This window comes from Ranitomeya imitator, chromosome 1 (genome assembly GCF_032444005.1).
Source record: "Ranitomeya imitator isolate aRanImi1 chromosome 1, aRanImi1.pri, whole genome shotgun sequence".
Lineage (NCBI taxonomy): Eukaryota > Metazoa > Chordata > Amphibia > Anura > Dendrobatidae > Ranitomeya > Ranitomeya imitator.
Genome location: NC_091282.1, coordinates 736,158,589 through 736,230,677, shown reverse-complemented (window position 1 = coordinate 736,230,677; position 72,089 = coordinate 736,158,589).

The window sequence follows — 72,089 nt, the reverse complement described above, 5'->3', positions numbered from 1 at the left end:
AATTCCAGGAACGATGGAAATGAAGGTACAGTACATACTCGGTCATGTAGAATCCTAATAATGATTGTATTTAAGGAAACAGTTTCCTGTCAAAGATTATATAAGATAAAAAGTCCCGAAATATAATTATTTCTCTCTTATTTAACAGTGTTTTATTCTTCTGTTCCACATATGTACCTGTAACCTGAGCAGCTGAGAAACATGTCACAAGGTGGTAAAATAAAGTATTGTATTAATGGAGCCTGGAATTTCTTTAGGGAGCACATCTGGAATTATACTCCAAAACATGTTTTACTTTTAAAAAATAAAAAACAAAGCATATGTTTGTTATCCCCGGCCGGAGTATCCGCTAATAACTTGCACCACATACGGGTCAATATGCAAATACAATAGCTGTATTGTTTTTTAGATTCTCACCATTGCTCTTACATCAGTCCCTAGCATGACTGCCTTTTTTAACACTTTGCCTAGTCTTTTTTTTCTCATTGCTGTGAAACTATCTAAAATATAAATATTTAATCTGCTTTACACCCGAATGTCAGAAAAATATGTTGAGGTAAGAACTGATGCCAACAAGCTAGTAGGTTGACTTGTAATCAAGTACATATTTTAGATTTCTATGGGGTACACCACTGTATGTTTTTGGAAAAAAAACGATAATCCAACATCCATGGAGCTCTTCATAAAAACATCCAACTGTATTCAAACTACTGTATATTAAAATATATTAGACTGCATCCGACATGTTAAAGAAGATCTGTCACTTGCTCAAAAATACTTTGCAAAAATCCCTGAACTCCTGATTCTAGTGCTTTTTTTCCATCTTGCGTTGCGTCTCTCCATTGCAGAGATATTTACATTTGTTGCTTTTGGAGCTCAGTATGTGAAATCTCTGCTTGCAGTCCAACTGAGCATTTATTCACTTTTCCTTGAAGGCAAATTCTTTCCTCCCTTCTGCCAATCATCGTTCGGCAGCATCTGAAACTGCACGATAAATAGATGGCAAGCTGTAATTGGTGGCATCTGGGAAGGAGTGGTGAAAGCGCACACCCCTAGAGAAAACAATGAAGAAATGCCCAGTGGCTTTACAGGCAGAAATTTCACATACTGCGCTCCAAATGCATCAAATGTGAATATCTTTGCAATGGAGCAATGCAGCGCAAAGCAGAACAAAAAAAAGCACCAGAATTAGGGGAGCTCAGATTTTTAATTTAGTAAGTGATAGGCCCTGATGCAGTCTGCGACATGCCAGCTAGACTATACACACGGGCTCCGTATGTACTTTAAGATGATTTGAGTATAGTAGAATGTTTTTACAAAGAGCTCACTGGACATTGGATTATCTGGGTTTTTTTCAGATTGCGGTCACCCTGTCTCACAGCTTCTGTCCCCTCTATGTGCACCCTGGTATAGGGTATCTGCATGCCAAATACCTCTTAATATACCCTTCATTTAAGGGGCATAAGCAGTTTGTTTGATATCTTTTTCCAAAAAATTGTGTTTGTGCTCATTATGAAAATTGCTGCAAAAAATCAAAAGAAAAAGAAACGACTCATGTAGATATACTTAGTTTGCATGTTCTGTGCTTGCGTGGGTTTCCTCGGGGTTCTCCAGTTTCCTCTCATACACCAAAGACATACTGATAGGGAATTTAGATTGTGAGCCCCAATGGGGACAGTGATGATGTCTGTAAAGCGCTAAGGATGGGACGCTGTTCTGCCGTGCTAGCAGTAAAAACCAAAAGAACCAAATCTGAGTAGCGGCATCTCGTTTCCACTGACCTGCAATTAGTTAAGTGGAGAGTTGGTCTCAGGACAACAATCAACTTTGACTACAGCACGCGGCCATCGCTCATAGGTTGGCCGCACAACAATCCTTGCTCTATGGTTGCCAGTTACGAACTTGAGCCAAGAGAACCAGAGTCTAGGAAGAATCTTGGCCAACCTGCATTACAAGTTGATAGACAGAAATAGAAAAACCAGCTCACCTGTTACGCATGTGTTGTGGGGAAGCACGGATATTGTGTAGTCATCACGTGGAACAAATGTAGCAAAAAAAGGAAAATCCAGCTTCCAAAAAAATTCCAAATTTATTGTGAATAAAACATGAAGTCCAGTAGAATGAATTCACATGATAATGAGTAACAGATTATGCGTTTCGAACAACAGCTTGTTCTTTCTCAAAGCTCAGAGCTACCATTTTCAGGCACGTGACATTTTTGATCGCTTTTTATTCCGATTGAACAAAAACCAGCAATTCAGGAATTGCTTTTTTTTTCTTTTGTTTTTAACCCCTTAGCGACCGCCGATACGCCTTTTTACGGCGGCCGCTAAGGGTACTTAACCCCTTAATCCCATATGACGTACTATCCCGTCTAGGTGCCATGGGACTTAATTCCCAGTGACGGGATAGTACGTCATATGCGATCGGCCGCGCTCACGGGGGGAGCGCGGCCGATCGCGGCCGGGTGTCAGCTGCCTATCGCAGCTGACATCCGGCACTATGTGCCAGGAGCGGACACGGACCGCTCCCAGCTCATTAACCCCCGGCATACCGCAATCAAAGATGATCGCGGTGTGCCGGCGGTGCAGGGAAGCATCGCGCAGGGAGGGGGCTCCCTGCGGGCTTCCCTGAGACGATCGGTACACGGTGATGTACTCACCGTGTACCGAGCGTCTTCTCCCTGCAGTCCCCGGATCCAAAATGGCCACGGGGCTGCATCCGGGTCCTGCAGGGAGCACTTCCGGGTCAGGAGCAGGCTGCAGATGCAGCTCTAATCCTGCCCGGCTGTTTGTCAGATCACCGATCTGACAGTGTGCTGTGCACACTGTCAGATCAGTGATCTGTGATGTCCCCCCCTGGGACAAAGTGAAAGAGTAAAAAAAAAATTTCCACACGTGTAAAAAAAAAAAAAAAAATTCCTAAATAAAGAAGAAAAAAAAAATATTATTCCCATAAATACATTTCTTTATCTAAAAAAAAAACAAAAAAACAATAAAAGTACACAAATTTAGTATCGCCGCGTCCGTAACGATCCAACCTATAAAACTGTCCCACTAGTTAACCCCTTCAGTGAACACCGTAAGAAAAAAAAAAAAAACGAGCCAAAAAACAACGCTTTATTATCATACTGCCGAACAAAAAGTGGAATAACACGCGATCAAAAAGACGGATATAAATAACCATGGTACCGCTGAAAACGTCATCTTGTCCCGCAAAAAACGAGCCACCATATAGCATCATAACCAAAAAAATAAAAAAGTTATAGTCCTCAGAATAAAGCAATGCCAAAATAATTATTTTTTCTATAAAATAGCTTTTATCGTATAAAAGCGCCAAAACATAAAAAAATGATATAAATGAGATATCGCTGTAATCGTCCTGACCCGAAGAATAAAACTTTTATCAATTTTACCAAACGTAGAACTGTATAAACGCCTCCCCCAAAAGAAATTCATGAATAGCTGGTTTTTGGTCATTCTGCCTCACAAAAAATCGGAATAAAAAGCGATCAAAAACTGTCACGTGTCCGAAAATGTTACCAATAAAAACGTCAACTCGTCCCGCAAAAAACAAGACCTGACATGACTCTGTGGACCAAAATAAGGAAAACTTATAGGTCTCAAAATGTGGAGACGCAAAAACTTTTTTGCTATAAAAAGCGTCTTTTAGTGTGTGACGGCTGCCAATCATAAAAATCCGATATAAAAAACGCTATAAAAGTAAATCAAACCCCCCTTCATCACCCCCGTAGTTAGGCTAGGTTCACATTGTGTTAATGGGTTAACGCTAACGGACAGCGTTGCACGGCGAAAATGTCGCAATTATCGCCGTGCAACGGGTCCGTTAGCGCACCCATTGACAGCAATGTGATTTTCGGGTGTAGTGCATCACTAGAGCGTGCCATTTTCGGCTCGCGCTAGCAAGGTGCCGTTCTTTTGTGGCGCGCCTCGGACGCTGCTTGCAGCATCCGCGGCGCACCCGAGGTCCGATCCCCGATCTTCCAGAGCGGGGACGTTAACGCGACCACTAAACGCGACACCTAAAAAGACATTGCGTTAGCGCAATCCGCTAGCGCTAGCGCTAAATGGATTGCCCTAACGCAATGTGAACCTAGCCTTAGGGAAAAATAATAACATTTTAAAAAATGTATTTATTTCCATTTTCCCATTAGGGTTAGGGCTAGGGTTAGGGCTTGGGTTAAGGCTAGGGTTAGGGTTTGGATTACATTTACGGTTGGGATTAGAATTAGGGGTGTGTCAGGGTTAGGTGTGTGGTTAGGGTTACCGTTGGGATTAGGGTCAGGGGTGCGTTTGGATTAAGGTACCGTCACACTTAGCGACGCTGCAGCGATACCGACAACGATCCGGATCGCTGCAGCGTCGCTGTTTGGTCGCTGGAGAGCTGTCACACAGACCGCTCTCCAGCGACCAACGATGCCGGTAACCAGGGTAAACATCGGGTAACTAAGCGCAGGGCCGCGCTTAGTAACCCGATGTTTACCCTGGTTACCATCCTAAAAGTAAAAAAAAACAAACACTACATACTTACCTACCGCTGTCTGTCCTCCAGCGCTGTGCTCTGCACTCCTCCTGTACTGGCTGTGAGTACAGCGGCCGGAAAGCACAGCGGTGACGTCACCGCTCTGCTTTCCGGCTGACCGACGCTCACAGCCAGTACAGGAGGAGTGCAGAGCACAGCGCTGGAGGACAGACAGCGGTAGGTAAGTATGTAGTGTTTGTTTTTTTTTACTATTAGGATGGTAACCAGGGTAAACATCGGGTTACTAAGCGCGGCCCTGCGCTTAGTTACCCGATGTTTACGCTGGTTACCAGTGAAGACATCGCTGAATCGGTGTCACACACGCCGATTCAGCGATGTCTGCGGGGAGTCCAGTGACCAAATAAAGTTCTGGACTTTCTTCCCCGACCAGCGACAGCACAGCAGGGGCCTGATCGCTGCTGCCTGTCACACTGGACGATATCGCTAGCGAGGACGCTGCAACGTCACGGATCGCTAGCGATTTTGTCTAGTGTGATGGTACCTTTAGGGTTTCAGGTAGAATTGGGGAGTTTCCACTGTTCAGGCACATCAGGGGCTCTCCAAACGCGACATAGCGTCCGATCTCAATTCCAGCCAATTCTGCATTGAAAAAGTAAAACAGTGCTCCTTCACTTCTGAGCTCTCCCGTGCACCCAAACAGGGGTTTACCCCAACATATGGGGTATCAGAGTACTCAGGACACATTGGACAACAACTTTTTGGGTCCAAGTTCTCTTGTTATCCTTGGGAAAATAAAAATTTGGGGGGCTAAAAATCATTTTTGTGGGGGAAAAAAAGGATATTTTATTTTCACGGCTCTGCGTTATAAACTGTAGTGAAACACTTGGGGGTTCAAAGTTTTCACAACACATCTAGATAAGTTCCTTGGGAGGTCTAGTTTCCAATATGAGGTCACTTGTACTGTTTGGGTACATCAGGGGCTCTGCAAATGCAACGTGACGCCTGCAGACCAATCCATCTAAGTCTGCATTCCAAATGGCGCTCCTTCCCTTCCGAGATCTGCCATGTGCCCAAACAGTGGTTCCCCCCCCACGTATGGGGTATCAGCGTACTCAGGACAAATTGGACAACAACTTTTGGGGTCCAATTTATCCTGTTACCCTTGTGAAAATACAAAACAGGGGGCTAAAAATCATTTTTGTGAAAAAAAGGATTTTTTATTTTCACGGCTCTGCGTTATAAACTGTAGTAAAACACTTGGGGGTTTAAAGTTCTCACAACACATCTAGATAAGTTCCTTGGGAGGTCTAGTTTCCAATATGTTGTCACTTGTGGAGGGTTTGTACTGTTTGGGTACATCAGGGGCTCTGCAAATGCAACGTGATGCCTGCAGACCAATCCATCTAAGTCTGCATTCCAAATGGCGCTCCTTCCCTTCCGAGCTCTGCCATGCGCCCAAACAGTGGTTCCCCCCCACATATAGGGTATCAGCGTACTCAGGACAAATTGGACAACAACTTTTGGGGTCCAAATTATTCTGTTACCCTTGTAAAAATACAAAGCTGGGGGCTAAAAAATCATTTTTGTGAAAAAAAAAAGAATTTTTATTTTCACGGCTCTGCGTTATAAACTGTAGTGAAACACTTAGGGGATCAAAGTTCTCACAACACATCTAGATAAGTTCCTTGGGAGGTCTAGTTTCTAATAAGGGGTCACTTGTGGGGGGTTTCTACTGTTTGGGTACATCAGGGGCTCTGCAAATGCAACGTGACGCCTGCAGGCCAATCCATTTAAGTCTGCATTCCAAATGGTGCTCCTTCCCTTCCGAGCTCTGCCATGCACCCAAACAGTGGTTCCCCCCCACATATTGGGTATCAGCGTACTCAGGACAAATTGGACAACAACTTTTGGGGTCCAATTTATTCTGTTACCCTTGTGAAAATACAAAACTGGGGGCTAAAAAACAATTTTTGCGAGAAAAAAAAAAATTATTTTCACGGCTCTGCATTATAAGCTGTAGTGAAACACTTGGGGGTTCAAAGCTCTCAAAACACATCTAGATAAGTTCCTTAGGGGGTCTAGTTTCCAAAATGGTGTCACTTGTGGGGGGTTTTAATGTTTAGGCACATCAGGGGCTCTCCAAACCAACATGGCGTCCCATCTTAATTCCAGTCAATTTTGCATTGAAAAGTCAAATGGCGCTCCTTCCCTTCCGAGCTCTGCTATGCCCCCAAAAAGTGGTTTACCCCCACATATGGGGTATCGTCGCACTCAGGACAAATTGCACAACAACTTTTGTGGTCTAATTTCTTCTCTTACCCTTGGGAAAATAAAAAATTGGGGGTGAAAAATCATTTTTGTGAAAAAATATGATTTTTTTATTTTTACGGCTCTGCATTATAAACGTCTGTGAAGCACTTGTTGGGTCAAAGTGCTCACCACACATCTAGATAAGTTCCTTAAGGGGTCTACTTTCTAAAATGGTGTCACTTGTGAGGGGTTCCAATGTTTAGGCACATCAGGGGCTCTCTAAACGCAACATGGCGTCCCATCTCAATTCCAGTCAATTTTGCATTGAAAAGTCAAATGGCGATCCTATCCTTCCGAGCTCTGCCATGCGCCCAAACAGTGGTTTATCCCCACATATGGGGTATCGACGCACTCAGGACAAATTGCTCAACAACTTTTGTGGTCTAATTTCTTCTCTTACCCTTGGAAAAATAAAAAATTGCGGGCGAAAAGATTATTTTTGTGAAAAAATATGATTTTTTATTTTTACGGCTCTGCATTATAAACTTCTGTGAAGCACTTGTTGGGTCAAAGTGCTCACCACACACCTAGATAAGTTCCTTAAGGGGTCTACTTTCCAAAATGGTGTCACTTGTGGGGGTTTCAATGTTTAGGCACATCAGGGGCTCTCCAAACGCAACATGGCATCCCATCTCAATTCCAGTCAATTTTGCATTGAAAAGTAATATGGCGCTCCTTCCCTTCCGAGCTCTGCCATACGCCCAAACAATGGTTTACACCCATATATGGGGTATCAGCGTACTCAGGACAAATTGGACAACAATTTTTGAGGTCCAATTTCTTCTCTTACTCTTGGGAAAATAAAAAATTGGGGGTGAAAAGATCATTTTTGTGAAAAAATATGATTTTTTATTTTTACGGCTCTGCATTATAAACTTCTGTGAAGCACTTGGTGGGTCAAAGTGGTCACCACACATCTAGATAAGTTCCTAAGGGTGTCTACTTTCCAAAATGGTGTCACTTGTGGGGGGTTTCAATGTTTAGGCACATGAGGGGCTTTCCAAACGCAACATGGCGTCCCATCTCAATTCCTGTCAATTTTGTATTGAAAAGTCAAATGGCGCTCCTTTCCTTCTGAGCTCTGCCATGCGCCCAAACAGTGGTTTACCCCCACATATGGGGTATCAGCGTACTCAGGACAGATTGTACAACAACTTTTGGCATCCATTTTATCCTGTTACCCTTGGTAAAATAAAACAAATTGGAGCTGAAATAAATTTTGTGTGAAAAAAAGTTAAATATTCAATTTTATTTAAACATTCCAAAAATTCCTGTGAAACCCCTGAAGGGTTAATAAACTTCTTGAATGTGGTTTTGAGCACCTTGAGGGGTGCAGTTTTTAGAATGGTGTCACACTTGGGCATTTTCTATCATATAGACCCCTCAAAATGACTTCAAATGAGATGTGGTCCCTAAAAAAAAAAAATGGTGTTGTAAAAATGAGAAATTGCTGGTCAACTTTTAACCCTTATAACTCCCTAACAAAAAAAAATTTGGTTCCAAAATTGTGCTGACGTAAAGTAGACATGTGGGAAATGTTACTTATTAAGTATTTTGCGTGACATATCTCTGTCATTTAAGGGCATAAAAATTTAAAGTTGGAAAATTGCGAAATTTTCAAAATTTTCGCCAAATTTCCATTTTTTTCACAAATAAACGCAAGTTATATCGAATAAATTTTACCACTACCATGAAGTACAATATGTCACAAGAAATCAATGTCAGAATTGCCAAGATCCGTTAAAGCGTTCCAGAGTTATAACCTCATAAAGGGACAATGGTCAGAATTGTAAAAATTGGCCCGGTCATTATCGTGCAAACCACCCTCGGGGCTTAAGGGGTTAAACCACAGCGCCGTTAACGGCGCTGTGAAAAAAGTAAATAGCACCCCCCAGAGTCGGATTTTCTCCGGGGTCTCGGCTGCTGGGGGTAGCCGAGACCCTAGAGAACATGATTCGGGGGTTTTTTTACCGACCCCGCTTTTGCCGTTTACCGGCGATCGCAAAAAAAAAAAAAACGCGATTTCTCTTTAATTTCTCTGTCCTCCGATGTGATTGCACATCAGAGGACAGAGAAAAGGGGTCCCCGATCGCCCCCCGATACTCACCTGTCTCCCCCGGTGCTCCTCGTGGCTCCCGATGGGCGCTGCCATATTCAAAATGGCGGGTGCATGCGCAGTGCGCCGGCCCCGGGAGAATCTTTGGGGTCTCGGCTACGGGGGTAGCCGAGACCCCAAAGAGCATGATCGGGGTCGGTTTTACCGACCCTTGTTTTGCGATCGCCGGTAAGTAACTGTTTACCGGCGACCGCAAAAAAACAAAACAGCAAAGTGTAATTCTCTGTCCTCTGATGTGATCGCACATCAAAGGACAGAGAAATAGGGGGATTCGGGGACCCTATTATACTTACCTTTGTCCCTGGGTCCTCCTGCTGCTCCTCCTGGCCGCCGGCGTCTTCTGGGGAAAAGAAAATGGCGGGCGCATGCGCAGTGCGCCTGCCATCTGTCTCCATCTGCCGGCCGGCAGGAGAAGAGCAGTTGGGGCTAAAATTAGGGTTAGGGTTAGTGCTAGGGTTAGGGTTGGCGCTAAATTTAGGGTTAGGCTTCTTTCACACTTACGCCGGTACGGGGCCGTCGCAATGCATCGGCCCGACATACCGACGCACGTTGTGAAAATTGTGCACAACGTGAGCAGCGGATGTAGTTTTTCAACGCATCCGCTTCCCAATCTATGTCCTGGGGAGGAGGGGGCGGAGTTACGGCCACTCATGCGCGGTCAGAAATGGCGGATGCGACGTACAAAAAAGTTACATTGAACTTTTTTGTGCTGACGGTCCGCCAAAACACTGATCCGGTGCACGATGGACGCGACGTGTGGCCATCCGTCACGATCCGTCGGCAATACAAGTCTATGGGCAAAAAACGCATCCTGCGGGCACATTTGCAGGATCCGTTTTTTGTCCAAAACGACGGATTGCGACGGATGCCAAACGACGCAAGTTGGGGCTAAAGTTAGGGTTAGAGTTGGGATTAGGGTTAGGGTTGGCATTAGGGTTACGCTTGGGATTAGGGTTAGGTTTGGGATTAGGGTTAAGGTTAGGGTTGTGATTAGGGGTGTATTGGGATTAGGGTTAGGTTTGAGGTTAGGGTTGAGATTAGGATTAGGGGTGTGTTGGATTTAGGGTTTTGATTAGGGTTATGGTTAGGGTTGACATTAGGGTTGTTTTGGGGTAAGGGTTGTGATTATCGTTAGAGTTAGTGATTAGGATTATGGATCGGGTTGGGATTAGGGTTAGGGGTGTGTTGGGGTTAGGGTTGGAGCTAGAATTGGGGGGTTTCCACTGTTTAGGTACATCAGGGGGTCTCCAAACACGACAGCCAATTTTGCGCTCAAAAAGTCAAATGGTGCTCCCTCCCTTCTGAGCTCTGCCGTGCGCCCAAACAGTGGGTTACCCCCACATATGGGGCATCAGCATACTCAGGATAAATTGAAGAACAACTTTCGAGGTCCAATTTCTCCTGTTACCCTTGTGAAAATAAAAACTTGGGGGCTACAATATCTTTTTTGTGGAAAAAAATATTTTTTATTTTCACGGCTCTACGTTATAAACATCTGTGAAGCACATGGGGGTTCAAAGTGCTCACCACACATCTAGATAAGTTCCTTAAGGGGTCTAGTTTCCAAAATGGTGTCACTTGTGGGGGGTTTCCACTGTTTAGGCACATCAGGGGCTCTCCAAACGCGACATGGCGTCCAATCTCAATTCCAGCCAATTTTACATTGAAAAAGTAAAACGGCACTCCTTCTCTTCCAAGCTCTGCGGTGCACCCAAACAGTGGTTTACCCCAACATATTGGGTATCGACGTACTCAGAAGAAATTGCACAACAACTTTTGTGGTCTAATTTCTCCTGTTACCCTTGTGAAAATAAAAATTTGGGGGCAAAAAGATCATTTTTGTAGAAAAAAATGCGATTTTTTTTTTTACGGCTCTACGTTATAAACGTCTGTGAAGCCCATGGGAGTTCAAAGTGCTCACCACACATCTAGATAAGTTCCTTAAGGGGTCTAGTTTCCAAAATGGTGTCACTTGTGGGGGGTTTCCACTGTTTAGGCACATCAGGGGCTCTCCAAACGCAACATGGCGTCCGATCTCAATTCCAGACAATTCTACATTGAAAAAGTAAAACGGCACTCCTTCTCTTCCAAGCTCTGCGGTGCACCCAAACAGTGGTTTACCCCCACATATTGGGTATCAACGTACTCAGGAGAAATTGCACAACAACTTTTGTGGTCTAATTTCTCCTGTTACCCTTGTGAAAATAAGAATTTATGGGCGAAAAGATCATTTTTGTGTAAACAAAAGCGATTTTTTATTTTCACGGCTCTACGTTATAAACTTTCGTGAAGCACTTGGGGGTTCAAAGTGCTCATCACACATCTAGATAAGTTCCTTAAGGGGTCCAGACATTACCTTCTTATATTCGTGACACCACAGATGTCCTAGCGCGGGTTGACGGCATCCTTGTGGACAAAGCAACCCTTCTCGTCACTGCTGACGTTGAAGGGTTGTATACTTGTATAGAACACTCTTGTGGGTTGGAGGCGGTTCGCTTCTTCCTCGGGACTTCCGATCTGGGCGGCCCTTTACGTGGATTGGTACTTGAGCTGCTGGACTTTGTTCTCACACATAATTTTTTCGTCTTTAAAGACGTTTTTTATTTACAGAAGCGCGGCACAGCCATGGGCGCGGCCTGTGCGCCTTCGTATGCTAATCTCTTCCTTGGTTATTGGGAGAGATTCCTTTTTGGCGACGAGGGCCCACCGGCCGCCTCCCATGTGCTGTGCTGGTATCGCTTCATTGATGATATTCTTTTTTTGTGGGATGGGACTGTCCAGCAGCTCCAGGACTTTATGGGTGCTGTGAATAACAACACTGTTAATATTAAACTTACGCATGTTTACAGTGAGGTCGCGGTCGACTTTCTGGACGTCCGTCTTGAGATCGACAACCATCGTCGTATCCAGGCGGATGTCTTCAGGAACTCGACCTCTGTTAACGCACTGTTGCATGCCTCATCGGCACATGATCCGTCCACGGTTAGGGCCATCCCGATCGGACAATTCCTGAGGATGCGGCGAATCTGTTCCTCTGAGTCAAAATTTGAGGCACAGGCCTCTGATCTCAGGGACCGATTTTTGGCTCGGGGGTATAGCCGGCGATCCATAAAACATGGTTATGATCGCGCCAGAAAGACCCCACGTGAGACTCTATTGCATCCACGTGACCGGCAGATTGGCAGGGATGGGGCTGGCACCATTCGCTTTATTTCTACGTACAATCATGAGTGGAATGGGATGCGCTCCATCCTTGCCAAGCACTGGTCAGTTCTTGGGGCTGAGCCCTCTCTGGCGGCCTCCCTTGGCCCATACCCTCAGATGACCTCTAGGAGATGCAAAAATTTGAATGACCTGCGTAGCCACTATGTCCCCAGTCCGAGTAACCCATTTGGTTCGAGGGGCCCCACTTTGGGGTGTTTCCCCTGCGGGCACTGTCTTGCCTGCACCAATGTCCTGCGATGCTCCAGTTTCACTTCTACTGATGGAACGAGAGAATTTGACATCAGGGAACGGATCTCATGCGGCACAACCAATATAATCTACTATGCGACATGCCCGTGTCCCATGATTTACATAGGTCTTACCACACGGGAGCTGAGAGTCCGTGTCCGTGAGCATGTCCGGGACATTGGTGCTGCCAAGACAGTGACCGACACGTCAGACCTGAAACCCATTCCACGACATTTTTTGCGGCACCATAAGTGCAATGCAAATCTATTAAAGGTGAGGGGTATTGATGCCTTGCACTTGGGTATTCGGGGTGGGGACAATAAAAAACTTCTAGCACAAAAGGAAACTAGGTGGATAGTTAGACTTGGTACTATGTCACCAGCGGGTCTGAATGAGGCTCTGAGCTTTGCTCCCTACTTATGAGTACTTAACGGCCACACTAAGCAGAATGTGCCTGCCTTCGTCAGAATGCTAGGCAGGGACCAGCATGGGAGACTGGCTGGGAATCCCTGGTACCGTTTGTACTCCTTATTATTTATTCCTTATTTGTGTGTGCCAAGGTGTCATCCTCTGCCTCCTTTTGTATTTAAATATATGACCCTTCCAGCCCTGGGCGTCCTTAACCCCTGTGTGGTTCGGGATCTTTTGGTTTTAGCAATTGTTTTTATGTTTGTGTTTGTGATTTTATCCTCTGGTTTATTTACATTATTAGTGATAATAATTGATCCGTGGCCTTAAGGTATGCCTTTTGAATATGTCCTTGGCTCCGTTCAAGTAACCAGCGTGGATACCATCCAAATCGGGGCAAAGTGGACTCATCAAGACATCTGCTTCAGAGAGAATGGGACAAATATTCTTACTATGAAGACTGTTAAACTGAAGCGATGCACTTTTTCCACTATAATGTGATGCCGATGTATAGAAAACGGTTTAGTTCCACTTTGTATATTTGTTCATTTACCGGTTTTTATTGTGAGCTGTATTTTTGATGGGTCCCCAATTGTCCTGTATTGGTAGTAGCTATGAGTAGTGGATGTGGAGGGAGCAGCTTTTATACTTATATTGTGCACTTTTAGTATTTTCCCTCACCAGTGGCCGTGCGCATTGCGCTGTGATTCGTCCTGTCCCTGTGTGGACCGGCGTCTTAGGGCTCGGTGTGTGCGCTCCGGACATTTTTTTTTTTTTGCCCTGGGCGTGCGCACCTGGTCTGACGCTGATTTCCACTGCTGGGACTTGCCGGACACAGTGCACATGTGCCGATGGCGCCACTGTGATTGGCTGCTGTGTACCATGTGACCGGGGCCAAGGGCTATTTTAAGGTCCTGTTAGGCAGTACATGGTTATCCCCCTGAGGAAGTGGCACTGGTGGCCACGAAACGTGCGTTGGGGGACCATCGCCCGACCGCCCCCCCTACCTCTGTGTACTGGTAAGTGCTAGCACCCTTTTTCCACCACCATACTTAATGGCATTACTATAGAATCCCACTGCTTTGGGGTGACCTTGGCTGGATAGTGTAGGTGCTTTTTCTAATGCATACCATTACAAGGGTATTTACATCTGGGGGAGTGGGGGGATGGGCGCTTTTCCAGCATTCCTGGGACATTCATCCTGTGCTCTAGTCATTAGATAATGTAATATTTTGATATATGTTTTTGTATTATTTATGGCAATTAAAGTTTGTTTTATAAATCATTGCTCTGAATTGCTCTCCTTTTGGCAAAGTTCCTTAAGGGGTCTAGTTTCCAAAATGGTGTCACTTGGGGGGGGGGGGGGTTTCACTGTTTAGGCACATCAGGGGCTCTCTAAACGTGACATGGCGTCCAATCTCAATTCCAGCCAATTCTGTATTGAAAAAGTCAAACGGCGCTCCTTCTCTTCCAAGCTCTGCGGTGCGCCCAAACAGTGGTTTACCCCCACATATGGGGTATTGGTGTATTCAGGAGGAATTGCATAACAAAATTTATGGTTACATTTCTGTTTTTACACCTGTCAAAATAAAAAAAATGGTTCTGAATTAAGATGTTTGCAAAAAAAAGTTAAATGTTCATTGTTTCCTTCCACATTGTTTCAGTTCCTGTGAAGCACGTAAAGGGTTAATAAACTTCTTGAATGTGGTTTTGAGAACCTTGAGGGGTGTAGTTTTTAGAATGGTGTCACACTTCGTTATTTTTTATCATATAGACCCCTCAAAATGACTTCAAATGTGATGTGGTCCCTAAAAAAAATGGTGTTGTAGAAATGAGAAATTGATGGTCAAATTTTAACCCTTATAACTCCCTAACAAAAAAAATTTTGTTTCAAAAATTGTGCTGATGTAAAGTAGACATGTGGGAAATGTTATTTATTAACTATTTTTCGTGACATATCTCTCTGATATAAGGGCATAAAAATACAAAGTTTGAAAATTGCAAAATGTTAAATTTTTTTTGCCATATTTCCGTTTTTTTCATAAATAATCGCAAGTAATATCGAAGAAATGTTACCACTAACAAGAAGTACAATATGTGATGAAAAAACAGTCTCAGAATCGGCGGGATCCGTTGAAGCGTTCCAGAGTTATAACCTCATAAAGTGACAGTGGTCAGAATTGTAAAAATTGGCTCGGTCATTAAGTACCAAATTGGCTCTGTCACTAAGGGGTTAAATACCGTTCCGCATCTGGTAAAATTGGTAAGACAGCTTTTTTCTTTGGGTCAGAAGGATTACAGCGATACCTCATTTATATTGTTTTTTATGTTTTGGCGCTTTTACACAATAAAAATTATTTTATAGAAAAAATAATTATTTTTGCTACTTTTTTTTTTTTTTTTCTGCTGATGGAGCTGTATGGCAGCTTGTTTTTTTGCGAGCCATGATGATGTTTTCAGCAGTAACGTTTTTATTTACATCCGTCTTTTAGATTGCGTTTTATTGCAAATTTTTTTGGCTGTATGATGATAAAGCAATGTTTTTTGCCTCGTTTTTTTATTTTTTTATAGTGTTCACTGAAGCCTGTTAACTAGTGGTATAGAGCAGGTCGTTACAGACTCGGCAATACTAAATATGTGTACTCTTATTTTTTTTTTTATTATTTACATAAATGTGTTTATTGGAAAAATATATATATATATATATATATATATATATATATATTTAATTTACTTGGGGATTTAAAATATATATATATATATATATATATATATATATATTTACACATTATAATATTTTGTTTAAGTTTACTACATTGTCCCAGTATGGGACATCACTATATAATGTCAGATCGCTGATCTGACACTTTGCACTGCACAGTGTCAGATCAGCAATCTGACGTGCAGGGAAGGAGGCAGATCGGGCACCTGCTCTCAGCAGGCGCTGGCAAGCCACCTCCCTGCAGGATCAGGAAGGACCCCGAGGCCATCTTGGTGCCAGGGGTCTCCATGGAGACCATCAGAATAACGCGATCACATCGCTTTTTTTCTGATGGAAGTGCGCAGAGAGCCCCTTTCTGCGCGATGCTTTTCTATGCCGATGTCACTAATCCATGTCTGGAGGCGAAATAGTTTTCAACCTGGATGGTGCCAAGATGCGACCATCCAGGCTGAGAACCACTGGTGAATGAGCTGCTGCAAGCGCAGTATCATTGACCAGCGGTGACATCATCACTGGCATTTTACCACGGTCCTGAGGTCACTGCAGTTCAGCCCGGCCTCAATGATGCTGCGCTCGCAGCAACTCATTCACCAATGGCTCTCAGCCTGGACGGTCGCCTCTTGGCACTGTCCTAGTTGAAAACTATTTAGATCCCAGACGTGGATTACGGCAGGGGTGTCAAACTGTATTCCTCGATGGCTGCAAACAGGTCATGTTTTCAGGATTTCCTTGTACTGTACAGGTGATAATTTAATCACCTACAGCTCCACTATACACAGTATAATGCCCCCTAACTGTATAATACCACCCACACAGTATACTGACCCCTTATTAGCCTCCAAACTGTATAGTATATATAAGGCAGAACCCTCCCATAGGCAGATCCTGTATATAAGGCAGCACCCCCCATAGGCAGATCCTATATAAGGCAGCACCCCCCAATAGGCAGATCCTGTATATAAGGCAGCACCCCCATTACCAGATCCTGTATATAAGGCAGCACCCCCTCCAATAGGCAGATCCTGTATATAAGGAAGCACCCCCCAATAGGCAAATCCTGTATATAAGGTAGCAACCCCCAATAGGGAGATCCTGTAAATAAGGCAGCACCCCCCCCCCCTATAGGCAGATCCTGTATTTAAGGCAGCAGCCCCCCATAGACAGATCCTGTAAATAAGGCAGCACACCCCCCAATAGGTAGATCCTGTATATAAGGCAGCACCCCCCCCCCCCCAAATAGGCAGATCATGTATATAAGGCAGCACCCCCCCATAGGCAGATCCTATAAATAAACAATAAATACTCACCTCTCTTCCTCCTTGTTCCAGGAACTGTATACTGTATATACAGTACAGACCAAAAGTTTGGACACACCTTCTCATTTAAAGATTTTTCTGTATTTTCATGACTAAGAAAATTGTACATTCACACTGAAGGCATCAAAACTATGAATTAACACGTGGAATTATATACGTAACAAAAAAGTGTGAAACATCTGAAATTATGTTTTATATTCTAGGCTCTTCAAAGTAGCCACCTTTTGCTTTGATGACTGCTTTGCACACTCTTGGCATTCTCTTGATGGGCTTCAAGAGGTAGTCACCGGGAATGGTCTTCCATCAATCTTGAAGGAGTTCCCAGAGATGCTTAGCACTTGTTGGCCCTTTTGCCTTCACTCTGCGGTCCAGCTCACCCCAAACCATCTCCATTGGGTTCAGGCCTGGTGATTGTGGAGGTCATGTCGTCTGGCATAGCACCCCATCACTCTCATTCTTGGTCAACAGCCTGGAGGTGTGTTTGGGGTCATTGTCCTGTTGAAAAATAAATGATGGTCCAACTAAATGCAAACCGGATGGAATAGCATGCCACTGCAAGATGCTGTGGCAGCCATGATGGTTCAGTATGCCTTCAATTTTGAATGCAAACCCAACAGTGTCACCAGCAAAGCACCCCCACACCATCACGCCTCTTCCTCAATGCTTCACGGTGGAAACCAGGCATGTAGAGTCCATCCGCTCACCTTTTCTGCGTCGCACAAAGACACGGAGGTTGGAACCAAAGATCTCAGATTTGGACCCATCAGACCAAAGCACAGATTTCCACTGGTCTAATGTCCATTCCTTGTGTTCTTTAGCCCAAACAAGTCTCTTCTGCTTGTTGCCTGTCCTTAGCAGTGGTTTCCTAGCAGCTATTTTACCATTAAGGCCTGCTGCAAAAAGTCTTCTCTTAACAGTTGTTGTAGAGATGTGTCTGCTGCTAGTACTCTGTGTGGCATTGACCTGGTCTCTCTGCGATTTCTGAGGCTGGTGACTCGGATAAACTTATCCTCAGAAGCAGAGGTGACTCTTAGTCTTTTTCTCTGTAGCGCTTGATGGTTTTTGCCACTGCTCTTGGGGACACTTTCAAAGTTTTCCCAATTTTTTTGGACTGACTGACCTTCATTTCTTAAAGTAATGATGGCCACTCGTTTTTCTTTACTTAGCTGCTTTTTCTTGCCATAATACAAATTCTAACAGTCTATTCAGTAGGACTATCAGCTGTGTATCCACCAGACTTCTGCACAACACAACTGATGGTCCCAACCCCATTTAAAAGGCAAGAAATCCCACTTATTAAACCTGATAGGGCACACCTGTGAAGTGAAAACCATTACCGGTGACTACCTCTTGAAGCTTATCAAGAGAATGCCAAGAGTGTGCAAAGCAGTCATCAAAGCAAAAGGTGGCTACTTTGAAGAACCTACTGTAGAATATAAGACATAATTTCAGTTGTTTCACACTTTTTTGTTAAGTATATAATTCCACATGTGTTAATTCATAGTTTTGGTGCCTTCAGTGTGAATGTACAATTTTCATAGTCATGAAAACACAGAAAAATCTTTGAATGAGAAGATGTGTCCAAAATTTGGTGGCTCCAGCTGTTAAAATAAAGGGTTAAATCACGGGGAAAAACTGGCGTGGGCTCTCACGCAATTTTCTCCGCCAGAGTGGGAAAGCCAGTGACTGAGGGCAGATATTAAAGGGAACCTGTCACCCCGTTTTTTCAGTACGAGATAAAAATACTGTTAACCCCTTTCTGCCATTGGACGTAATATTCCGTCCATGTGGGGTGGGCCTTAATTCCCAAGGACGGAATATTACGTCCAGCGCGATCGGCCGCGCTCACGGGGGGAGCGCCGCCGATCGCGGCCAGGTGTCAGCTGCTTATCGCAGCTGACATCCGGCGCTATGTGCCAGGAGCGGTCACGGACCGCCCCCGGCGCATTAACCCCCGGCACACCGCGATCAATGATGATCGCGATGTGCCGGCGGTGCAGGGAAGCATCGCGCAGGGAGGGGGCTCCCTGCGTGCTTCCCTGAGACCCCCGCAGCAACGCGATGTGATCGCGTTGCTCCGGGGGTCTCCTACCTCCCTCCCTGCAGTAAGTCCCGGATCCAAAATGGCCGCGGATCCGGTCCTGCAGGGAGGGAGGTGGCTTACCAAGTGCCTGCTCAGAGCAGGCACTTGGTAACGCTGCACTGCTCTCAGACAGATCGGTGATCTGTCAGAGTGCTGTGCAAACTGGCAGATCACTGATCTGTGATGTCCCCCCTGGGACAAAGTAAAAAAGTTAAAAAAAAAAATTTACAAGTGTGTAAAAAAAAAAAAAACCTAAATAATGAAAAAAAAAAAAAAAAATATTACTCCCATAAATACATTTCTTTATCTAAATAATAAAAAAAAAACAAAAGTACACATATTTAGTATCGCCGCATCCGTATTGACCCGACCTATAAAACTGGCCCACTAGTTAACCCCTTCAGTAAACACCGTAAGAAAAAAAAAAAAAAACGAGGCAAAAAACATCGCTTTATTATCATACCGCCAAACAAAAAGTGGAATAACACGCGATCAAAAAGACGGATATAAATAACCATGATACCGCTGAAAGCGTCATCTTGTCCCGCAAAAAATGAGCTGCCATACAGCAACATCAGCAAAAAAATAAAAAAGTTATAGTCCTCAGAATAAAGCGATGCAAAAATAATTATTTTTTTCTATAAAATAGTTTTTATCGTATAAAAGCGCCAAAACATAAAAAAATGATATAAATGAGGTGTCGCTGTAATCGTACTGAACCAAAGATTAAAACTGCTTTATCAGTTTTACCAAACGCGGAACGGTATAAACGCCTACCCCAAAAGAAATTCATGAATAGCTGGTTTTTGGTCATTCTGCCTCACAAAAATCGGAATAAAAAGCGATCAAAAAATGTCACATGCCCTAAAATGTTACCAATAAAAACGTCAACTCGTCCCGCAAAAAACAAGACCTCACATGACTCTGTGGACTCAAATATGGAAAAATTATAGCTCTCAAAATGTGGTAACGCAAAAAATATTTTTTGCAATAAAAAGCGTCTTTCAGTGTGTGACGGCTGCCAATCATAAAAATCCGCTAAAAAAAAAACGCTATAAAAGTAAATGAAAAAAATGTATTTATTTCCATTTTCCCATTAGGGTTAGGGCTAGGGCTAGGGTTGGGACTAGGGTCAGGGTTGGGGCTAGGGTTAGGGCTAGGGTTAGGGTTAAGGCTACAGTTAGGGTTGGGGCTAAAGTTAGGGTTAGGGTTTGGATTACATTTGCGATTGGGATTAGGATTAGGGGTGTGTCAGGGTTAGAGGTGTGGTTAGGGTTACCGTTGGGATTAGGGTTAGGGGTGTGTTTGGATTAGGGTTTCAGTTATAATTGGGGGTTTCCACTGTTTAGGTACATCAGGGGGATCTCCAAACGCGACATGGCGACCGATCTCAATTCCATCCAATTCTGCATTGAAAAATTAAAACTGTGCTCCTTCCCTTCCGAGCTCTCCCGTGTGCCCAAACAGGAGTTTACCCCAACATATGGGGTATCAGCGTACTCAGGACAAATTGGACAACAACTTTTGGGGTCCAATTTCTCCTGTTACCCTTAGGAAAATACAAAACTGGGGGCTAAAAAATAATTTTTGTGGGAAAAAAAGAGATTTTTTATTTTCACGGCTCTGCGTTATAAACTGTAGTGAAACACTTGGGGGCTCAAAGTTCTCACAACACATCTAGATAAGTTCGTGGGGGGGTCTAGTTTCCAATATGGGGTCACTTGTGGGGGTTTCTACTGTTTAGGTATATTAGGGGCTCTGAAAACGCAATTTGACGTCTGCAGACCATTCCATTTAAGTCTGCATTCCAAATGGCGCTCCTTCTCTTCCGAGCCCTCCCATGCGCCCAAACGCTGGTTCCCCCCCACATATGGGGTATCAACGCACTCAGGACAAATTGGACAACAACTTTTGGGGTCCAATTTCTCCTTTTACCCTCGGGAAAATACAAAACTGGGGGCTAAAAAATTATTTTTGTGGGAAAAAAATTTTGTTTTATTTTTACGGCGTAAAGATGTTTGTGAAAAAAAATGATTTTTTATTTTTACGGTTCTGCATTATAAACTTCTGTGAAGCACTTGGTGGGTCAAAGTGCTCACCACACCTCTAGATAAGTTCCTTAGGGGGTCTACTTTCCAAAAATGGTGTCACTTGTGGGGGGTTTCAATGTTTAGGCACATCAGTGGCTCTCCAAACGCAACATGGCGTCCCATCTCAATTCCAGTCAATTTTGCATTGAAAAGTCAAATGGCGCTCCTTCCCTTCCGAGCTCTGCCATGCGCCCAAACTGTGGTTAACCCCCACATATGGGGTATCAGCGTACTCAGGACAAATTGTACAACAACTTTTGGGGTCCATTTTCTCCTGTTACCCTTGGTAAAATAAAACAAATTGGAGCTGAAGTAAATTTTTTGTGAAAAAAAAGTTAAATGTTAATTTTTATTTATACATTCCAAAAATTCCTGTGAAGCACCTGAAGGGTTAATAAACTTCTTGAATGTGGTTTTGAGAACCTTGAGGGGTGCAGTTTTTAAAATGGTGTCACACTTGGGTATTTTCTATCATATAGACCCCTCAAAATGACTTCAAATGAGATGTGGTCCCTAAAATAAAATGGTGTTGTAAAAATGAGAAATTGCTGGTCAACTTTTAACCCTTAACTCCCTAACAAAAAAAAATTTTGGTTCCAAAATTGTGCTGATGTAAAGTAAACATGTGGGAAATGTTACTTATGTATTTTGTGTGACATATCTCTGTGATTTAATTGCATAAAAATTCAAAGTTGGAAAATTGCGAAATTTTCAAAATTTTCGCCAAATTTCCGTTTTTTTCACAAATAAACGCAGGTAATATCAAAGAAATTTTACCACTATCATGAAGTACAATATGTCACGAGAAAACAATGTCAGAATCACCGGGATCCGTTAAAGCGTTCCAGAGTTATAACCTCATAAAGGGACAGTGGTCAGAATTGTAAAAATTGGCCCGGTCCATAACGTGCAAACCACCCTAGGGGGTAAAGGGGTTAAATAGGGCCTGAGCCATGCGTTACAATAGTGTATTTTGTGTACCCTGATTCCCCACCTATGCTGCCGAAATAACTTAACAAAGTCGCCGTTTTCGCCTGTCAATCAGGCTGGTCAGGTCATATGGGCGTGGCGACATCTGTTTCTTCCCCCAGATCTTGCATATATTTGGCTAAAAACAAAAAATAAATTTGGCTAAAAACATCTGCCACCAGCCACCCCAGAAAAGGCACATCTGTAAGATGCGCCTATTCTGGCACTTAGCCTCTCTCTTCCCACTCCCAAGTAGCGGTGGGATATGGGGTAATAAGGGGTTAATGTCACTTTGCTAATGTAAGGTGACATTAAGCCTGGTTAATAATGGAAAGATGTCAATAAGACACCTATTCATTATTAATCCAGAAGTAGTAAAGGGTTAATAATACACACACACATTATGATTAATGTATTTTAATGAAATAAATAAACATGGTGGTTTAAAATGTTTATTGTATGCTTAATCCACCTGAAGACCCTCGCTCTGTAAAAAAATAAAAATAAAAAAGCAACAATATCCCATACCTCTCCGGCATTCAGTCATGTCCCACGATGTAAATCCATCTGAAGGGGTTAAATAAATTTACATCCAGAAGCCTGCTAATGCAGTGGTTGCTCCTGCTTGTAAAAACTGAGGAATGAATGGAATGCAGGGGAACATAGCTACCTAGACTTGCGGTGCTGCGCCCCCTGCTGGCATAAACTCATATGAACTCTAGTGTGGGAATTTTTCTGAATATTTTCTCACGCTAGAGTTTATGCCAGCAGGGGGCGCAGCACCGCAAGTCTACAATGCTACGTTCCCCTGCATTCCATTAATTTCCCAGTTTTTACAGCCAGGGGCAGCTGCATTAGCAGGCTCCTGGTTGTAAAATTATTTAACCCCTTCAGATGGATTTACAGCATGGGACATGACTGCACGCTGGAGAGTTATGGGATATTGATGTTTTTTATTTTATTTTTTTTCACAGACCGAGGGTCTTCAAGTGAATTAAGCGTACAATTAAGATTTTAAAACACCGTGTGTATTTATTTCATTAAAATACTTTATTCATAATGTGTATGTGTATTATTAACCCTTTACTACTATTGGATTAATAATGGATAGGTGTCTTATTGACATCTCTCCATTATTAACCAGGCTTAGTGTCACCTTACATTAGCAAGGTGACATTAACCCTTTATTACCCCATAACCCACTGCTACTCGGGAGTGTGAAGAGAGAGGCTAAGTGCCAGAATAGGCACATCTTACAGATGGGGGCAGATGTTTTTATCAGGGGACCAATAACCATGGACCCTCTCTAGGCTATTAGTATCTCAGTCACTGGCTTTCCCACTCTGGCAGAAAAAATTGCGTGGTAGCCCACGCAGTTTTTCCCATGATTTAACCCTTTATTTTAACACCAAGAGCCACGAAATTTTGCACACAGACAATTCTAACATTAGTAGTGAGGAATATGTAAAAAAAATAAGGGATATCAAATGGTTTACTGTATGTAAACCATGTCTCATATCCTGTCGGGTTTGATAAGGAGATGGCAATAGCCAGCAATTGAATTACCGGCTTTTAAGCTATCTAGCTCTGTATGAAATATAAATATATATATGTGTCTCACTGATGTTAGGGGTCGAGTTCCTGCTCAGGGGGAATCTCGAACCACCACCGCTGCGGTCTCCCATTCTTATCCAGCCGCAGTGGAGTCTGCTCAGCAAAGACGTCGGTCCCAGCGTCTTGCTCATTCTCATTCTCATTCTCACTCTGTTCTGAGAGTTACTGCTGCTTCTCCAGTCTCTGCCATTAAAGTCAGTACTGGTCAGCAGCGAGCGGACTTCTCTGGGACTAAGTCCTTGTCTGCACGTACTGAGCATGCCCAGGGTAAGATCTCCCGTTGGAGATCGAGGGTCATGTGCTCAGGCTCTGCAGCACATTCCATTGGTCCTCTTGGCAGGTCTTGGAAGGGCAAAAGTGCTGTAGCCACTTCCTGTGCTGCAACGATATAAACTGCGCATGACCGCACGGCCATGCGCTAGTATTGTCTTACAATTGCTAATGTGTGTATGTTGTGAGTGCAAGTCGTCCTTGGATACCCCTACCCTATTGAATGTCTGTTCGCGGAAGGTGTATGGTTGCTATCTAGCGCCCGACTTATCCTACAGCACGAATCACACATTACAGCGTCCAGTTGCTGTGACCGCCAGTACGGCGCCGTGCACTTCCTCTGTGCTTTCCTTACCCAAGCCTGGGTGGTTAGTGGCGTTCGTCAGTGCGGCACCGCATGCACTCTTGTGCCTTAATATTGTTATTCAGTTTCCTTACACACCCAGTTGCGGTGTTGTGCCAGTAAGGGTCTAATCGGACTTCAATCCTAGTAGGGGTTGAGTTCGCTGACTACTTGCTCGCGCTTTAGGTGCGGTACCGCGGTCCTGTGACTTAACAGGATTGCTTCTTTCACGCTGGGTGAGGTTTAACCCACGCGTGTATTCTTTAGTGTACCGCCATATAGTCTGCAAATTGCTAGCAGCAGGTTTTCACCTGCACGGTGGACCCCGGACTGCGAACGCATCTATATCATCTGTCTTGGTGCGTTCCGCCAGTCCTAACAACTGATATATATATATATATATATATATATATATATATATATATATATATATATTATAGAAGTTTTCACGAACATTTGAGACCATGTATCCATTCTATGTCCATTTTGCATGCTGACGACATAATCTCGCCGTACGGATGCCATACGGATGACACACGGATAATTTTTAGAGAAAAAATCGCATTCTCGCGTTGAATACGGATCACTGTTCAGGAACTTTTCTGTGTATCTCGGCCGTAAAAAAATGGACCGTATTTCCCTACGCTAAGTGTGACGCCGGCCTTAGAAGTACTATTATGAAACAGGAGTGTGAAGAGTAATTTCCCTGGTTATTAGACTAGACAGTATTAAAGCGTGACAGATTTATCAAATAGCTTAAGCCACCATGAAAAATATGGCACATTTTTAGATTGACTAGTCTAGAAAAAAGTATGTATGTTTCTATATAATCGTAAACTAAACAGTTTGTATAATGAATGATTAGATGTTCCTTTTCTCTATAAAACTTTAATCAAGTGTATTAACAATGATCATTAGCAAACCTTTACAGGAGCCCACCAGGAGATTCACTTGCTCGCCTGTGGGCTAGTCTGAGCCCATATGTACAAGTGCTTCTCACAAAATTGGGATATCATCAAAAAGTTAATTTATTTCAGTTCTTCAACACAAAAAGTTTCCTTGTGGAGTGTGTCAATGACTGACTGCCTTCTGGACATCCGTCAAGTCAGCAGTCTTCCCCATGATTGTGGAGCCTACTGAAACAGACTAAGGGACCTTTTTAAACGCTTAGGAAGCCTTTGCAGGTGTTTTTTTGTTATTCTAATTTACTGAGATAATGACTTTTGGGTTTTCATTGGCTGTAAGCCATAATCATCAACATTAACAGAAATAAACACTTGAAATAGATCACTCTGTTTGTAATGACAGATATAAATATAAATATAATATAATAAATAAATATCATATGAGTTTCACTTTTTGTATTGAAGAACTAAAATTCACTTTTTAATGATATTCTAATTTAGTGAAAAGCACTTGTATCTATAGCAGTTTGCAAACAATTTTAGGCAAGTGTGGGGAAAAAAAATCTGCAAACAACGCTTTAAAAATAGCGTTAATAATTGATTTTTATCAATTAAAGTAAAAAAAATCTTGAATAAAGGAGAAATTTAAATCAAAAATCAAACTAGTGTTAGGTGTGACCATGCTTTGCCTCTGGGTGTACTTGTACAAAGTTTTTGAATTTTCTATCTTTCATTTCTATCTTTATCCAGCGGATTTGGTGATTTTTTTTTTTTTATATTTTTTTAAAGCTGTTAAAGCCCTCCCATGATCTTTTTTCCTTTTAAAACCCGTGAATATATGGATGTACTGTAGTGTGAATATGTTACTATACTTGCCTACCGCCATCTTCTCTGGTATCCATCACTGTTCCGCTCCTCTTCTCAGTGACGTCACCACACTTCAGACTTTCCGGGTCACTCTTTATGTGAGGCGAACGTCTCTTTTACAAGGTTTACAGAAAAAAGTTAATAGTAGGCTTCTGTAATAACTTGAAGAGATAATGTAACAATGTCTTTACTAGTTCTAGTGAAACCATGACAATTGTACTGTTTCCTTCCAACTCCTTGTAGAAAAAATTGAACATCACTATCCCAGGTTGGGATTTATGCACTTGCGACTTTTTAACCCCTCGCAATACACATGCATTATCTCCATATTTGACATAATATTTCGTCGACATACCAGCTGGATTTTGCCTGATCTATAAGCCATTTCATTATAATCCTGAACTTCTACGAAGAATCCTTTACACATGTAGAGTTCTTTTTATTTATCGGTGGATGGCTCATTTCTTGCTACAACTCTGACCTGACTGCTCAGATCTGCCATGCATTTTTCATGTTATTGCTATGAGCTGGCGATTACTCATGCTTTCTTTTTATATTTTGTTTTATGGCCTCTCTGTGGGGACAGCCTGTCATGAGGACTTCTGCTGGCCAGAGCATCTGATATCTTCATGTGTTGATGTATTCCAGCAGCTGCTACTGGAATTTATCAACATGGCAGATTCTCAGACATTTAAGCAAATAGTATCTACAGCAGACCCCAAGCAGCACAAAGCAAAAACGCTCTGCAATTCCAGATGGGATACTACTTCTACTGTCCTACAGACAAAAGCTTATAGGTAGTGACACAGTAAATGGAGACGGCAGACTGGTGACTTAATTAGTTTGTCTCCAGGTCAATCCGTCACAGAATGTTATTTCCAGCACTTATGACATGTAGACTACAGTCTTGAAAATTGGAAAATCCATGGAAAATGTATTGTGGAATGTAGAGCGCGAGCCTGACCAGTACATTTTTTTTTTTTTTTATGGACTTTTGGATGCCACATCAACTGAAACAAATAATGGCCCATCTCCCCTCAGTCAGCTCAAATTTGCTGCCCATCTCTAAGTGAATCATTGGAATACTTTGATATTTATATATTTATTCACCTAGATCTTTCAACCTACCCCAACAAAAAAAACATGGATTTATGCAGTAATTTGACAACCAGTGACCAGAATTGGCTCTAGATTGATTCTCTTTTCACTCCCTCTCTTACCCAAGTGTACCAAGAAGCAATTTGGCAGTACAGGTCACATGGGCTTGCCATGATTTGCACCTACTTATAATTAGTAAATGGAGGATTAAAAACTAGTTTCTAAAATATTCCTTTTTCTATTTAGTTGGCAAATTCTCGTTAAAACACTACAATTTACCTTCATTAGTTTAGCAACTCTTATATTCCTCTTTTGGGAAAGGTGATTAGTCAAAAAAACAGTAAATGAGTAAAGGTACCGTCACACTCAGCGACGCTGCAGCGATATAGACAACGAGCCGATCGCTGCAGCATCGCTGTTTAGGTCGCTGTAGAGACGTCAAACACAGCAACTCCAGAACGATGCAGGAGCGATCCAGTGATGTACTTATCGTTCTCGCTGGTTGTTAGCTCCATGTAAAACGTTGCTGGCATCGTTGCCTTTGATGTCAAACATGACGATACACGCCGACCTGACGACGAAATAAAGTTCTGGACTTCTAGCTCCGACCAGCGATGGCACAGCGGGATCCAGATCGCTGCTGCGTGTCAAACACAACGAGATCGCTATCCAGGACGCTGCAACGTCACAGATTGTTGTCGTTCTCTTTGCAAAGTTGCTGAGTGTGACGGTACCTTAAGAATGTGTTCACAGTTCACAGTTTGATATATATCCTCAAATAATGGGATTTTGACGTGCCCCCAGTAGAGCCATGAACTTCAAACAGAGCCCAAAACATTCACCTTTAGATTCCCTTTGAGCTTTTTTTTGTCCATGTCCATCTTAAAAGTCTACAAATTACTGTACTATAGTTTCTGGCTCTTCAATGAATACAAAAGAAGTTCAAACTGTGTTGGATAATGGAAGTCTATGGCTTCATTAAGGTCTTGTCTGAATCATATTTTGTTTTACTTTTAGAGGGAACCCCTGACAAAGTCATGAGTGTTTCACCTTTATTTGGCCATCTGTTGCTTTCCCTCTGACATAGTAGTGAAAGCTGGATAGAAAATTGTTCCAAAATGGTTTCAATGATTAGTGTTGTGCGTAGACGTCCAGTGCAACAGTTTAAAGGGTTTGTCCACGACGAGGATGACCCCTGCTGACTCTGAATATTTGCCCCCTTTAAAATATAGTATAAAAGCTGTGGGGAAGGAAAAGAACACAAGACCATTGGGTGACGCCCTTTTAGATACAAAGGAAAGTAAAATGAAGGTGTTCACCTGAGGCACAACTCCTATGAGCACCTGATGAAATCAGCTGCTGATGCCTGGTGGCTGAGGATGATCTCCTCCAGTAAAGTTGACCATTTTGACCGATATCACAATACCAGGCTGCGCTGCTGTAATAAAGAATCCTTGGGACCAAGTTTTTTTTTATTTCCACAACGCGTTTCAATGCTGGACTAGTGTCTTTTATAAGTGAAACAAAAAATTGCATAGGGAGTATTCCAGGGGGGTTTAAAAAGGCTGGATGTATGTCCGAGACTAAAGAAAACACCCACAGGAAAAAAAAAAAATAAATTGAAGGAGTGCTGGGCGGGGATCAAACCCATGTGGTGTTGGGAAATAAAGGGATAAGGGTGAGTGAATTGATTGAGCTATTGGAAGGAAGAGGAAGATAATGCAACAGAAACAAGGATAAAAGGAAGAGGGAACGAGTGATAATTGCTGCAGAGAAAGATAGTGTGGAGTGCAAGTAGTTCTAGAGAGGAGGAACGTGGTGGAATCGGTAATGGGGGACATCTGGAGCTATTAAGATTGATAGGGGCTAACCACAGTAGATATTTTGACAACGCAATGTAGTGGAGAGAAATGAGATTAATGAAAATAATATTGAAGATTGAAACCTAAAATTAAATCAAATTTTAATAAAATGTCAAATTTAAAATAATAAATGCTGAAAATAAAATTCATGAGATGTTGTGGTAAAGTGGATTTATATTTCAGGGAGAGATTTTGTGCGCGAAATAGCTCAATAAATAGTGGTGTAGGATGAAACATTGAAGATTACATTTGTGAAAAAAAGTGGTATAGTACCAAATAGAGGGTTTTTTTTTTTTTCTCACAAACTGATGTGTAACAAAGGGTTTGTGAAATGTCGGAGTGGTGGTGAATCAACGGAATAAACACTGGGCAGTGAAGCTAGTGCAAAAAGTGAGTTAGAGTATAAACACCTATACTCACCTACTGAGCTGGCGCCATACCAGCAGTGACAGCACTCGCATTCCCGGGGCTAACATGAGGTTATGTCACACGATCCCTGCCTCCAATCACCATTGGTGTCACTGTCCCTCACGGGAGCTTAAGGTACACGAGTGCCAACACCTCTGGAATGGCGCTGGCACAGTAGGTTACAATAGGTGTCTTTTATTTTAACAGGGGCAAACATTGAGATTCAGAAGGAGTTGTCCTAGTCATGGACAAACCCTTTAACCCCTTCACCCCAAAGCCTGTTTTCACCGAAGTGACAGGGCCAATTTTTACAATTCTGACCACTGTCACTTTATGAGGTCATAACTCTGATACGCTTCAACGGATCCTGGTGATTCTGACATTGTTTTCTCGTGACATATTGTACTTCATGAAAGTGGTAAAACTTCTTCGATATGACTTGCATTTATTTGTGAAAAAAACAAAAATTTGTCGGAAACTATGAAATATTAGCAATTTTCAAACTTTTAGTTTTTATGCCCTTAAATTAGAGAGTTATATCACACAATATAGTTAATAAACAACATTTCCCACATGTCTGCTGTACATCAGCACAATTTTGGAAACATAATTTTTTTTTTTGTTAGGGAGTTATAAGGGTTAAAAGTTTACCAGCGATTTCTTATTTTTGCAACAAAATTTGCAAAACCATTTTTTTTACGGACCACCTCACACTTGAAGTGACTTTGAGGGGTCTATATGACAGAAAATGCCCAAAAGTGACACCATTCTAAAAACTGCACCCCTCAAGGTACTCAAAACCACATTCAAAAAGTTTATTAACCCTTCAGGTGCTTCACAGGAATTTTTTGAATGTTTAAAAAAAATGTAACAACTTTTTTTTCACAAAATTTTTACTTCAGGTCCAATTAGTTTCATTTTACCAAGGGTAACAGGAGAAATTGGACCACAAAAGTCGTTGTACAATTTGTCCTGAGTACGCCGATACCCCATATGTGGGGGTAAACCACTGTTTGGGCACATGGCAGAGCTCGGAAGGGAAGGAGCGCCATTTGACTTTCCAATGCAAAATTTGCTGGAATTGAGATCGGAGCCCATGTCACGATTGGAGAGCCCCTGACGTGCCTAAACAGTGGAAACCCCCACAAGTGACACCATTTTGGAAAGTAGACCCTCTAAGGAACTAATCTAGATGTGTGGTGAGCACTTTGATCCTCCTCGTGCTTCACAGAAGTTTATAATGTAGAGCCGTAAAAAAAAATAGTTATTAATTTTCACAAAAAACTATCTTTTTGCCCCCAATTTTTTTTTCCCAAGGGTAACAGGATAAATTGGACGCCAAAAGTTGTTGTCCAACTTGTCCTGAGAATGCTGATACCCCATATGTTGGGGGGAACCACTGTTTGGGCGCACAAGAGAACTTGGAAGGGAAGGAGCAGTGTTTTAGTTTTTCAAAGCAGAATTGGCTGGAATTGAGATCGGACGCCATGTCGCGTTTGGAGAGCCCCTGATGTGCCGAAACAGTGGAAACCCCCCAATTCTAACTGAAACCCTAATCCAAACACACCCCTAACCCTAATCCCAATGGTAACCCTAACCCTAGCCCTAACCCTAATGGGAAAATGGAAATAAATACATTTTTTTACATTTTATTATTTTTCCCTAACTAAGGGGGTGATGAAGGGGGGGTTTGATCTACTTTTATAGCGTTTTTTTGGCGGATTTTTAGGGTTGGCAGCTGTCACACACTAAAAGACGCTTTTTATTGTAAAAAAAATAGTTTTTGCATCACCACATTTTGAGAGCTATAATTTATCCATATTTTGGCCCACAGAGTCATGTGAGATCTTGTTTTTTGCGGGACGAGTTGACGTTTTTATTGGTACCATTTTCGGGCAGATGACATTTTTTTTGATCGCTTTTTATTCCGATTTTTATGAGGCGGAATTAACAAAAACCAGCAATTCCTGAAATTCTTTTAGGGGGGGCGTTTATACCGTTCCACGTGTGGTAAAATTGATAAAGCAGCTTTATTCTTCAGGTCAGTACGATTACAGCGATAATTTTTTTATGTTTTAGCGCTTTTACACAATAAAAACTATTTTATATAAAAAAATAATTGTTTTTGCATCGCTTTATTCTGAGAGCTATAACTTTTTTATTTTTCTGCTGATGCTGTATGGCAGCTTTTTTTTTTGCGGGACAAGGTGACGTTTTCAGTGGTACCATGGTTATTTATATCCGTCGTTTTGATCGCGTGTTATTCCACTTTTTGTTCGCCTGTATGATAATAAAGCAATGTTTTTTGCCTTGTTTTTTATTTTATTTTTTTGCGGTGTTCACTGAAGGGGTTAACTAGTGGAATAGTTTAATAGAGCGGGTCGTTACGGACGTGGCAATACCAAATATGTGTACTTTTATTGTTTTTTTAATTTACATAAATGGATTTACTGGGAAAATTTTTTTTTTTTTCTTTATTTGGGGATTTTTTTACCTTACATTCTACTTTTTTTTTTTTTTTTTTTTTTTTACTTTCTACCATTGTCCCAGGGTGGGACATCACTGTATTAGATCAGATCGTTGATCTGGCAGTGTGCATAGCTCTGTCAGATCAACGATCTGACAGGCAAGTTCAGGAGGCTTTCCGGCGCCTGCTCTCAGCAACTCTCAGCAGGCGCCGGCTAGCCAGGTCATTTCATGACCCGGAAGGAGTCCTGCGGCCATCTTGGATCCAGGGACTCCTTCCGGGTCACCGGAGCAACACGATCTCATTGCGTTTCTCTGGTGGGAGAGCGCAGGGAGCCCCCGTCCCTGCGCGATCCCCCTCTATGCCGCTGTCACTACTGACAGCGGCATCAGAGGGGTTAAATGCCCGCGATCGGCGCTACCGCCGATCGTGGGCATTGCTGCGGGGTGTCAGCTGTCATATACAGCTGACACCCGCACCCGATCACCGCGGCGCTCAGCGTGAGACCGCGGTGATCGGTGCGCCGTACTAGTACTGCTGCTGGCAAAAATGCAGTGCCGGCAGCGCAGTACTAGTACGGCGCATGTCACAAAGGGGTTAAAACCCCTTAATGACAGCCAATACGTCTTTTAACTGACCTGAGATATAAGAGAATATCCTCCCCATACAGGTGACAATCCAGCAGCTGTAGGCTGAACACTATAGCTGACAACTTGCTGCATCAGCCACGATCAGTGTTTGCACCGTCCAAATCTGTTTAACCCCTTAGATGCTGCTGTCAATAATGACTACATCATATAAATGGTTAACAGAGTGTGGGGGCTTCCTCTGTATCCCAGTTGTTGACCTCAGATCATGATTGTGTGGTCCTGGTGCTAGTAAAGGCAATTCATGACCTAATAGCAGCCTTAGAGTCTGACGGCTGTTGTAACCTGTTCAGAAATTAGCGACATTTAGGTGATAAAAATACAGTTTCATTTCTGTCATGCCACTTTGCATTAATTCCTGAAAAGCACCCGAAGGGCGAATAAACTACCTGACAGCAGTTTTCAATATAATGGGTGCTGTTTTAAAATGGTATAACTTTTGGGGGTTTCCCAAAATATGGAACTCATAAAGTCACTTCAAACATGGATAGGTCCCTAAAAAAATATGTTTTGTACATTTCCTTGAAAAAAAATTAAACTACTGCTACATTTTTAAACTTCCTAAAACACTAACAAAATAAAATAACATTTTACAAATGTGCTGATGTAAAGCCGACGTGGGAAATGTTATTTATTAATGTTTTTCTATGGTATGACTATCTGGATTAAAGGGATAATCATTAAAAGTTTAAAAAATGCTATTTCTTTAACATTTTCTCAAATTTCTGATATTTTTTATAAATAAACACAAAACATATTGACCTAAGCTTACCATTATCACAAAGCATAATGTGTCTCGGAAAAACAATCTCAAAATCACTGGAATTTATTGAAGTGTTCCGGAGTTATTAGCATGGGAAGTGACACTGGTCAAGTTTCACAAATTTGGCTCCGTCACTAATTAAGCCTTGGACTGGTACTAAGGCCTGTCCCACACGTCCAGATAATTCCGGTACCGGAAAAATCGGTACCGGAATTATCCGTGTCCGTGTGCTTACGTAGCACATCAGTGTGGCACACGTGCGGCAGCCGTGTGCCGACTGAGGACCACACAGACCGTGCAGGAGACAGCGCTACAGTTAAGCGCTGTCCCCTGCGTGCGGTGCTGAAGCCGGTATTCATCCCTTCTTCCCAGCAGCGTTCGCTGGAGAGAAGGAATGAAAAATTCCTTTTCCCTTAAAAATAAAGTTTGTGCGTCCCCTCCCGCCTGCCATCCCCTGTGCGCCCCCCCACCCGCTTGCCAGGAAATACTCACCGACACCCAGCTCCAGCGATGTCTCCTCTCAGCGCCGGCAGCAGGCCCTGTGTGAGCGGTCACGTGGTCCCGCTCATTACAGTGAGGAATATGCGCATATTCCTCACTGTAATGAACGGGACCACGTGACCGCTCACACAGCACAGGTTGCCGGTGCTGAGAGGAGACATCGCTGGAGCTGGGTGTCGGTGAGTATTTCCTGGCAAGCGGGGGGGGGGGGGGGCGCACAGGGGATGGGAGGTGGGAGGGGACGCACAAACTTTATTTTTAAGGGAAAAGGAAAAAGAGTTTTCATTCCTTCTCTCCAGCGAACGTTGCTGGGAAGAAGGGATGAATTCCGGCTTCAGCACCACACGCGGGGGACAGCGCTTACAGTAGCGCTATCTCCTGCACAGCACACGGACAGCATCCGTGTGCGGTACGTGTTTTACATGGACCCTTTGACTTTAATGGGTCTGTGTGATCCGTGCGTTCCCACAAACACTGACATGTCTCCGTGTTTTTCAAACGGACACACGGTCCGTGAAAACACGCTGACATGTGCAGAGACACATTGATTTTAATGTGTCTATGTGAGTCAGTGTCTCCGGTACGTGAGGAAACTGTCACCTCACGTACCGGAGCCACTGACGTGTGAAACCGGCCTAAAGCAGAATCAAAAAACGTTACATGCAGCTGTTTTTGATCTGATTATGGGTACAAAACTGAAGCGCAAAGTGCTCAACTACCCATATAGTGTCTGGCTCAAGCATAACAAAGCGGGCTGGACCCAACTATAGTAGGGAAACCAAGACTAAAGTGGGAACTCCGGCATACCTAATTTGCAAGGCTGGTGGAAACAGCTTTGAAGGGAAGAATTGACCAATACAAGACTTAAACAAAAATACAATTGTCCAATTTATGGATAAATATGCAGAAATAAACCTTGAAACCCGTGGTCCCCGATGCTAAAATTACCATCTATAATTCTAGTATCCATATATGTAATAGAGGGGCCTTAGAATCCTCTCAAGTGGCACCCTGGTCCCTGTGAGATCCCTATGTAAGAAGTCATGCAATGCTAACATATCATTGCTGAAAGACAGCAAAGGTTAAAGCTAAGCAGCTAATGCCATAATAATACTGGCCGATAGCTGGTTACTGTTGCAAGCTGGCATATTTTCCTCTATAATACTCTGTAGAAGAGAGAATAGGGTGTCAGTACTATGTATGGGGGTACAAGCAGTATAAATGTTCATCAGGTTTTTTCTTCCCGGGCTTATTCAGTGCATAATCTAGGCATTTTTTTTTATTATAGATAATCGAATAAGCATAAATTCTTTTCTCATCACTTTAATTCCTTTTTTGCCAAATTGAAAAAAAAAAAAAAGGAAACAGAAAAGTAAATATATCAGACATATGGTTTTCACATCAGGCTATGAACCCTGCCACTATTGTGCTCTCATAATATGGGTTCTGGATCTCTAATAGTATACTGGACTTGACAGCTCTGAGAAGCTTAGAGATGCTTGGTTAGAGGAAAAGGCAATATTTAACTTCTAAAGACACATTTAAGACCTTTCCAGCAATAATACATTATTAAGTGAGTGACTTTCAAGCATATTTAATTTTCACTGTTTATTGCTCTTTGTAGAAATTTGGTTTGTTGATTTTAATTTAGCGCAGATTTCACTTTTGCAGACTGGATACATGAAATAACATATGACTTTTTACATCTGTAAATATCCTGGAGAAATATAACAGAAACTTATATTTCTGTGCCAAACCGTAGATCGTCCACGCCGGGTGTTTCCATTATTTTATGTGATTTAACCAAAATTCAATTACTTCTTGAACTTATGAAATACCCTTAATTTCTGAAAAAATGTTCTGCTGGGAAATATTTTATAATGAAGTGACAAAGGACACTTCTTAGGGTGCCAACATTTTGACCTATGAACTTGGGGTGCCAATTAAAATCAAGAATAATTTAAGGTGATACCAGCTGTTAATATGTCAACCTTATTTTGTTTTATATGCACATGCTTATCTGTGGTTATCCTGTAATTTATGTAAAATCATATAAATTAATTCTTTCATATACTACTAGGGTGAAAAAGTTATTTTTTTTGCCAGAAATTTAGTACCAGGCTGGGTCAGACTACATATTTTCTGCCTTTCAAGACTTCTCTGGGACTTTCACCTGAAACCCTGAATAAATGGACTTGGATATGCCCCTGACAGAGCCATTATTTCAATTAGGGCTCATGCTCATGATCGTATTTTCAGTCCTTGTGCTGTCTGACAAAACATTGGCTCATACTCAAACCATTGTTATTCTATGGGGTTGCAAATATCCGATATTGTCATGGAACCGAGCCGGTTCGCGTAAAAAAAAAATGCAGCATGCCCGAGTTGGATCCGAATACCATATTGCACTTGGCCATCCAAGTCAATGAGTGTGTGCGAAACATTGGACTGCAGTCAGATGTCAACTGAGTGTGGTCTGATTTTCACGGACTGACAGAATGGAGAAGATGTAGAGAGAATTGGATCCCACTCACTGATTAACATAATAGTCCCAATTCTCTTGAATGAGAGAATATACTGGGTGGGCCATTTATATGGATACACCTAAAGAAAATGGGAATGGTTGGTGATATCAACTTCCTGTATGTGGCACATTAGTATATGGGAGGGCAAAAACTTGTGCGGTGTTGCTATCAGTGTGTCAAGAGTGGGTGAAGAGGGTTGCATTGACCATCCAACACAATGGGCAGCACTTTGAATACATTTAAGTGGTCATAAACATGTAACTAACTCATGAAAGAATAAAGATACATTAAAACCAAGCACACGATTGTTTTTCTTGTGAAATTCTCAATAAGTTTGATGTGTCACATGGCCCTCTTCCCATTGGAAAAAATAAAGTTGGATCCAAAATGGCTGACTTCAAAATGGCCACCATAGAACCACCCATCTTGAAAAGTTTTCCCCCTCCCATATACTAATGTGCCACAAACAGGAAGCTGATATCACCAACCATTCCCATTTTTTTTTCAGGTGTATCCATATAAATGGCCCACCCTGTACACTGGTGTGACCCTAACTTTAGGCAAATAGAGTCCAAAACATGAAACTTTAGACTCATTTGACCTTTCTCACCGTGTCTATATTTTTAACTGGACACAAAAGCATAGAAGACCATGAATATGTTTTTGGGCAATTCAGATATGATTGTGGAGTGGTCCTAATCTGACCTTAGGGGATCTTAGTTTTTGGCCGGAAATAAAAAAAAAATTGGGGGGAAAATTAATCGAAGCCGGCAAATTTGAATTTCAAAAGATCTGTTCATCTCTAGTCTTCTCCTTGGGAAAGTGTACGGTTAAGCTGGCGTTCTAAAAGATGGAGATATACTAAAAATCTTATAAACCTCTAATGGTACCCTATCACAGATCCATACTGTGACTGTTACATCCATGTGAATGAGCTGAATTCATAGTCAGACCTTAAATCTTTTTTATATGGAATCTTTTTTTTTTAAAGTTTGCTGGTGGTCAAATTAAGTTTTTGACCAACATTATTAATTTGTTTTTTAAGATGTTTTTGGCTCTGTCTCCAGATATTAGTTGAATAGTCATCCTGAGACTTCTAGTGCTGCATCACGTAGGTTTGTTTTGTACATGCAAATAAGTTACTATTTACCAAAAACACCTCAAACCTTCATTATGCTTTTTTGTACATCTGGCTAGTTTTTATCACCCATCATAGATTAAAGTGGGAAAAATGAGTCTAATATTAAGCAGGAAATGTTTATAGACACCTGGGCTTTGTCAGCCAATTGGTAAGAGTACAATAATGAGACAGCCAGAAGGAAGTCCTGGGTGGTTCACCTAATCTGTAATTATGGGAATAGTTTGATAAACTGCAGGCAGATGAGCGCACAATATAACAATAAATGTGTGGACTGGCGGATAATAGTGGTTTCTACGATTTACAGAGCATCATGCTGATCTACCTGACTTCTCATTGTTGTAGGGTTTAGCTGCGGTAGAACAGACGTTAAATTTATAGCGCTCTCATTTAGATGTTATTAGCATCAAGAGGTCTGGGTCACTGTGACCTTCTTAGGAAAACAACTGAAAGAAGTCAAACATCTAAAGTAATGAAAACCACCAAAATGTTATTTATATAACCCAATATATGAAATGACATAAAATACACAAGTGGGCTTAGAAAAATGTCATGTATGCAAAGTACATGCAAGCGTTATGATTTCTTCCATTCCAGATAAGCCTTTCATTTTACAGTTTATTGTGTTGTTTTTAAAAAAAACTCATCTTGCATCCAAGCAAAGATTGTACTTTCTAAGCCGGTAATACTCTTCGGATAAAGGTTAAAGGGTTTTCAATCTTCGGTAGAATATGCTATTGCTTAACAATTATTGGGAATTTATGCTTTGGACCCCCAATATCCTAAAAAAAAAAAAGAAGCGAATGCATCTGTGACGTAACGATGCTTTTCTGTTTTCTTTTCCTGCATAGCAGCATTCCTTGACATCTTGCTTGACACCGCTTCATCCAAGCGAATAGTGCCATATGCTGTATCCTGCACTGAAGGTTGTCCTGGAGAGCTGCTGTTCATGAAAAACTAGAAGGGCGTGCAGCGTTTCTTTTTCCGGATTATTGTGGGTTCCAGAGAACAATTCCCCATGATTATAAAGTGATCTATGGAATATGTCATCACGTTTTGAAGCAGGAAACCCCATTTAACCAATGTCTGGGGGTGGCTTATCCTCAAGGAGGACAAAAAGATGGATTATAAAAAAGTGAAAAATCCCGATCTTGCTCTGGCCCCAACATCGGAGAAGGGTTAGGGAGCTCCATGCACATTAGATGCCCCTTCCCAGGGGGCATAAAGATAAGGGTCTTGCAAGATACCAATGTGATAACTATAATTCCAGAAGTGATAATAAACGTAACTATTTAGTAATACATAAGATTGTAAACATGATCCGTCTCATTGTGTCTTCATTGTATTGTATTACTTTTTTTTTTATATGACTATTACCTTTACCACTCCTTTTTTTTTTCTCTCGACCTTTTTCAGATCATTAATTTGCTAAACATAGTAGACTTTAGATTGCACTCTTATTAGATCTACACTATTGCAGGTTTTTGTTGATCGAAAGCCCAAAGTTGAGGGGAAACTTTATAAGGAATATTACAGTGTTAAATTTTTTTCACCTAACCACTGAATTGGGGATAACGTATAGATCAGTGTGGGTCCCAACACTTGATGTGAGTCCTACATTTTCCTCTGGTTCTTCTCTATGCTTTGCCAGTCCATTCAGTGCCTGTGGGAACATCAATGATAGATCAGCTAGCTTGGTGTCATAGACTTTTGTAGACTGGAATTACGACAACCCTCTTTTTTTGTACCAACATCAGTTCAGTAGAAAGTATCTTCTGAGTAATTTCTGCTAATAGGAATATAGGCCTGTCTCTGTAATATGCTATCCTTACAGAGCACAGTATACAGTATTCTGATTCGCTTTCAATAATATTTCCAGATCTGCGCATAAAAAGTAAAGGCTGAATTTTCCATTAGGCAAAATATGGCAGTCCATTTAGCTTAGATGAAAGGGCCTTGAGGTATGAGATCATATCATAATAACGTATTTATCATCTTTAGTAAAAGTTTGGGTATTTGAGGAACCCTACTGTAATGCTTTTCTGTGTGTTAAAAATAAAATAAGAATATAAATATATATCCTGTGTTGTGTCCCCTTTATGTCATGTAGAATTAGCATGGAGAGGGATTTGAGAGGGTCAGCGTGAGTAGAAACAGTGGAAAGACAACAGCATTAAATGTGGAAGGTGTGGTGGCCATAGTTTATAAGGCTTGTGCAGTATAGGCCAAATTTCATAAGGACAGATGATGTGGTATTTCATTTCACAAGGGAGGACAGTATAAAGGAGAATGGTTTGCTGGTTTTACTTTATAAGTTCATAAGGGCGGACAGTGTGCTGGTTGTAGTTGATAAGAGGAACAGTGTAGCAGTTATTGTTCGTAAAGGGAACTGTGTGAAAGCATTATTTTATAGGAGGAGACGGTGTTGAGGTTTTTTTCTTGCAGGTAAGTACAGTGTGGAGATATGTACCATAAGATGGACAGTGTTGAGATTATATTTTGTGCCGGGAGCACAATAAGGAGCAATTATTTATTCAAGGGAAAAACATGGGCAAATATTTTTATTTATATACCCTTGTTTTTAATGGCATCATGTCAAAATGTTCTGTAGAATGATGGAGAAGAGGGGAGTCTGCAGTGACAAGTTGTGGATCTCAAATCATCGTGGCATCTGGACCAAATGGAGAAGAAAGGCATGAAAACTTTTCCAATGAGGGAAGTTATTACATATAAGGCACCTGGGTGTAAATGTTTATTTGTTGATACTGACTAATGTCTAATCTGTACTTATGTCCTGCAGTGTGATAGCTGATAAGAACAACTTCCAGCAGTTCCTTACCATTGTTTTGGTCATACTGTGAGTTCTATTTTCATGCAATACAAATGTATATGGTGCAAATACTTGCTGTGCTAAGCTTAATACTGTCATCATGTACTGATAATTAGGGTTGAGCGAAACGGGTCGGCCATTTTCAGAAGTCGCCGACTTATAGCAAAGTCGGGTTTCATGAAACCTGACCCGACCCCTGTGTGGGGTCGGCCATGAAGTCGGCGATCTTCTGAATCTGGTATCGGAATTCCGATCCCGAGTTCCGATATGTTTGCAATATCGGAAATCGGTATCGGAATCCATATTTAAGTGTAAAATAAAGAATTAAAATAAAAAATATCGCTATACTCACCCTCTGACGCGCCCTGGTACTAACCGGCAGCCTTTCTTCCTTCGAATCAGTGCTTGCAGGACCTTGCGGTGACGTCGCGGCTTGTGAATGGTCGCGCGACCGCCCATGTGACCGCTTGCGCGACAAATCACAAGCCGTGACGTCACCGCAAGATCCTGCAAGCGCTGATTCTTAGAAAGGAAGGCTGCCGGAAAGAAGCAGGGCGCGTCCGAGGGTGAGTATATACCTAGTAGGAATATACTCACCCTCAGACGTGCCCTGCTTCTTTCCGGCAGCCTTCCTTCCTAAGAATCAGCGCTTGCAGGACCTTGCGGTGACGTCGTGGCTTGTGATTGGTCGCGCGAGCGGTCACATGGGCGGTCGCGCGACCAATAACAAGCCGCGACGTCACCGCAAGGTCCTGCAAGCGCTGATTCGAAGGAAGGAAGGTTCCCGGTTAGTACCAGGGCGCGTCCGAGGGTGAGTATAGCGATATTTTTTATTTTAATTCTTTATTTTACACTTAAATATGGATCGCAGGGCCTGAAGGAGAGTTTCCTCTCCTTCAGACCCTGGGAACCATTGGAAACCCAATGCACTGCATTGGGTTTCGAGTTTCGGCCGACCCCGACCCCGACTTTTTTATAGGATCGGCCGATTTCACTCGACCCGACTTTTGAAAAAGTCGGGTTTCGTGAAACCCGACCCGATCCTAAAAAAGTAAAAGTCGCTCAACCCTACTGATGATAGTTCTACTTCTGTATTAATGTTCTGATAGTGGTTTTGGTGCGTATTACTGTTCTAATGGTGGGTCTTGTTCTTTATGCCTGTACTGATGGTGGTTCCAGTGCTGTATTCCTGTTTTGATGGTGGTTCTTGGTGTTGTACTGATGATGATTTTGGTGCTGTTCTGATGTAGCAACCCAGAACTTGTCAGACGATGTTATATGTGGCTATGTTAATAAAATGTTGCACCGTCTGACAAGTATTACTAAATCTGGATATTTGGAACAATAAACCATTGCATTTTGTAGTGGGACATAGATGGAAGTCCCACCTTGGGTGCTGTGTAATCTGAGTAGATTTTCAAATTTCGGGAAATACAGTTGTTGTACTACACCTACTACATTAGCGGTACTCAAAGAGGTATCACTGTATGTTAACTGTGATGTTACAGAGGACTGAAGGAAAATTTGCACTTTAATTTTGGTTGCATTACTTTTATTTTGTGTATGAGGGATGGTGTGCATCTGGGTGTGGTCTGCAGAAAAAAGGCATAATCTTAAAAGGAATTTGGTTTCCTTCATACAAACAAGGAACCTGTTGTTAAAAAATAGAATCCAGCCTAGCAGGGCAACCAATAAACAAGCTTTTCCTGTGTGGGCACTTCTGGCCCCATCAAATCCATGTCAAATATTGGCATGGTTGTGATTGGCCTGCGAACCATGTAAAAAAAATTACAAGGGGTTCCCTCTATTTTTGGGGACAACCATCAGCTGTCTGCTTTGTTTTGGCTGGTTATCAAAAATAGAAGGGCCCCCACTACGTTTTTGTTAATTATTTAAATAAATAATTTAAAAATGGCATGGTGTCTCCCCCAATTTTGATAACCAGCCAAGCAGCAGATATCAGCGGGAAGCCCCATGGTTATTGAGCCCTTCCCAGCCTAAAAATAGAAGCTTGCAGCCTCCGCAGAAAAGGCTCTTCCACTAGATGCGCCAGTTATAGTGCTTTAGCTGGCTCTTCCCACTTATCAAGCTGGGTAATATTTTGGGCTTGATGTCAGCTGTGTAATGTCCCAGAGGTTAGTAATGGGGCAGCGTTTATCACCCCCATTATTAACCCTCTAAGTAAAAAGAGTAAAAAACACACAGGAAAAAAATCTTTATTTGAAAAAAAAAAACTCTCAACAATTTCCCTCTTTCCCACATTTATTTACAAAAACAAATTGCACACCAGTTCACTGTAATCCAAATGAAGGTTCCACGATAGGGTTGAGCGAAACGGGTCGTTCATTTTCAAAAGTCGCCGACTTTTGGCAAAGTCGGGTTTCATGAAACCCGACCTGACCCCTGTGCGGGGTCGGCCATGCGGTACGCGACTTTCGCGCCAAAGTCGCGTTTCAATGATGCGAAAAGCGCCATTTCTCAGCCAATGAAGGTGAACGCAGAGTGTGGGCAGCGTGATGACATAGGTCCTGGTCCCCACCATCTTAGAGAAGGGCATTGCAGTGATTGGCTTGCTGTCTGCGGCGTCACAGGGGCTATAAAGGGGCGTTCCCGCCGACCGCCATGTTGCTGCTGCTCTGAGCTTAAGGAGAGGTTGCTGCCGCTTCGTCAGAAGCAGGGATAGCGTTAGGCAGGGTCCATTAACCCCCAAACCGCTTGTGCTGTAGCGACTTCCACTGTCCAACACCACCTTCGGTGTGCAGGGATAGTGGAAGCTACATTTTTTTTTTTTCTCAGCGCTGTAGCTTATTGGGCTGCCCTAGAAGGCTCCCTGATAGTTGCATTGCTGTGTGTACGCCGCTGTGCAAACCAACTGCTTTTTTCAAAGCACAAATCCTCTTGTTCCTTCCTTTCTGCACAGCTATCTTTTTTGTTTGTCCACACTTTTTATTTCATTTGTGCATCAGTCCACTCCTTATTGCTGCCTGCCATACCTGGCTGAGATTACTGCAGGGAGATAGTAATTGTAGGACAGTCCCTGTTTTTTTTTGTGGGAGATTAAGATTGGCATTTCTGCTAGAGTGCCATCCCTGTGTGTGCCATCTCTCACTCAGTGGGCCATAGAAAGCCTATTTATTTTTTTGGTTGATTTGGGTTCTAAATTCTACCTGAAAAAAATCACTAAATCAATCAGTGGGAGATAAATATTGGCCTCTGGGCTTGTGTGCCACTCCTGACTCCTGTGTGTGCCATCTCTCACTCAGTGGGCCATTGCAAGCCTTTTTTTTTTATTATTTGGTTTCTAAATTCTTCCTGAAAAAAAAAAAAAAATCAGTGGGAGATTAACCCCTTCCCGACCTTTGACGCATACGCTGCGTCATGAAAGTCGGTGCCATTCCGACCCATGACGCAGCATATGCGTCATGGAAAGATCGCGTCCCTGCAGATCGGGTGAAAGGGTTAACTCCCATTTCACCCGATCTGCAGGGACAGGGGGAGTGGTAGTTTAGCCCAGGAGGGGTGGCTTCACCCCCCCGTGGCTACGATCGCTCTGATTGGCTGTTGAAAGTGAAACTGCCAATCAGAGCGATTTGTAATATTTCACCTATTTTATAACTGGTGAAATATTACAATCCAGCCATGGCCGATGCTGCAATATCATCGGCCATGGCTGGAAACACTAATATGCCCCCACCCCACCCCACCGATCGCCCCCCCAGCCCTCCGATCTGGCCGGTACACTGCTCCGGCTCCCCTCCGTCCTGTGCTCCGGCTCCCCCCGTGCTTTTGTCCGCTCCCCCCCATGCTCCAATCACCCTCCCCGTGCTCCAATCACCCCCCCTGCACTCCAATCCACCCCCCCATGCTCCGTTCCACCCCCCGTGCTCCGTTCCACCCCCCCCGTGCTCCGTTCCACCCCTCCCGCGCTCCGATCCCCCCCGTGCTCCCCCCACCCCATCATACTTACCGATCCTGCCGGGGTCCGTCCGTCTTCTCCCCGGGCGCCGCCATCTTCCAAAATGGCGGGCACATGCGCAGTGCGCCCGCCGAATCTGCCGGCCGGCAGATTCGTTCCAAAGTGCATTTTGATCACTGAGATAGATTATCTCAGTGATCAAAATAAAAAAAATAATAAATGATTCCCCCCCCGCCTTTGTCACCCCCATAGGTAGGGACAATAAAAAATAAAGATTTTTTTTTTTTTCCACTAATGTTAGAGTAGGGTTAGGGCTAGGGTAAGGGCTAGGGTTAGGGGTAGGGTTAGGGTTAGGGGTAGGGTTAGGGCTAGGGTTTCGGTATGTGCACACGTATTCTGGTCCTCTGCAGATTTTTCCGCTGCGGATTTCATAAATCCGCAGTGCTAAACCGCTGCATATCTATGGCGGATTTACCGCGTTTTTTCTGCGCATTTCACTGCGGTTTTACAACTGCGATTTTCTATTTGAGCAGTTGTAAAACCGCTGCGGAATCCGCACAAAGAAGTGACATGCTGCGGAATGTAAACCGCTGCGTTTCCGTGCAGTTTTTCCGCAGCATGTGTACAGCGATTTTTGTTTCCCATAGGTTTACATTGAACTGTAAACTCATGGGAAACTGCTGCGGATCCGCAGCGTTTTCCGCAGCGTGTGCACATACCTTTAGAATTAGGCTATGTGCACACGGTGCAGATTTGGCTGCGGATCCGCAGCAGTGTTCCATCAGGTTTACAGTACCATGTAAACATATGGAAAACCAAATCCGCTGTGCCCATGGTGCGGAAAATACCACGCGGAAACGCTGCGTTGTATTTTCCGCAGCATGTCAATTCTTTGAGCGGATTCCGCAGCGTTTTACACCTGTTCCTCAATAGGAATCCGCAGGTGAAATCCGCACAAAAAATACTGGAAATGATGCTGAAAAATCTCACACGAATCCGCAACGTGGGCTAGGGTTAGGGTTAGAATTAGGGTTGTGGTTAGGGGTGTGATTAGGGTTATGGCTACAGTTGGGATTAGAGTTAGGGGTGTGTTGGGGTTAGTGTTGGAGGTAGAATTGAGGGGTTTCCACTGTTTAGGCACATCAGGGGTCTCCAAACGCAACATGGCGCCACCATTGATTCCAGCCAATCTCGTATTCAAAAAGTCAAATGGTGCTCCCTCACTTCCGAGCCCCGACGTGTGCCCAAACAGTGGTTTACCCCCACATATGGGGTACCAGCATACTCAGGATAAACTGCGCAACAATTACTGGGGTCCAATTTCTCCTGTTACCCTTGTGAAAATAAAAAAATGCTTGCTAAAACATCATTTTTGAGGAAAGAAAACGTATTTATTATTTTCACGGCTCTGCATTATAAACTTCTGTGAAGCACTTGGGGGTTCAAAGTGCTCACCACACATCTAGATAAGTTCCTTTCGGGGTCTAGTTTCCAAAATGGGGTCACTTGTGGGGGGTTTCTACTGTTAAGCCACATCAGGGGCTCTGCAAACGCAACGTGACGCCCACAGAGCATTCCATCAAAGTCTGCATTTCAAAACGTCACTACTTCACTTCCGAGCCCCGACATGTGCCCAAACAGTGGTTTACCCCCACATATGGGGTATCAGCGTACTCAGGAGAAATTGGACAACAACTTTTGGGGTCAAATTTCTCCTGTTACCCTTGGGAAAATAAAAAATTGCAGGCTAAAAGATCATTTTTTAGAAAATAATTTTTTTTTTTTTTTTTTCATGGCTCTACGTTATAAACTTCTGTGAAGCACTTGGGGGTTCAAAGTCCTCACCACACATCTAGATTAGTTCTTTTGGTGGACTAGTTTCCAAAATGGGGTCATTTCTGGGGGATCTCCAATGTTTAGGCACACAGGGGCTCTCCAAACGTGACATGGTGTCCGCTAATGATTGGAGCTAATTTTCCATTTTAAAAGCCAAATGGCGTGCCTTCCCTTCCGAGCCCTGCCGTGTGCCCAAACAGTGGTTTACCCCCACATATGGGGTTTCAGCGTACTCAGGACAAACTGGACAACAACATTTATGGTCCAATTTCTCCTATTACCCTTGGCAAAATAGGAAATTCCAGGCTAAAAAATCATTTTTGAGGAAAGAAAAATTATTTTTTATTTTCATGGCTCTGCGTTATAAACTTCTGTGAAGCACCTGGGGGTTTAAAGTGCTCAATATGCATCTAGATAAGTTCCTTGGGGGGTCTAGTTTCCAAAATGGGGTCACTTGTGGGGGAGCTCCAATGTTTAGGCACACAGGGGCTCTCCAAACGCAACATGGTGTCCGCTAACAATTGGAGCTAATTTTCCATTCAAAAAGTCAAATGGCGCTCCTTCCCTTCCGAGCCTTACCATGTCCCCAATAGTGGTTTACCCCCATATATGAGGTATCAGTGTACTCAGGAGAAATTGCCCAACAAATTTTAGGATCCATTTTATCCTGTTGCCCATGTGAAAATGAAAAAATTGAGGCTAAAAGAATTTTTTTTGTGAAAAAAAAGTACTTTTTCATTTTTACGGATCAATTTGTGAAGCACCTGGGGGTTCAAAGTGCTCACTATGCATCTAGATAAGTTTCTTGGGGCATCTAGTTTCCAAAATGGGGTCACTTGTGGGGGAGCTCCAATTTTTAGGCACACGGGGGCTCTCCAAACGTGACATGGTGTCCGCTAAAGAGTGGAGCCAATTTTTGATTCAAAAAGTCAAATGGCGCTCCTTCCCTTCCAAGCCCTGCCGTGCGCCCAAACAGTGGTTTACTCCCACATATGAGGTATCAGCGTACTCAGGACAAATTGGACAACAACTTTCGTGGTTCAGTTTCTCCTTTTACCATTGGGAAAATAAAAAAATTGTTGCTAAAAGATCATTTTTGTGACTAAAAAGTTGAATGTTCATTTTTTCCTTCCATGTTGCTTCTGCTGCTGTGAAGCACCTGAAGGGTAAATAAACTTCTTGAATGTGGTTTTGAGTACCTTGAGGGGTGCAGTTTTTAGAATGGTGTCACTTTTGGGTATTTTCAGCCATATAGACCCCTCAAACTGACTTCAAATGTGAGGTGGTCCCTAAAAAAAATGGTTTTGTAAATTTCGTTGTAAAAATGAGAAATCGCTGGTCAAATTTTATCCCTTATAACTTCCTAGCAAAAAAAAAATGTTGTTTCCAAAATTGTGCTGATGTAAAGTAAACATGTGGGAAATGTTATTTATTAACTATTTTGTGTCACATAACTCTCTGGTTTAACAGAATAAAAATTCAAAATGTGAAAATTGCGAAATTTTCGCCAAATTTCCGTTTTTATCACAAATAAACGCAGAATTTATTGACCTAAATTTACCACTAACATGAAGCCCAATATGTCACGAAAAAACAATCTCAGAACCGCTAGGATCCGTTGAAGCGTTCCTGAGTTATTACCTCATAAAGGGACACTGGTCAGAATTGCAAAAAACGGCAAGGTCTTTAAGGTCAAAATAGGCTGGGTCATGAAGGGGTTAATATTGCCCTTTCTGCTTGTGTGCCAGTCTTGACTCCTGGGTGTGCCATCTCTCTCCCTCAAATAGTGAGCCATAGAAAGCCTATTTATTTTTTGGGTTGATTTGGTTTCTAAATTCTCCCTGAAAAAATCATTTTATTTTATTTGGTTTCTAAATTCTTCCTGAAAAAAATCATTTTATTTTGTTTCTAAAGTCTAAACAGTATAGCAAAAAGAGGGTAATGAACCACTCAAACTTGAAAAAGGGTGCCCAAAAAATTATATGTAAATAGCAAAAAGGGGGACCTAAAATATAACGTTTAATAAGTACTAATTAAAAAACCATATGACACAACATATAATGAAAAAATCGTACATTGACCAACAGGTCAATCAGACAGAGAACTGATAACCAGTCCAAAGAGAAAAAATCAGTAGTCAATTTGGAACCCTTACACAGCCTTCAGGGCTTATAATCACAATATGCACCCTGTCAAGTAAAGCAGGGGAACCAACATTACAATTGTATGCTACTGTTAAAGAGATATAACTTGAGGTTCTCTATAAGGTGAAAAAAGAAAGCACCGCTATCTGTCACCAGTAAGAAACCTTCAGATACACGGGGATACACATAAAGCTATTGGAACAATCTCACCAAGTTGTGATGCTGCAGCATTTTGAGATGTGTTCCCCATGTCAAAAATAAGAGTCCTTATGGATCAGGTATCGACCATCTAGAATCCGTTGGACTTCCGGACCACCTCCTGCGTTAAAGACCACCTCCCTACGCGTTTCATCTCAGGGAAGAATCCTCAGGGGACACGGCAGTCAGTACGTGGTCAGGGTTTGAAGGAGCGCTCAACCGAGACATGAAATCTCCAGGGAGCCTCTCATCAAATCACCCAAAAATGGCGTCTCTTTTATATGGTACTCCTATCAGGGGTAATGCCTATTCATCCAGAACAGCTGAAATTCAGCCAATCAGTCCTGGGCTTACATCCCACATACAGCGGTCCAACTAACCTCATTGGTGAATCAGTGTTAATGGCGGCGGCCTGAGTTCCACGTGGATTACACAACAATGGAGGTGTGTGTCAGGTACACTTCCGTCTTTCAGTGAAGGGCGCGCATCTCTGACTCATAACAATGAGTCATGGACATGCGCAGAGACCCTGGAACGCAAGCGGCGTTAATGCTGTCGGATCGTGCGCGTCTGACTCGATGTAATGAGTCACAACCATGCGCCTGGAACGCAAATAGTGGCGAGGACATCTATGCCCAGGCGCGCACATATGACTCACCGGAGTGAGTCACAGCCACCTGAGTTACAGAGGGTGGATCATGCTATAGCCAATACGAATGCCAGGTCCACAGTTCTGACGTAAGATGTGCTCAACACCCCGACAGTAAAGCATTAACTAGAGATCAGCAGAGATTTACGCAGACAGCGCTCACACACCTATGCAGACAGTGCTCACCCACTGCTTCTAAGTTCGAGCCCACCCTGCATAACTTTGTAAAATTAAAACGGCATTCACTACAAGTTCTATTCCATTACTTATAAGACACTTCATACCATTTAGTGCCCCGCACAAAAAATGGAAACATCCTATTATATGTCTTTTAAACAAAGGGGAAGAGAAGATAAAGTGCCGTAATTATTACGTGGGGGATTCACTTCATAAGGAAGACGGACTACTGAATTTAGGAAACAAGCACAAGGCTGTTGTGTCTTATCAAAGAGAGAAAAAAAAAAAAAAAATTAAAAAACTACAAATTCCTCTCTTATCGACTTAGGGCCACCAGGTCTAAAGCTAACAAAGACCCGGGGCACAAAAGTACCTGATTGTATATCAGTATAAAATAATGAGTATTTTGGCTGGCTTCACAAAATACGACACGGACAGACAAACAAAAAGACCCACCAGGGCACAAGGGCATCCGAGGGAAAAAAAAGGGAGATGATAAGAGCGGGGAGACAGACCGGGCACCAGGTCCACAAGAAAGTCCAAACTGTATAGGGTCATAATGGAAAGGGACAGAAAACGGAAAAAATTGAATGACAGATGAGGAAGGTAAGCCTATATGAGGCCCTGATGACATACTAAACTACCTCACCCTACCTAACAGCGGAGGTTGGCACCCTAAACCTGCGCAGTGGCGCCCCCACTCGACGGCGGCTATCCCTGACTGGTATACCCTATTAGTGCCCTCACCGCTTTAAAGAAAAGAGACAAAGGAAAGCTGCTCGTTCAGTCCTGCTGGATATGTGGAGCCCAATTTATATATCCACCTTGTCTCATGTTGGAGAATTATTTTGTCCCAATCACCCCCCCGAATTGGTTTGGTGACCTTCTCTATGCCCATGAATTTTACTGTGGATGTATCACCCCCATGGACCAAGTTAATATGTCTAGCCAACGGAGTCTCTCTTTTCTTTACAATATCCCTCAAATGCTCTCCAATTCTCCTTCTTAATTCTCTGATCGTTTTACCAACATAAATCAGGTCACAGTCACATATGGCTCTATATATGACGCCCTCACTTCTACAATTTATAAAAGATCGAATCTCAAAAGTTTCACTTTTATCCGTTGATTTAAAGTTTTTTCCAACTTCGATACTTTTACAGGCTACGCAGCCACTGCATCTATGACAACCAGTCACTTTAGACACTAACCATGTATGGGGTTGTGGTTCAGAAAAATGACTATGCACTAGTCGATCCTTAATTGATCGACCCCTTTGAAATGTAATTTGAGGGAATGGAGGTAAGGAATCCCCAATATCCTTATCCATTTTTAGGATCGACCAGTGCTTGTTAAGAATTTGTCTTAGCTCCTTTGCGCCATTATTATAAGTAGTAATGAAACGCATACCCGAAAAAGTATCATCTTTAATAGGGGCTGGTATCAGGAGTTCAGTTCTCTCCTTCCTTTTTACTTCATTGAAAGCATTTTTTAAAATACGATCCGGATAGCCCCTGTCATGGAAACGATTTCGTAAATCATGTGACTGTCTCAAAAAATTGTTGTCATCGGAACAGTTCCTGCGCATCCTCATATACTGCCCTTTCGGTATTCCTCTCTTTAGGGCCTGAGGATGCCCACTTTCCCACCGGAGGAGGGAGTTTGTAGCGGTGGACTTCCTGTGGACACTGGTGCCAAGGGTGCCATCAGCCAACCTCTCAATCATAACATCCAAAAAGGGTAGTTTGAAGGGATCCCATTCGAATGTAAAAGAGAGACCAAAATCATTGATATTTAAACTGTTGACAAAATTTGAAAAAGATTCACCGGACCCCTTCCAAACAACAAACACGTCGTCAATAAATCTGAGCCACAACATGACTCCATCACTATTTACTGAACTTCCTTCACCGAAGACCACAGTTTCCTCCCACCAGCCCAGGAGCAGATTTGCATACGACGGGGCACAGGGGCTCCCCATCGCAGTACCCCTGAGCTGGTGGAAGTACTTACCGTCAAAGGTGAAGTAGTTATGTGTCAGTAGGAATTCAAGACATTCCAGCACAAAACTATTATGTTCTTTCAATTGATTCCCTCTACTCATCAAATAGTAATGGACCGCCTCCAACCCTTTCTGATGGGGGATTGACGAATAGAGGGCTTCCACATCAATACTCCCAAGGATGGGGAAGGATTGAAGCGATCAAGGACCTCCACCTGTTTATCCGGAAACTCAAATGGAAGAAATTCCATATCCAGGAAGACAAAAAAATAAGTATGAGTTTGGGGGTACCCGACTCAATGCTGGAAGACATCAGGCTTCTGTATGGTTTGGCGGATGAGGACCCTGGCATGAGGGGTGAGGGACCATTTACAGACCTTAGGTGTAAAAGTAATAAAATGCCCCCACCACAAACCGACCTAACATCGATGGACATTTTTCTTAACTTGGTCTCTAAAGACATTGAAAGTCTAGATAAATCTTCTGTCAATACACAATTTAATTTGACAAGACTTGAGATGTCAGCTTTGGGTAATCTGGAAAAAGACCACAACGTTACGATTAAACCTTCTGATAAGGGGGGTAACGTTGTGGTCATGGATACTCCAGATTACAAACTGATGTGCTTACGCATTCTCCGTGACAAGAATTGCTATAAAGTATTACCCTCTAACCCTACAGTTAAATTTTTTTCTGAATTGAAGAATATTGTCACACATGGTTTAACCTTAAAAGTCATTAACAAGACAGAGATGGATTTCATCTTGCCTAGATTCCCGATTACAGCTACATTTTATTGCCTGCCCAAGATTCACAAAGGCTTGTCCCCATTGAAGGGTAGACCTATTGTGTCGGGTGTGGGCAGTCTAACTAAAAACTTGGGGATTTATCTGGATAGGATACTGAACCCCTTCGTCCTTGCACTGAGTTCTTACACCCGGGACACAACCGATCTCCTGATGAAAATTCAGAACTTGACTTTGGATCCCGACACCATCCTTGGGAGTATTGATGTGGAAGCCCTCTATTCGTCAATCCCCCATCAGAAAGGGTTGGAGGCGGTCCATTACTATTTGATGAGTAGAGGGAATCAATTGAAAGAACATAATAGTTTTGTGCTGGAATGTCTTGAATTCCTACTGACACATAACTACTTCACCTTTGACGGTAAGTACTTCCACCAGCTCAGGGGTACTGCGATGGGGAGCCCCTGTGCCCCGTCGTATGCAAATCTGCTCCTGGGCTGGTGGGAGGAAACTGTGGTCTTCGGTGAAGGAAGTTCAGTAAATAGTGATGGAGTCATGTTGTGGCTCAGATTTATTGACGACGTGTTTGTTGTTTGGAAGGGGTCCGGTGAATCTTTTTCAAATTTTGTCAACAGTTTAAATATCAATGATTTTGGTCTCTCTTTTACATTCGAATGGGATCCCTTCAAACTACCCTTTTTGGATGTTATGATTGAGAGGTTGGCTGATGGCACCCTTGGCACCAGTGTCCACAGGAAGTCCACCGCTACAAACTCCCTCCTCCGGTGGGAAAGTGGGCATCCTCAGGCCCTAAAGAGAGGAATACCGAAAGGGCAGTATATGAGGATGCGCAGGAACTGTTCCGATGACAACAATTTTTTGAGACAGTCACATGATTTACGAAATCGTTTCCATGACAGGGGCTATCCGGATCGTATTTTAAAAAATGCTTTCAATGAAGTAAAAAGGAAGGAGAGAACTGAACTCCTGATACCAGCCCCTATTAAAGATGATACTTTTTCGGGTATGCGTTTCATTACTACTTATAATAATGGCGCAAAGGAGCTAAGACAAATTCTTAACAAGCACTGGTCGATCCTAAAAATGGATAAGGATATTGGGGATTCCTTACCTCCATTCCCTCAAATTACATTTCAAAGGGGTCGATCAATTAAGGATCGACTAGTGCATAGTCATTTTTCTGAACCACAACCCCATACATGGTTAGTGTCTAAAGTGACTGGTTGTCATAGATGCAGTGGCTGCGTAGCCTGTAAAAGTATCGAAGTTGGAAAAAACTTTAAATCAACGGATAAAAGTGAAACTTTTGAGATTCGATCTTTTATAAATTGTAGAAGTGAGGGCGTCATATATAGAGCCATATGTGACTGTGACCTGATTTATGTTGGTAAAACGATCAGAGAATTAAGAAGGAGAATTGGAGAGCATTTGAGGGATATTGTAAAGAAAAGAGAGACTCCGTTGGCTAGACATATTAACTTGGTCCATGGGGGTGATACATCCACAGTAAAATTCATGGGCATAGAGAAGGTCACCAAACCAATTCGGGGGGGTGATTGGGACAAAATAATTCTCCAACATGAGACAAGGTGGATATATAAATTGGGCTCCACATATCCAGCAGGACTGAACGAGCAGCTTTCCTTTGTCTCTTTTCTTTAAAGCGGTGAGGGCACTAATAGGGTATACCAGTCAGGGATAGCCGCCGTCGAGTGGGGGCGCCACTGCGCAGGTTTAGGGTGCCAACCTCCGCTGTTAGGTAGGGTGAGGTAGTTTAGTATGTCATCAGGGCCTCATATAGGCTTACCTTCCTCATCTGTCATTCAATTTTTTCCGTTTTCTGTCCCTTTCCATTATGACCCTATACAGTTTGGACTTTCTTGTGGACCTGGTGCCCGGTCTGTCTCCCCGCTCTTATCATCTCCCTTTTTTTTCCCTCGGATGCCCTTGTGCCCTGGTGGGTCTTTTTGTTTGTCTGTCCGTGTCGTATTTTGTGAAGCCAGCCAAAATACTCATTATTTTATACTGATATACAATCAGGTACTTTTGTGCCCCGGGTCTTTGTTAGCTTTAGACCTGGTGGCCCTAAGTCGATAAGAGAGGAATTTGTAGTTTTTTAATTTTTTTTTTTTTTTTCTCTCTTTGATAAGACACAACAGCCTTGTGCTTGTTTCCTAAATTCAGTAGTCCGTCTTCCTTATGAAGTGAATCCCCCACGTAATAATTACGGCACTTTATCTTCTCTTCCCCTTTGTTTAAAAGACATATAATAGGATGTTTCCATTTTTTGTGCGGGGCACTAAATGGTATGAAGTGTCTTATAAGTAATGGAATAGAACTTGTAGTGAATGCCGTTTTAATTTTACAAAGTTATGCAGGGTGGGCTCGAACTTAGAAGCAGTGGGTGAGCACTGTCTGCATAGGTGTGTGAGCGCTGTCTGCGTAAATCTCTGCTGATCTCTAGTTAATGCTTTACTGTCGGGGTGTTGAGCACATCTTACGTCAGAACTGTGGACCTGGCATTCGTATTGGCTATAGCATGATCCACCCTCTGTAACTCAGGTGGCTGTGACTCACTCCGGTGAGTCATATGTGCGCGCCTGGGCATAGATGTCCTCGCCACTATTTGCGTTCCAGGCGCATGGTTGTGACTCATTACATCGAGTCAGACGCGCACGCTCCGACAGCATTAACGCCGCTTGCGTTCCAGGGTCTCTGCGCATGTCCATGACTCATTGTTATGAGTCAGAGATGCGCGCCCTTCACTGAAAGACGGAAGTGTACCTGACACACACCTCCATTGTTGTGTAATCCACGTGGAACTCAGGCCGCCGCCATTAACACTGATTCACCAATGAGGTTAGTTGGACCGCTGTATGTGGGATGTAAGCCCAGGACTGATTGGCTGAATTTCAGCTGTTCTGGATGAATAGGCATTACCCCTGATAGGAGTACCATATAAAAGAGACGCCATTTTTGGGTGATTTGATGAGAGGCTCCCTGGAGATTTCATGTCTCGGTTGAGCGCTCCTTCAAACCCTGACCACGTACTGACTGCCGTGTCCCCTGAGGATTCTTCCCTGAGATGAAACGCGTAGGGAGGTGGTCTTTAACGCAGGAGGTGGTCCGGAAGTCCAACGGATTCTAGATGGTCGATACCTGATCCATAAGGACTCTTATTTTTGACATGGGGAACACATCTCAAAATGCTGCAGCATCACAACTTGGTGAGATTGTTCCAATAGCTTTATGTGTATCCCCGTGTATCTGAAGGTTTCTTACTGGTGACAGATAGCGGTGCTTTCTTTTTTCACCTTATAGAGAACCTCAAGTTATATCTCTTTAACAGTAGCATACAATTGTAATGTTGGTTCCCCTGCTTTACTTGACAGGGTGCATATTGTGATTATAAGCCCTGAAGGCTGTGTAAGGGTTCCAAATTGACTACTGATTTTTTCTCTTTGGACTGGTTATCAGTTCTCTGTCTGATTGACCTGTTGGTCAATGTACGATTTTTTCATTATATGTTGTGTCATATGGTTTTTTAATTAGTACTTATTAAACGTTATATTTTAGGTCCCCCTTTTTGCTATTTACATGTTTCTAAAGTCTCCCTGAAAAAAAAAAAAAAAAAAAAAAATCAGTGGGAGATTAATATTGCCCTTTCTGCTTGTGTGCCATCTCTCTCTCTCAAATAGTGAGCTATAGAAAGCCTATTTATTTTTTTGGTTGATTTGGGTTCTAAATTCTACCTGAAAAAATCACTACATCAATCAGTGGGAGATAAATATTGGCCTCTGGGCTTGTGTGCCACTCCTGACTCCTGTGTGTGCCATCTCTCACTCAGTGGGCCATAGAAAGCCTATTTATTTTTTGGGTTGATTTGGTTTCTAAATTCTCCCTGAAAAAAAAAAAAAAAAAATGGGAGATTAATATTGACATTTGTGCTTGAGTGACAGTCCTGCGTGTGTGGCATCTCTGTGATTTGGTGCCACAGAAATCAGAGTGTGTAACATTGTGCCTGATTTTCCTTGCGGTCTCACCAACCTGTAAAGGGATATCGAAATCATACTGAAGTTATAGCTCACCGTGTAAGTTGTTTGACAGCAACAAATAAAGTTACTTTGGTTAAGTTTTTAAAACAATGAGGAAGTCTGGTGCAAGAGGTCGTGGCCGTGGGCGTTCATTGTCAGCTGGTAATGATGGTAGTGGTAGTGGAGCATCAGGTGGTCGTGGGAAAAAAATATTGCACCTAAGTCTGGAGCTGTGGAGCCAGGTTCGTCGTCTGGCTACACAAGGCCTCGAACGCTCTTTTTTGGGAGTAGGAAAACCGCTTTTAAAGCCGGAGCAGCAACAGCAAGTTTTGGCTTACCTTGCAGACTCAGCCTCTAACTCTTTTGCCTCCTCTTCTGAAACTGGTAAATGTAAAAGCAGCGCATCGTTTGTGGATGTTCACGGTCAGGGACAAGTCGCTTCCTTGTCCTCTTCAGCAAAAACAACAACAAGAGAGAAGGATGCAGCAGGCGACACAACGGGTTACTCCATGGAGCTCTTTACACATACCGTCCCTGGCTTAGAAAGTGAAACAGTTAACAGGCCATGCCGATTACAAGTAGATTCTGACATGGAGTGCACTGATGCACAGCCACAGCCAGACTACTATGCTGGTCCTTTGACTCAGACCACAACATGGCCCTCTCAGGGTACTGATCCACAATCAGACCCTGATGAGACTATGTTGCCCCGTCACGAACGCTATACCACCGACCGACACGGTGACACAGACGAAGTTGCACACGAGCTAGAAGAGGAGGTAATAGATGACCCAGTTGTTGACCCCGATTGGCAGCCATTGGGGGAACAGGGTGCAGGCGGCAGTAGTTCTGAAGCGGAGGAGGAGGGGCCGCAGCAGGCATCAACATCGCAACAGGTTCCATCTGCCGGGCCCGTATCTGGCCCAAAACGCGTGGCAAAGCCAAAACCTGTTGGAGGACAGCGTGGCCATCCGGTTAAAGCTCAGTCTGCAATCCCTGAAAAGGGATCCGATGCTAGGAAGAGTGCAGTCTGGCATTTTTTTAAACAACATCCAATTGATCAGCGCAAAGTCATCTGTCAAAAATGTTCAACTAGCTTAAGCAGAGGTCAGAATCTGAAAAGTCTCAATACAAGTTGCATGCATAGACATTTAACCACCATGCATTTGCAAGCCTGGACTAACTACCAAACATCCCTTAAGGTTGTAGCACCCTCGGCCAATGAAGCTAGTCAGCAACGCAACATCCCTTCCGTCACTGTAAGGCCACCATTTTCCGCACCACCGGCAGTATCTGTGCAGGTTTCTTTGCCAGCCCAAAGCAGTCGGGGTCAGGGAATCGCCAGTTTTGTAGGAGGAAATACTGCATCTAGGGCACCGGCGGAAACAATACCGTCTCTCAGTCTGCCATGTCCACCGACACACCCGCTAGTTCCACGATCTCCAGCTCTCCAGTCCAGCTCACCCTACATGAGACTCTGGTTAGAAAAAGGAAGTACTTATCCTCGCATCCGCGTACACAGGGTTTTAACGCCCACATAGCTAGACTAATCTCGTTAGTGATGATGCCCTACCGGTTAGTTGAAAGCGAAGCTTTCAAAGCCCTGATGGAGTAGGCTGAACCACGCTACGAGCTACCCAGTCGACACTTTTTTTTCCAGAAAAGCCATCCCAGCCCTGCACCAGCATGTTAAAGAGCGCATCGTCCATGCACTCAGGCAATCTGTGAGTACAAAGGTGCATCTGACTACAGATGCATGGACCAGTAGGCATGGCCAGGGACATTACGTGTCCATCACGGCACACTGGGTGAATGTGGTGGATGCAGGGTCCACAGGGGACATCAATTTCGGGACAGTTGTGCCTAGCCCACGGTCTAGGAAACAGTTGGCTGTAGGCGTTCGCACCCCCCCCTCCTCCTCCTCCTCCTCCTCCTCCTCCTCGTCCTCCTGCAGAAGCGAGAGCTCTTCCACAGACCACAGTCGCCCAACCACTCCATCGGCAGCTGACACTGTTGCACACCAGTTGTCCCATTATGGGCCAGCTACTGGCAAGCGTCAGCAGGCTGTATTGGCTATGAAGTGTTTGGGCGACAACAGACACACCGTGGAAGTTCTGTCCGAGTTCTTGCAGCAAGAAACGCAGTCGTGGCTGGGCACAGTAGATCTTGAGGTAGGCAAGGTAGTGAGTGATAACGGAAGGAATTTCATGGCTGCCATCTCCCTTTCCCAACTGAAACACATTCCTTGCCTGGCTCACACCTTAAACCTGGTGGTGCAGTGCTTATTGAAAACTTATCCTGGGTTCTCCGACCTGCTCCTCAAAGTGCGTGGACTTTGCTCACATATCCGCCGTTCGCCTGTACACTCCAGCCGTATGCAGACCTATCAGCGGTCTTTGAACCTTCCCCAGCATCGCCTAATCATAGACGTTGCAACAAGGTGGAACTCAACACTGCACATGCTTCAGAGACTGTGCGAACAGAGGCGGGCTGTTATGTTTTTGTGGGAGGATACACATACACGGGCAGGCAGTAGGATGGCAGACATGGAGTTGTCAGGTGTGCAGTGGTCGAAGATACAAGACGTGTCAAGTCCTTCAGTGTTTTGAGGAATGCACACGGCTGGTTAGTGCAGACCACGCCATAATAAGCATGAGCATCCCCCTAATGTGTCTGCTGATGCAAAGTTTGACGCACATAAAGGATCAGGCGTCTGTCATCAAGGCTTTCCTCTTCCTCTGGTGCAGTCAGCCATTGTCTGGTCAGGGCAGTGTACAGGACGAGGTAGCAGGCGAAGAGGAGGTGGAGGACGAGGAGGATGATGGGGATGAGTATATTTTTAATGAGGAAGCTTTCCCGGGGGCACTGGAAATTGGTTGCGTGGCAAGACCGGGTTCTGGTTTTTTGAGGGACACAAGTGACGTAGATTTGCCTGCAACTGCACCTCAACCAAGCACAACCGCAGATTTGACAACTGGAACTTTGGCCCACATGGCGGATTATGCCTTGCGTATCCTCAAAAGGGACACACGCATTACTAAAATGATGAACGATGACGATTACTGGTTGGCCTGCCTCCTTGATCCATGCTATAAAGGCAAATTGCAAAATATTATGCCACATGAGAACTTGGAACTAATATTAGCAACCAAACAATCAACTCTTGTTGACCGTTTGCTTCAGGCATTCCCAGCACACAGCGCACGTGATCGTTCTCACACGAGCTCCAGGGGGCAGCAGACCAGGAGTGTTAGGGGTGCACACATCAGTAGTGGGGTTGGACAGAGGGGTTTTCTGACCAGGTTGTGGAGTGATTTTGCTATGACCGCAGACAGGACAGGTACTTCTGCATCAATTGAAAGTGACAGGAGACAACATTTGTCCAGTATGGTTACTAACTATTTTTCATCCCTTATCGATGTCCTCCCTCAACCGTCATTCCCATTTGATTACTGGGCATCCAAATTAGACACCTGGCCAGAATTGGCAGAATATGCATTGCAGGAGCTTGCTTGCCCGGCAGCTAGTGTCCTATCAGAAAGAGTATTCAGTGCTGCAGGTTCAATACTAACAGAAAAAAGGACTCGTCTGGCTACCCAAAATGTTGATGATCTAACATTCATTAAAATGAACCACAACTGGATTTCGAATTCTTTTGTTCCACCTTGCCCGGCCGACACCTAGCTTTCCTATGAAAAGCTCTTGCCTGTGGACTACTGTGAATTACTTTTCTAATGTCTTAATTTGCTGCAGCTGATTGTCCAGCATACGACATGTTTACACCTCCCTAAATGGCCAAACTCCCCACATGGGGCCGTGGTATCGCGACTTGGCGCAAGCACCCGTGAGAGTGCTGTTTGTCTGAAGAGGTGGGTGTGCCCGCTTTTGGTCGACAGCACTGCCACTGGGTCCCTCATAGTACAATAAAGTGTCTCTGGCGGTGGTGGTGCGCACCCAACGTCAGACACACTGTTGTAACATGAGGGGCCCTGGGCCTATACCACCGGCCACAAGAGAGTTCACCCACCCCCAGGTCAAACATTGCTCTACCACTTCCACAGTTCTCTCACACTTCCACCAATGTTTAGTCTATTTGCTGACATCCTTCCATTCCTGCCACTGACAATACCATTGTGTTGACATGTATGATGGTACTTAACATAGTCAGGGGCAGTGTCCTCTATTTACCAAAGTAAATACTTTGCGCCAAATTAGTAGGTCTGAAACTACGCAGAGGATCCCACCCCTGTACCTAATGATTGCACCCTTTAGTGTTTTCGTTTTGTTTTAATGCGAGACATTCACATTTATTTATTGTTTTGGACTACTAACTGGCAGACACTCATTACAATCGGCCTCCGCTGACCAGACCACTGCTGCCCGTGTACCCCTTGGAACCAATTTTAAATTGCCTACAGCCAGCCCAATTTTATTATGTTAGGCCTTCGAAGCCTGTCTGCGGTCCCTCCTTCTACTAGGCCTCCACTGACCTGTCTACTGCTGCCCGTGTACCCCTGGAACCAATTTTAAATTGCCTACAGCCAGCCCAATGTTATTATGTTAGGCCTTCGAAGCCTGTCTGCGGTCCCTCCTTCCACTAGGCCTCCACTGACCTGTCTACTGCTGCCCGTGTACCCCTGGAACCAATTATAAAGTGACTACAGCCATATGTTATTATGTTAGGCCTTCGAAGCCTGTCTGTGGCCCGTTCTTTCTACTACTCCTACACTGACCACACCACTGCTGCCCGTGTACCCCTGGAACCTATTTAAAAGTGCCTACAGCCCAATATTTTATTATGTTAGGCCTTCGAAGCCTGTCTGCGGCCCGTTCTTTCTACTACTCCTACACTGACCAGACCACTGCTGCCTGTGTACCCCTGGAACCTATTTAAAAGTGCCTACAGCCCAATTTTTTTTTATGTTAGGCCTTCGAAGCCTGTCTGCGGTCCCTCCTTCCACTAGGCCTCCACTGACCAGACCACTGCTGCCCGTGTACCCCTGGAACCAATTTTAAATTGCCTCTAGCCAGCCCAATTTATTATGTTAGGCCTTCGAAGCCTGTCTGCGGTCCTTCCTTCCAATAGGCCTCCACTGACCTGTCTACTGCTGCCCGTGTACCCCTGGAACCAATTTTTAATTGCCTACAGCCAGCCCAATTTATTATGTTAGGCCTTCGAAGCCTGTCTGCGGTCCCTCCTTCCACTAGGCCTCCACTGACCTGTCTACTGCTGCCCGTGTACCCCTGGAACCAATTTTAAATTGCCTACAGCCAGCCCAATTTATTATGTTAGGCCTTCGAAGCCTGTCTGCGGTCCCTCCTTCCACTAGGCCTCCACTGACCAGACCACTGCTGCCCGTGTACCCCTGGAACCAATTTTAAATTGCCTACAGCCAGCCCAATTTATTATGTTAGGCCTTCGAAGCCTGTCTGCGGTCCCTCCTTCCACTAGGCCTCCACTGACCTGTCTACTGCTGCCCGTGTACCCCTGGAACCAATTATAAAGTGCCTACAGCCTGTCCAATTTTATTATGTTAGGCCTTCGAAGCCTGTCTGCGGCCCGTTCTTTCTACTACTCCTACACTGACCAGACCACTGCTGCCCGTGTACCCCTGGAACCTATTTAAAAGTGCCTACAGCCCAATATTTTATTATGTTAGGCCTTCGAAGCCTGTCTGCGGCCCGTTCTTTCTACTACTACTACACTGACCAGTCTACTGCTACCCGTGTACCCCTGGAACCTATTTAAAAGTGCCTACAGCCCAATATTTTTTTATGTTAGGCCTTCGAAGCCTGTCTGCGGCCCGTTCTTTCTACTACTCCTACACTGACCAGTCTACTGCTGCCGTGTACCCCTGGAACCTATTTGACCAGTCTACTGCTGCCCGTGTACCCCTGGAACCTATTTAAAAGTGCCTACAGCCCAATATTTTTTTATGTTAGGCCTTCGAAGCCTGTCTGCGGCCCGTTCTTTCTACTACTCCTACACTGACCAGTCTACTGCTGCCCGTGTACCCCTTGAACCAATGTTAAAGTGCCTACAGCCCAATATTTTTTTATGTTAGGTCTTTGAAGCCTGTCTGCGGCCCGTTCTTTCTACTACTCCTACACTGACCAGACCACTGCTGCCCGTGTACCCCTGTAACCTTTTTTAAGCTGCAGTGAGCCACATTTTTGGTTTAAGGCCTACTACCTGTGTCTGTCTGCGCCACTCAATACAGCTGTGTTCCTTTGAAAAAAGCTGAGCATCAATAGTCTTGTTTTCAGCTTCTAGGAATTTTAAAACTGCATTTGGGCTACAACTTTGGTAGGGCCTACTAACGGTGTCTGCCGCCCCAAGGTGTGCCCCAGGTTTCGCCCACATTGCTTCGATCTTCCTACTCTCGTTTAGTAGTTGTTGCAAACTACACTGCATTAGGCCTACAAATTGGGTATGGGGTGTAGAGAGATGGTGTGTTACACTCCAAGGTGTTCTCCAGGTTGCCTTTCCTGAGCTTCTATCTTCAGGCTCTTGTTAAATAGTGGTTAAATGGAACAACTGCATTTGGCGTACTAGTTGGTTTGGGGCCTACTAACAGTGTCTGCCGCTCCTTGCTGTTCTCCTGGTTTCCTGTCCTGAAATTCCATTTTCAGGCTCTCGTTAAGTAGTTGTTAATGTTAGACTGCATTTGGCCTACTAGTTGGGTTGGGGCCTACTATCGGTGTCTGCCACTCCTTGCTGTTCTCCTCCACTGAACAAAGCTGTGCCGCCTGTTTACTACGGTTGCCAATTTTGAACTGCATTTCGACTACTTACTGATTTGGGCCTACTCTCTGTGTCAGCCTCTCATTCCAGTTGTCCTCCACTGCAATGCCCCCTGGTTAGTCCTGTGTTACCAATTTTGAACTGCATTTAGCCAACTTTATTCTTTGGGCCTATATCTGTGTTTCCTCCTCATCCTGCCCATTGCCCAGCCAGTGATAGATGAGTCTGCTGGTACATTGACCCATAACGCAACATTCCCCGTGCACGCTACACAGCAATATTGTGACCCTGCTGAACGTCAGGTTCCTCTTCCCGCATACCATACCACCTTACACGGGGACAAAGAGGAAGGTGCAGATGAAAGTGCAGGTTCCTTCATCAGGTAGGGGGAGGAATACTAGTTGGCGACGTCACTGGCACAGGGCCTCTCATAGTACGCAAAAGTGTTGCTGCCGGTGGGAGGCGCCCCCGCCGTGCAAACACACCGCTGTACTTTGAGGGGCCCTGTGCCAGTGCCAATGCCAACGAGTGGGCCCCCCCTGCTTGCTCAGGATCACAGCACTTGCAAAGTTGAAATACTTACCTCTCCCTGCTCCACTGCCGTGACGTGGTCCAGATTTCCTGGGCCCACTAATTACTTGAACCAGCCCTACCCCCCACAACTTTACAAATGCCTTCCAATTATTATAAGGTCAATTACGATTGACAAGCTTCTGTAACAAGAATGGATGTTTTTGCCATTAAAATGGGCAGTGTAGGTGTTCTCCTGGCCTCCACTCACTGCCGACTATGCTCCCCCATTGACTTGCATTGGGTTTCGTGTTTCGGTCGATACCCGACTTTTCGCGATAATCGGCCGATTCCACTCGACTCGACTTCTAAGATAGTCGGGTTTCGCGAAACACGGCTCGACTCTAAAAAGGTCAAGGTCGCTCAACCCTATTCCACGACGATCCCAGACTTCTTCATCCAGTTTATGAAGCTCTGTTCAGAGAGCACAGCTCCATAGACTGGAGCAGCAGCTACTGCCGGGTCTCATACTGTGCTCCACGAGAACCTGATTGCTGTGTACTGAGGTGATGTCATTAAAGGCGTTTTACCATGAACAAAAGTTCATTTTATTACTAAATCTTAGAATAAAATTAGGGTCCACAGTTGGATATGATTAAAAAAATGTTCCTGTGCTGAAATAATTTTATTTCTCCTGCTGTGTACTGTGTAATGGCTGTGTCTGCCCATGCAGGGACATGGTCTTATTATACCACAGCTCCTGGGCAGGGAAAACAGCAAAACAGTATACAGACATTTACAGCACGGGATCACAGCTGATTGGTTTTGTTTCTCGCTCCGGCCGCCGGTGCCTGCAGCTGTTCATGCTGAGTGATCACGTGGTACAGCTCATTAAGGTAATGAATATGGACACGTTGGCGCGTCAACTGGGAAAAATCCGACCTACGTCCAGGTATACAGAAGGTGTTTTTCGGAATTCTCTTTGATTCCCATTGCATGATATCTTATCTGCCCCTCGTAAAGCAGGAAGAAATCAGAAGCAGGATCCAGGCATTACAGAGGAAGAGGACAGTTTCCATCAGATGTGCCATGATGGTCCTAGGCCTGATGACGTCCTGCATTCCAAGCATACGATGGAGTCAGGCTCACTCAAGACAGCTACACGGTATGATCCTTTCAGTCTGGAACAGACATCACTCCGACCTAGAAAGGAAAATGACAATATCCGCCAGTCTAAAATTCCCTATCATGGTGGACATCCAGGAACAATCTCGGGGAAGGAGTAAAATGGATCTTTTCTCCATGCGTCCATATCACCACCGACACAAGTCTGAAAGGATGGGGCGCAGAAGTGGAGAGACAATACCTGCAAGGAACTTGGTCCCTGGAAGACCAGGGAAGATCCTCCAATTGCAGAGAACTAAAGGTGGTATGGGACACTCTACAGCGATGTTGGGATATGGTCAGGGATCATCATGTGAAAATTCTTTCGGACAATGTCACAGCGGTTTCCTTTCTGCATCGCCAAGGAGGTCCGAGAGGCCAACTCCTACAAACCTTAGCAGAACATATATTTCAGTGGGCAGAAAGGAAAGTTCAGTCCATCTCGGCAATGCACTTGAAGGGCTCTGAAAAGAGAACAGCATATTTTCTCAGCAGGGGAAAGCTATGGTCCTCCAAATGGGATTGAACCCATAAGTGTTCCACCAGCTGACCCGGAGATGGGGGATGCCAAGTATAGATCTGTTTGCAACCTGGAAGAACGAAAAGGGGGCAAGATTTTTCTACATAGATCCAAGAGAACCCAGAAGGGGTGGATGCCCTATCTCAGAATTGCGAGAAGATCTTCTGTACGCATTCCCTCCTTTTTCCCTTCAACCAAGAGTCCTGAGGAAAATCAAGAAAGAGCAAGCCACAGTAATATTGGCAGTCCCCTTGTGGCCCAACAGGAGTTAGTTTCCAGTGTTACACTACATGGCCTTGGAGGATCCGGTTCTCCTTCCGGACAGATGCGACCTGCTGTCCCAGGGCCCCTCTGGTATCAAGATTCTCACTTTCTATGCCTGACAGCCTGGTTCCTGATTGGAAGATCCTAAGATCCAAGGGATTATCAGACAAGATAACTACCATGAAGGCTAGTAGAAAACCAGTGATGTCAGCAATCTATTCCAAGATATGGAATAAGTTCTGTTCTTATGTGGGAAAATCTACTTTGGACACATCACGTCCAGACATTCCCAGAATACTGGAATTCCTCCAGAGCGGATTTGAGATGGGTCTGAGGCCTAGCACACTAAAGGTACAGATTTCAGCCCTTAGCACCTTTATGGACTTCCCTTTAGCAGACCACCCGTGAGTTGCAAGGTTAACTTGAGCCGTTACTAGGTTAAGGCCCACAATCAGAGAGACTGTTTCACCATGGGACCTAAACCTAGTGTTAGGGACACTGTGCAGATCTCCCTTTGAACCCCAGGAAGAATCTAACATTAACTTTCTCTCCATAAAGACTGCATTCCTGGTGGCGGTCACCTCAGCGAAACTGTTAGCTGAAATCCAGGCACTGTTGGTTAGGGATCCCTATTTACAGATCCTAAAGGATCAGTTAATATTTAAGCTTGACCCGTCCTTTTGCCAAAGGTAGTATCAGAGACAAATTTGAGCTAGGAGATCGCTCTTTCATCATTTTGTCATCCCCCGAAGAACGAGAAAGAGAGGCTATTTCAGACACTGGATGTAAGACGTCCTGGAGGCAGGACTCGAACTTGTTCATACAGCATGCAGGAAAGAATAGGGGCAAGAAAGCCTCAAAGTCAGCTTTATCTAGGTGGATTACATCAACCATATCGCGAGCACACGAGTCAGAGAAAAAAGAGCCATCGCTTAATATTAAAGCCCACTCCACAAGGGCGATTTCTGTATCCTGGGCTGAAAGAGCAGGGGCTTCCATAGACCAGATCTGCAGGGTTGGAACTTGGTCTAATATGACGACTTTCTGTAGACACTGCAAGCTAGATGTGATGTCAGGTCAGCAGATAGCTTACGAACAGAAAGTCCTGCATGCAGTGGTCCCGCCCTAAAATGCTATTGATTTGGTATTTTTCCTGTCGTACTGTCATGAGGGACGTCCTGGGGAAAATAGGAATTAGTCCTACCGGTAACTGTATTTCCAGGAGTCCATCATGATAGCACCATTACATTCCCTCCCCTGAATTCTGAAGCTGATGTGAGATTAACTTTTGTATGTAAGAATTCAATAATATAGAGTTGCATCCATCCTGGTGTGGTGATTGGTAAAATACACTGGGGTTGAGGTGGAAGGGGGGATTTTAACCTCTTGTGTGTTTCCTGTCCCTAGAGGATGAGTAGGACTACCTCCTGTCGTGCTGTCATGATGGACTCCTGGAAATACAATACAATTACTGCTAGGTCTAATTCCTATATTTTTCTCTTTTTGCTTACTGGGTTACTAATGGAGGTGTCTGATAGATGCTGCCCCATTACTAACCTCTGGGCTTGATGTTAGCGGATATTACAAAGCTGACATCAACCCCAAAATTTTACCTTGCTTGCCAATGCACCAGGGCAAGTGGGAAGAGATGAGGCTAAATGCCAGAATTGGTGCATCAAATGAATGCACCATTTCTGGGGCGGCTGTGGGTTGATCTTCTTAGGCTGGGAGGGGGATAATATTCGTGGCACTTCGCAGCCTACTAATATCAGTGCATAAGAACTCTGCTTACTTTAACTGGCTCTCCAAAACAGAGGGGGCCACGTGCCGTTTTTAAAATTTAAATAAATAATAAAAAATACGGTGGACCGTATTGATGAAGAAAATCAGGTGAGGTTTCCCCCTACTTTGTAATACCAAGATGAGAGAAAGCAGACAACTGGAGGCTTATGTTGTTATTCTGGGAAGAGGCCAATATCCATGAAGCGTCCCAGGCTATTAATATCGGCTCACAGCTGTCTGCATAGCCTTTACTGGCTATTAAAATGGGACCCCCCCAAAAAAATGATGTGGGCCCCCCTTTTATAATAACCAGCAAAGACTAAGCAAACAGCTGCTGTCTGATAATAATAGACTGGGAATGGGGCATGCATATTGGCCCCCTTCCAGACTAATAACACCAGCCCTCAGCTACCACAGAAATGACACATCCATTAGATGCACCAATTCTAGTACTTAGCCTCGGCTCTTCCCGATTGCCCTGGTGCGTTGGCAATTGGGGTAATGGTTTTGAGGTTGATGTTAGCTTTGCAATTGCAGCTGACATCAAGCCCAGTAGCCCAGATAGTAATGGAGAGGCATCTATAAGACACCCTCATTGCTCACCCCATAAGTTTAAAGCAAAAAACACACACAAAGAAAAATCCTTTATTTGAACAAAGCACTTCCCAAACCTCTTTAACCCATTTGGGGTTCAGAATCAAGTTCGAGTACTGTTCTAGTACCGAAATCGAACTTTTTAATAAAGTTTCCCTTTCCTCATGGATCGCTCATCTCTAGTACCTATGTAAAAATAACCTTGTGCAAAGTTAAATATTAAGTTTTAGCTTATGTTGTTTTGCACAGAGGAGGGAAATATGTTTTCTAATGTCTTACAAGTCAACTCAACAAAGACATGCTTTTTATTGTCAGGTATCATTATTTTTCCCCTTAAACAGCTTTTGGAAAATCTGCTCAAAAGACCCAATAATGGCGCCTAGGTGATGTCTTTGGATGAACATGTGGCATCAATCTTGAAACCTTCGTGACTAAAGCCACTGAGGTTAAAATGACAACAATATATCAGCTTTGTTTTCTTTGCTGTGACCACGTTCAAAGATGTTCTTGGAATGGGTCCTGTTGTCCTTTGACCCAGGAAGACAACATAACAACAGACAACTGTATCTAAAGGTTAATACATGAGATGTGAGTGGCTGAATGTTTTCTAAACCAGTTTTGTTTCATGCTGGGTTGTCTTCTCTTGACACATCTTGGTACGTCTGAATAAACACACAGGAACTCGATTTAGCCAAGTTCTTTACTTTCAGCTTAATGGTGCAAATATAAATATTCATAGGTGATCACAAATGTTAATTGGAATTTTATTCTGCATAATGTTAGAAAACAAAATATTAAAGATACATTTAATGGAAAAATGTATATATCTAATGCATATGGCAGAGATGTGTCCCTACGACTCAGTTTTCTGCCACATAATGGACAGAGTCTGTTATGTTCCTGTGTGTCAGACCAAAGTCTGTTTTCGCATTGTAATTGCTTGTTATTTTCAATGTAATGTGAATTTGCAATGATGCATGCACTAATGCCAAGATAACTTACAGGCCAGAGTGGTATATTAATTGATGATCAATCCTTTTAACATTTGTTGTTTTTGAAGTAAGAAAATATTTCAGATGACTTTGCTGATTAATTTAGTAAAACATTGATGTTGGCCCCAATTTACTACAAATCCTCTTCTTCAGGCAAAAATTAAGATTGGTTACACGCTTAACAGTATTGCACTGTATATTACCCGTAAATTTGCACAGGTAGAATGAACAGTGAGATATAGCAGCAGGCAAGTGGATGTGATTTTACAATGCTCATCCCCCATACTACAATGTTTTTCAGTACAGACCCTGACGAGCCTGAGGTCTTCAGCTCAAAAATGGTACCTTGGACAGATTTTCTGCAAACCATTGTGCTTAGCAGGTCCCAGAGGCTCCTTCACCATCACTCTATAACTCTTAAGCAGTAATCTTCACTTATTGCTTGGCCCCTGGGTTAAGTCCTTAGAGTAGCTACTGGCCAGAGGAATGAGCTTGAGGCAAGAATGGACATACTAGCCAGGCCAATAGCTGGTGTGTCAAGAACAGGGACAGAATCAGAAGTTATAGTGAAGTCAGGAACAGTGAAGATGAGGTTGTAGGCCAGATTAGGATATAACATCAAGTAATAAATGAGGGGTATCGTTTCTCCTTATGGAGAGTGACATACCATCTCTGGCTTGTCAAGGTGAGGAGGCTTATTCGCCGTGCAATGCTCCTCTGGGAAATATAATTGCCTCTTCTGAGAAAAAGAGGACTATCTCTATAGCGCCACCTGTTGGAAGTAGCGATCCTACAAGTCACAATCAACCCTTTAACGAGTCGTGCAATATGACTTAGGATAAAGGCCAAATCAATATCTTAATTCGCAGACACGGTGTTTCGGGCTGTTGGCCCTCATCAATGCGAAGCATGAGAACTGATTTGGCTAGGTGAGAGGCTCTGGACTGGGGTCTAAGGGGTATCGTTTCTCCTTATGGAGAGTGACATACCATCTCTGGCTTGGGAAATATAATATGCAAATTGCCTCTTCTGAGAAAAAGAGGACTTAAACTCTATAGCGCCACCTGTTGGAAGTAGCGTCGCTACTTCCAACAGGTGGTGCTATAGAGTTTAAGTCCTCTTTTTCTCAGAAGAGGCAATTTGCATAGTAATAAATGAACAAACCAAACACAAATGGCTACTAGAAGCAGGCTGCTGGGAGTTTAAATGGGCAGAGTGTTTCCCCATTGGCAATAGAAGGAGTTAAAATAATTTCATATATTGCCCTCCTTACAGACTTGAAAATCAGCTTTTGTTCCAAATTTGTTTTGAAGTTCACAAAAAAGTCTGCATTAAAATGTATTCATAAATCTTTTTCTGCAGATTACTTAAAATTTGTAGCAAAATATGCAAATATGTAAGATTATTTTTATGTTTTGTCAATGAAGTCACATATTTGCACTAGTGGTGTTTCTTTGATATACCGTATGTATTTTACTCGTCAGTCTTAAGTTTTGATGCGGTTGCCAGTCATTGGGGTTTGCCGTGGTGCAGACGGGGCCATTTGGCTATGGCCTCAATCTTGGCTGGTTCTGGTCTCTGTTTCCCACTTCCCACCCAATGCCCTAAATACTGAACCTCTGCTTTGCCCACGTGACACTTGTTTGGGTTCAGGGTGATTCCGGCCTTGTGGATCCTGTCTAATACTGTCTCTAGGTGATTTAGATGCTCTTCCCATGTCGCGCTGTAGACGGCGATGTCATCCAGGTAGGCACACGCATAGTCCTGGAGACCATCCAGAAGCCGGTCAGCCAGCCTCGGGAAGGTCGCCGGGGCAGTCTTCATCCCGAATGGTATAACTCGAAACTGGAATAAGCCAAATGGGGTGACAAATGCCGACTTGGGAATAGCATCAGGACTAAGGGGAATCTGCCAGTAGCCTTTGCATAGATCGATGGTGGTCAAATACTTTGCCCCTGCCAGCCCGTCTAACAAGTCATCCACACGCGGCATGGGATACGCATCCGTCACTGTTTTCTCGTTGAGCTTACGATAGTCTACACAAAACCGTGTAGTCCCATCCTTCTTGGGCACTAACACTACGGGGGATGCCCAGGGACTATCTGACTCTTCAATGACCCCTAAACGCAACATCTCTTGTATCTCTTGTCGCATCCCTTCTCGTACAGACTCAGGGACGCGGAAGGGGGGTTGTCGCAGGGGGGTCTGATCCTGGGTCTCAACCTTGTGTTGTGCCAGGTGAGTGTACCCGGGTTTCCCCGAAAACATCCCACTGCTGCCACCAGTGTAACGGGGTCTACTGTGCTGTAGTACCTCTTTCAGCACCCCCCGTGTTTCAGGAGATCCACTCTGCTTTTGCTGGATTCTGAATGAAGGACGCTGGCTGGAATTCCTTGATTACGTGAGAGCATATAAAAGCTGACTGCTACTCCACGTATTTCCAGTCTGAAGGAACACACTTTATTCACAGCACACAGAATATATAACACATATACACAGGGCAGGCCAATAGAAAAAGCAGGCCAGACATACATTACAATAGCCGCAGGGGGCCGGAGCCTGCTGATATTTACTGTGGGAATTACAAAGGTGGGGGAGGTCAGAAGGAGAATATCTTGTCCCCTCTGACCAGGGGCGCAGCCTGTGGACTGATGCATTAGGGACATGCATTTCACATGGAACCTATTATACATAATATATACTGCATAACATATTCGTGGTGCTGGAGGTTCTGTAACACGATGGGAATAAGGAGCCATGCTGCAGAAAAGGATGGGGAAAAGGAGCCGTATTTCTTGCAAAAACATTTTTTCATTAAATAATTTTCTGTAATTTTTTTGTATTATTTATAATAAAAGTAATTCATATTTTTATAATTTTGATTGTGTTGCTACTTCATTTGCTCTATTGGTTATAAGTTGTTGTATATGAAGGGGATCACAGTTTATTTATACATAGGAACTGTTTTGGTAGTATGCTTAATTTTTATTTGTGTTTACAGATGCTTCTAATACCGAGTACATGGACTTTAGAAAACGTGATAAAAATTGGATCACCCAATTAGTTCGGTGAACAAATGGTAACAGAGACAGAAAATAGAGATGTTAAGGATTTGAAGCTTAGTATTAAGGACTTGTTAAAAAAAAGCACAAAATTGTGGTGAAATAAGGTGGCTCTTGAGAACTGTTTGCAAAAGGACATTATCCCCAGAAGCCTAATAATACATCCTACTTTGGATATTAGCGATTCTGCATTTACCAATAAGTGTGAAGAATCCCTAAATAAAGGTTCACGTACATTATTGGAGCTACTTATTGGAGCTGATCGTAAATCACTAGAAGGCATTGAAGGGGAAATTGATGCCTTGAGAATTAAAATTCAGAGTGTGCTACCAGTGGAGGAATGCAATAAATTTGATAAGGAGTTGGACATCGATTTAAGCAAGTGGGAAAAAGAAATACAAGAATTGAAAGTCCGCAAGTTTCAGCTTGACTTGCAGGACTATTCATCAAATAAAATCTATAGGTGGCAATATAAAGAGACACACCAGAAATCTGTATCATGATATTCATCCATTACCTCACTAC